Here is a 60948-nt window from a genome sequence, read left to right as displayed (position 1 = left end):
AAACATGGGACCAGCAAGTCTTCCAGTATGAGACAGATCCACAAAGATCACACGGCTCTGGAGAGGTATATCCAAGGACATTTAAACTGATAAGAGTTCACATTTAGGTAACAATTTTAGTTCTTTTTTTTTCCCCGGGAGGAGAACAAGAGAAAATGGCCACCAAGTTCACCAGACTTTGAACTGTACACTCAGTCTTCCATTAATAAATATATACATGTCCTGGTCAAGTCCAGGAAAAAAAACATAAACTGTGAGACAAGTGAGTCTGTTTAAGGTTGTTGACACCTCTGCTGTCTTCAGAACAAATTTAAGGAACTTTTAGTTCTCTGGAAAAAAAGACACTTCTTGTTATCAAGAACTGGCAACTACTTATTCTGAAGATGCTGAGGGGTCGTTCTTCATATAAAGCATGACCACTGACAATTAACAAAAAACAAAAAATTATTACTGTACATAGTATTTCTTATATATTTTAAATTAATCTGCATCATTTTTATATTTATACTAATAACCAAGTTTTGCATTTGTTCTTTTTTTTATTTAGTGTCCCAGGGATCCAGGGGGAGGAGTGAGAGAGGTCAGTCTCTCTGCTGCCTAGCACAGTCAGTGGGGGTCTCCTGAGGACCCTCAGCCTTGGTTCAAGTCACTTTCTGTATCGCTAATGCAGCCCTCCGCGTGGCCGTGGCCAATCAGCCACCCTCCGGTCAGACCTTGGCCTCCAGCATCTCCAGGAACAGTTTGTGCATGGGCACCTTTCCCTGCACCTTGATGCTGTAGAAGTGCTGTACCGCCTTGGTGGCCGTCTGCCGCAGCAGAGGCAGGGTCATGAGCAGCTTGCCAGCCCGCCGCGGGTCCTCCTGGTGCTGGTTGCCCTCGTAGTCCTGCAGAGCCTCGTGGAGAGCGTCCTGAAGCTTCTGGACCGCCTCCATGTCCTCTATGTGCATGGAGTCTGACAGGACGAGAGCAGAGAAAGGAACATGAAGATTGATGGATTTTTAAAATTTGACAAGAGGAAAAAAGTAACTTGTAAGAAATGTAGTTTGCACTTGGAGACACTGGTAATATAACAGGAGTGATGGGAAATGGATTTTTCTAAATTAAATCTCATGATTGATCTTTACGGCTCTGTCCGTAGCAGTAAGGTTGGGAACACATTATCAGTATAACTCACACCGTGACAAGATAAAGAATAGATCATAAAACAGAAAAAAAAACATTTCATTTATTTATTTATTTAGTCTTTGGTGGACTGGGCGGGATATTCATACGGCCCTTGACCAGCGAGACTGAAAATCAATGTTATCCTCCAGTAACAATGGCATGAATAGCACCCAATCTCTTCTGAGCGAGTACACATTAAACACCTCACTGTTCCAAAGGACAGATTGTTTACGAACAAAAAAACAAGGCAAAGAAAGGAGCTCCATTAGAGAATTGGCCGCTATAAACAAGCATGAGATGGATGCAACACTTCCATTCAATTAATTTCCTTTCCCTTTCCCTCAAATGACTTTCTGACCATCAGAGTGGAGGGAAACAAACAGTAATGGCTTTATTTTACAGCTCGATGCAACAACAAAACGAGCCATCTAAATACAGCAGTTAAAAACCTTTTTGGCACATTTTTATTTCCCTGTAAATGTTTTGTGTTATTTGTCTCTATTCAAAAAAGCTCTTTCTTAGTGGATTCTACTGAACTTAAAACTCTCTGAGCTTCAGTCAGCCCAGGTCTCTCCCCCCTCCTGGCCAGTTTTAGAGCGGTCTACAGTTTCAGTCTGGCTTCTCTCCGGTGTTCTTTGCTCCTATAACGTTTCGCTACACTGCCACCGTTTTTTACTGATCCGACTGTACATCATGTTACAGCGGTCCTCTCTCATTCTCGCCTTTGTCTGCCTCTGTTTCTATCTCGCAGCCTCTCAGGGACAGTCCGGGGTCGCGGTTTCTCTCACTGGTTAACCGGTGTCTGGCACTCCGGTGGCGGCTTGTCATTGGCTGCCTGACTCGTCTCACCTTGGCGGTGCATATTTTACCACACGGGACAATAAAAGGCAAAACAGATTTCAGACTTCGCCCCAAATTCATTGACTGGAACAACTGTATTCCCAAGACCTTGAGACATTTCTCACCCTGACGGTTTTCAAATCCACAGTGGTAAAATGAAGTAGGTCGTTTTGTAAAGTGAATGTGGGAGGGAGGGGGGTGAGAGGGGGAGGATGGAAGAACAAAAGGCAAAAAAGAAAAAAAGAATCCGATGAGGATGTGGCGTAACATAATTATCTCTTGTTCTTGTCACAGAGGCTGGATTCACAACCTAACAAGCTGCATTTTTACAAATCAAACTCATATTTTCCTCTATTTTTCACGCTCACAAACACGTTTTAGCAATAAACCTGATTTGAACCATCTATAATTGAACGTTTTGCAGCGAGAGGAGAAAGAAAAAAAAGAGAGATAGAGACATCTCAACAGATGGGCAGGGAAAGAGGGCAGGAGACATGCAGCTCGTATGCCTTGGAGGAGGGGTAGACTTTAAAAAAACAACTTTGAAGAAACAATTTCCTCGCAATCCATCAGTGAGCACACGTCGATCCGATTGATAAACTGCTAATTACAAAATCAATCGCTATGAATTTTCACAGCTGTCAGACCAGGGGGGCTCCCGGGAGAGCGATCTCCCAGAGACCTTGTTCTAACATTCGGGACACCCTCCTCCTCTTCTCTCCTCGACCCCCGTCTCTCCTCTCTCCCACACGCCACCTCCCTACCAAAGCTCTGTTGTCTGAAAGCAAATGCTCACCATCAGCATTTTCATTTTTCAGCCCCGGACAAAACAAGGGAAAGCGGCCCAGTGACCCAGGCGTGCATTGATCACAGTGGGACAGGTCCTGCCTCCTCAAAAGGAGCCTGTCAATAGCGGCGTGCCGTCTTCGCATTTGAACAAACGAGGCCCATCACTCCCTGATACTCATTCCATTCGACTTAACACATTTTATTGACAGCCCCTGTGCTCCTAATGAAATGCTAAATTTATCTCCCGTGGCTGCTGTGCCCTGCAGCTACTGTTATGGAGATAGAAAAAGAGAGGGGGGAGGGAGCGCTGGAGAAATACCACAACACGGAAGGTGTTCAATTAAAAAAAGCTCACTCTTCCATCTCTCTTTCCCATATACTGCCCTTATCTTTCTCCATCTCTCCATCTCACGCTCCAAACTAAAGGTTACCCTGAAAAACTAAGAAATGTCATTTCTGAAACTGTGTCAGACAATACTTTACTGTTTCTGGATATTACACTGTCGAGTGTGCATTACTCAGAGATCCAGTCAGGAAGCAGTCAACTGTTCTCAGAGAGTTTACATTTACATACAATAAAATAATAAATAATAATAATAATAATAATAATAATGGTACAACTTCAGTGTATTCTTCATATATTCTGTGCATATTAATGTGCTATTTCAGAAGATAAGAATAGCTTTACTTATTATTAGTGAATTTTATTTTTGGTTTGCATTTATTTTCATTCTGAGGAAAAAACTAAATCCTACAAAAAGAAATGTTTCCCCCGTTTTTTTGTTATATTTTACCCGAGGCAATAATGCTTTTACAACATTAATTAGAAAAATTGAGTGGGAATAATAAGATGTTTAAAACAAATATGACATTGTGGAAAGAAACAATAGTGTTAACATCAGGCAAAGCATTGACTGCTTTGGGACAGGTCGTTCCTCTGAATGTATCTCTAAATTATAAAAGTCATTATACATTATAAAATAAATTCCGTACATACAGTTTACGGTTAAGACAGTGATATTCTGCTGCTTTCATATTATTAACAAGATTGTTATGTTATTGCCGGGCCAATGTCGCTTGATATGAAATTATTCTGAGAGAATTAGTGCTGTACATTTAGACGCAGGGCAAAATAAATAAATTGTCAAACTATCCTGCAGTAAACACTGTTATTGAGTTTTACTGAAATTCAAATAACTGGAAGATTCTGTTTCCTTTATTAATAACTATCATGTTTAAAATACTTTTCATAATCATAAAAGTGTTTTTTAAATTACATGAATAATTCCATTCTTTAATTCTTCTGGTTCTGATTTAAAACCATAGTAGTTTTCATTAAAACGTGTTTCAATAAAAAATCACGACACCTGGACGACCCCTCACCTGAGTTGGCGAGGGCGATGGCCTTGAGGGTGACAAACTTCTTCCTTCTCCACTTTGAGCTTCTTGTATTTGCGGACCAGCTGCAGGATGGAGACGTAGAGGTCGAGCAGGCCTGTCAGCCGCGAGTGCTCCTCGTCCATGATGTAGTCCTCGGCGTAAACCAGCTCGTCCTCGTACGGCAGCGAGCGGAACACGATGCTGAGGATGAGGATCTCCATCCAGGCGCTCTGCAGTAAACTCATCTGGTCTCCCAGAGAGAGAGAGGAGAAGCCTGGAGGGACAGAGAGGGAAACTGGATGAGTTAAAGTATTCTTTTATTAGAGAGTTTAAAGAAAGTTGAAGAAAGTGTTTCAAAATAAAAGATGGCACTTTAACTTGATCAGTAAACCAAACACGACTTGTCAAGCCCCGGTAGCAGGGAGTACATGCCGAGGCACATGTTAGCGAGTGGTGTTTAATTTTAAATGCAAGGTGGAAGGTCCTCTTTGAAGCCGGTGTCAGAGCACTTGAGTGGGCTTTACTGTAAGTGAGGACAGTAAATCGGTGCAAAGGTCCGCGATACACAAAGCCATGTGGTTACCCCTTGTATCCTGTCACACCTCTATTGGTGTGCGGGGGATTAGCACCGAGACACATTCTCATTGGTGGGGTTGAGGACATGACATGCACTGTGTCGCGGGAGGCACAAACGTGTGTCAACCAGGAAAACAAAACTGACACAATTGCACACGCGGATCATGACACCTATAGGTATGCACATAAATCCATACACATAGAAGTACACACACACAGAGAGCACAGGGGTCACATGGTTCAAGCCCTGCTTGAAGACCTGCTTTAAACCCAGGGCCTCATTCTCCAACAGCAGCTGGACGAGCTGAAATTGGCTCGGGCGCATCAAGCCTCTGTGATGTCCCCTTCAACACCTTTACATATGCTCAGAATAGAAAATTAATAAAACGGCTAGATCCCCGAAAGATGAGCTGTGAGAAACTCAAACAAATTAAAAAGCCTAATGGCAAAAAGAGAAAGGAAGTGAGGAGCAGATAGGCAGATAGCCATCTCGTCCCTTTTCCCTTCGTACTTCCCTTCAGCTGTCAATAAACCCTCCGCTCTCCGCTCATCTCCCACCTTCCCTCCTCCTGCACAGCGTGCCTGCAGGCAGCCCATTCCGACAGCATATTAGGCTCTTCAGCTCCGCCCCTGATTAATATGATTGCTTTTACAAGTTTGCTGTTGCCACGCTACCTGCCACTATGTGATTAAGAGGCGATAGATTACAGTATTGACCAGGGCTCACCGCACCTATTCTCCATGTTTTTCTCTTAAATATAAATGATCTCGCTGAGGTGCAGCCACCAGCCTGATGTTTATCTTTTCCTGCCAGGACACACACATGTGCAGGATGAGAAGAACAAGAGACATGATGAGAGAGAGAGAGAGAGAGCGAGAGAGAGAGAGAGAGAGAGAGCGAGAGAGCGAGAGAGAGAGAGAGAGAGTGAGAGCGAGAGAGAGAGAGAGAGAGAGAGAGAGAGAGAGAGAGCGAGAGCGAGAGCGAGAGAGAGAGAGAGAGAGAGAGAGAGAGAGCGAGAGAGAGAGAGAGAGAGAGAGAGTGGGAGACAGTGGGAGACAGGCAGAGAGTAAAGAAGAGCCAGGGCGAGTAGTACCTGAGTGTTCAATTTCCCTTATCGTGGTGATGACCACTGCAGGGGAAGAGCTGGAGGATACATTAATTAACAGATTGTGATCAGAATGTGAGGGCCTTCACATTTTGAAGGGGAATCAATAGTCAGTAGAATAGAGTGCTAACAGAAAGGTACTGGTGCCCGGCTGGACTGGTCAGAGGTCTGAAAAGCCCAAATTAGACCCAACAAAGCAAACTGCCGAAAGCACTCAAAACACTATGCTATTATCAGTGGAGGCAATAAGCCATCTTTTGTAAAGGCCTGTGCCATTACACATATCCAGACTGCATCTTAAAATCTGTTGTGTTATTTCCCTGTCTGCATACATGGCCATTAAGTTGTACAGAGTGTGGACTGGCCGGAGGGAAATTGTCATGCAAGCGTGGACGTGGTCTTGATTGCCGCATCAGGTTGGCATCACAATCACAGGCGAGGCTTTGTCTAGCCTTTTAATGCCAAGGAGTACTGAAGCGGAACTAAAGCGCTGCTCCCAATGTGACAGCCCGTGTGAAGGCCTTGTTCAGGGTTTGTCGGAGAGGCTTTAGAGTTGTTCTGATACAGCAGACACCTCTCAGCCATATGCACACATGCAGCCCAGCAGCCTGCAATTACCTTTGACGCTAAAAGTCCTTGAATTTAATCCAGTGTTGTGAGATGGAGAGGTGGTGTTTTTCCCCTGCTCCATCCCCTCTCTTCAGGGCCTAAATTATCGCTCCAAATGGGATCTTGTGTCGTTGCCTCGCCTTTTTCCACTCAATTTAATCGAGTAATGAAGTGACTTCCCGACTCCGCAGGTCACGCGGCGCTCCGGCCGCCGCACACTGAAGGTGGCCCGGTTAAGTGCCGTCGGAGTGGGTGATTTCCTCTAATGAAATATCAATATTTACATCTTCATTTCCAGCCCACTGCCTTGGCGGGGTTTGACCAAACATGACACAATATTGACCAAATCAGAGAGGCCTGTCTGAGCGCTTGAAGGGCCTTTTCCACTCCACTGCTGAGTGCACCGGCAGATTTCTGTCTGGAAGTCTGTGTGTCAGGTATACAGAGATAATAACCATGCAGCGCTTTTCTTTGTTCACTTTGACTTAAGCACCCTGCTCATATAGCGATCATATGCTTCAAAGAGATTTTCACTTTCAAAATGATCAGATGTGACGGAAATTCAGTTCAATTTACAAAAAAGAACAAATATAAATGTAGTTGACAAGAGAAACTACCCTACAAAGCAGCCCAACTGACCACTAACTCCATCAATCATAGCTCAAAGGGTGAAAACAAGACCACTAAAGACCAACAACAGAAGCCAAAACCATCACCTCTTCTTTTATCTCCCCAAAAGCACTTGGCTGTGGGCAGGAGGGGGCAGCCCAAACCCACAGACGGCCGCTTTAAACCCCTGGCAGAGATTAATCAGAGCACCGTTTCATCTGCCAGAGCACAGGACGGTCCAAAATGAAATGCTGTAGATTTCTGTTGAGCTGGAGTTCATATTCTATTAATTTATTATTGTTTCCCTCTCCCCGAGGGCCATTAGCGCGGGTAATAAAAAGAGATGTAATTACGAGGCACGGTGGCCCCCTCCAGCTGCAGCCCCCTCGTAACTCACCCTCAATCAGACAACAGAGCAGACAGAGGGAGGGAGAGAAAAAGAAAAAAAATGGCGAGAGACAGAGAGGGAGAGAAATGGAGGATAAAAGAGAGGAGAAGATATGGGACAGAGAGGAGGGAGATAAGGAAGAGAGAAAGAGACCAGCAGCAGGCGGCGGAAAAGGACCGGGGCATGAGGGGAAAAGGAAGAGGGAGATAGAAAGAGGAAAGAGAGTAATTCTGGCTGGACAGCAGCTGATCTATCATGGCTAGCTATCAGAAGGACAAGCAGGCCCTGAAGACTTCTGCCCAGCGGCAATCTCACCTCAGCCAAGTCAAGTGCTCTCCGGGCTCCAGTTGGAGTAAAACTGCCCCTAACAGGACCCCAGAGGTTCACCACGTCTTTCTTTCCCATCTAACCTCAAACTGAGCTGAATGATCATGCTGCCATAAGCTTATTCTATATCAAAGCGTTTTAATTTTAGATGGCAGTTTAAAAAAAAGAAAGAGGACTAGGGGAAAATGTATGCACCTCTGATTTGTATAGATTCATCTGATCTGGCAGAGTGACACACTATAGTGTAAGATGTATAACCCATACAGGAGTGAAGGGCAATTTTGAGCAGCTTTATAACGGTGTGTGTGTGTGTGTGTGTGTGTGTGTGTGTGTGTGTGTGTGCGCGCGCGTGTGTGTGTGTGTGCAGGCTTGTTTGTGTGGATCCGTGTGTGTGTGTGTGTGTGTGTGTGCAGCTGCCGACCATGATTCTTCTTGAATTTACATGACAGCGTCAGGAGGACCCAATCAATAGCAGCTTGGTAATAAATTGCTGTGCTTGACATAAATAATTTGACCTGCAGTCCAGCCACATGTACAACACAGACAGCTCAGTTTGCTGCGAGCTTTCCCTGGACACTAGCACTGTTTTTATATTGGACAAAATCATGTCGATACAAACAAAAATGACTCGGTGAAAAAGAGGTTGATGACTGAATACATATATAAATCTTTCTTTTTTTCAGCTCCAGCGCTGACTTTCAGGAGAGTCCGCTATCTGCCTTCTTTCAGCCTGATAACCAGCCCATTATCCCATTGTAAGTAGCTGGGGAATGGGTGATTTGACCAGTAGCCTGTGAACGTTATGAGATTGAAGAACGTTAAATACAGTAATCCCCTTGTTTTAATCTGCACCCTATGACCTCCTGACCCTAACGGAGAAGTCTTTAGCCCTCCCTAGGGTCTCACTTTCCAATACTGACGTTACATATCTCTGTTAAACCCCAAATACCAGGACGAATCAGGCTTTAATCATTGCTATAATTACACATAATTTATCTCCGCTGCCATCAAGCAACATTGCTTAATGAGGGATAGCGCTCTGCTGACGATCACTTAAAGGCACATCAGCATAGAAGATTTCCTACAAAGCATTTTTTATAAAAAGACGACACAAAATTCTACAAGGACGTTACAGTTTCAGATTTCACAGGTTCAAGTTGGCGACAGTATGAGAAGTGCGCACATATAATTGTGGTGCTGGATGTACCTGCTCATGTGTCACAGTAACTAAACAAAGCCCTCCCCCACCCTGCCTGGCAGATGTCCCTTTCCTGGCCCTGCAGACTCCTGACTGTCTGTCTGCCTCCAATACGCCCCCACCTCAATCTCCCTGCAGCTTTTCCGCCTTCCTCCCGCTCTCCTGCCGGGGTTCAGGCCTCAGCATCCACCTGATTGCTCAATCTATCTTTATCTCCTGTGTTGAAGCCTACGTCAGAGGGTAAATTGAATATACTAAGAGCTGTCTGTTGGTGTCTATATTTAATAAAGTGCACTGATGAGGTGCTGATTTATTGCCGGGCAGTATTCACACTCTATTACAAGGAGATTACGCAGCTTGAGTGGGATCAGGCTGGCAACACAGTAAGTAGATTTCACAATTTAATGGCAAAGAGAAAACAGGAGCCCGGAGGGGGCTGGAGGAGGGTGGGCTGATGGGTGGGTGGGTGATTATGGTGGAGGGTTGAGCTGACACAAACACGACAACATACAAGAGGCGCGATCTCTTTTTAACATCGCTGCCTCCATGCTAACAACTAACCCGCCAGGCGGTTGTCTGTCAAATGCGGAGCTGAGTGAGCTGAAATCCAATAAAGGACAGATGATGAATATTCCCTAAACACCAGTAATGAATAGAACAATGCCAACAAGACTATTTCATTAGATGAATCTGTTCTGAATCTAATACCGAAAAATGCAATAACACACGAGGAGAACAATTATTTTTTTTGAAGTAGCATTAAAAACATCTAAATAAATGTAAGATAGAAATACGCTGTTTGAATATTTTACATTCTAGGAGGGGACATGCCAGTGCAAAAATATGTTTTACTGTGTAGAAGCAAAGCAGCAGCAGCAGCAGAGTCAATGTTTGCCTGGCCCTTTAGCCCTGCGAGAATTCCCAGCTGAAAACACTCAGGACTCGGAAGCACCAAACAACAAGTACCTCTTGTATAAGCAGCATGCATGGCAGTTTTTACATATAAACACATGACATTCCCACTGCGGGTGGAAAGCAATGTGGGGTGGCATGGGGGGTCACACTGGTAGTCCGCCAGTCCTGAAGAAGGCAGCAATGTCAAGGTGATAAACAGGTCCATGTGTACTGAAGCTGTCAGTATACATCCCTAAACCTCTGGGACGGAGTGAAATGACGCTTTACGGGATGGAAGGGGGCCAGAGGGGTGGACGGTGGACTGCTATGTGTGTCAAAGGTTGTTAGCACCTTAGGAGCAACAAGCCATCTGTCAGCATCCCCCTAACATTGCTCCTAATGACCCTGCCCCCCTCAGGCAACAGCCGTGTTAGACTCTGCTTCATGGTTCTATTTGGAGCAGTGACACTAGTGCCCAAAAGCTCCGCAGTGATTATCAATTAATCAAAGGCAGATTCAGAATGAGAGCAAAGGCTGCAGTCTGGCAATGGCAAACCTGTGAAAAGGCTCTTGATATGTGACAGCAGCTCTCAATATCTAGCTCATTGAACTAAGATAACAAGTGCACCTGATCAAATTGATTAATTCATCTGAAATCGTAGAATAAAAACCTGTAAAACCTGAACAGCACATCATGTATGCCCACTGACCTTTCATGGTGCGCTAAATAGACCCGGGATGACAAAGTCGACATTGGACCCTGTAAGGCAAAGATACCATCTACACTAATGATGGAGCTTTGATATCCTCCAATCGCCCTCCAATTAAAACTCAATAGGGCCACTCTACTCCACATTATGCCACTTTTCAAATGCGTTTTTTAAATGTTAGCCTGAGAACAGGGGAAATTAAAAATCAATTGAGAGAAGGTAAGTGCCAATTTTCGCGACATTTAAATTGTTACATTTGGACTTTAGTTATTGGCCCATCTGTCAATGGCCTAATCAATGTGGTCTACTTCATAATGAACTGTTAATCTTTTTAATTCCATTGCCTAAGGCTGCAAAAATCTATCAGAATGCAATCAGCACTTTTTTCGCCCCTGTTCCTTTCTTGTCCCGGAGTGGATGGAGGGAGAAACACGGTAGGAACCGAGCATGGTAGGCTGCCCTGCGGTACCGTTGTTGCATGGAGTGTTAGTGCATGGAGTCTCGCTCAACCAGTGAACCGTCTCTGATCAGGTTCAGCCATGTACAACTCAATTATGCAGCCATTTCATGGCCAGAGGACACCCACTGTCCTAATACAGACACCACCAAAGGGACGGACACAGACCGAGCACTCAGCTGAAGTGGAAGCTTTTATTCTGTTAAATTGTCTTTTTAATCTAAAATGTTTACGTTATAAGTAAAAAAAAAAGGGACTAAATATAAAACAAAAGTATAAGTTTGACTGTGTGTATTTATACTGAAGCAGATCAGAATAATCTACTTAAAGTCGACCGTCTCGCATGTGCTGCACCAGCGCATCCGTCCAATTCCAGGTACTCGCGTCAGGCTTACTGCGTCAGGTTTTGGGTTAAATGATGATTATTGACGCGGTTGGAATGACAAGTCCTCAGCAACAATCTTAATGTTAATCCCATTAACATTATAAATCTATCCACTGAACAATACGTGTTAGTATAATCTGATTAACAGAGCTTCAACACTATGACACACACAATCCGGGATAGAGTGTACACATATTAACACGAGGATGCACTTTAGGATAGGAGTTAAAGCCTTTAACACTGACTGTGTATTAAGTGGTGTGTGTTAAGAGTATGACTTAAGGAGTAAAAGAGAAATGTGCGGTGGCTATATTAACAACACTGTGGCCTCAGATGACCTGTGAAAAATTCTGTATTTCTCCAGAGTAAAATATAAAACGAAGACTCTTCTCTATATGTGTCTTTGTGAGATGCCTCCATGCTTTCACAGTCCAGCAGCGAACACAGGAATGTTTCTGTGTATTGTCTGCGACGCTGGTGTAATTTTTGGGTCACAACGATGAGAGTGTGTTATCAGGTCAGTTGTGATCCAGTCCTGACTAAGCTCCTTGTTAAACTCTCAGTGTGCTGACCATGCAGGGCCCTTGGGGAGTGATCCAAACAGTTTAGACGCGTAAGGGACCGGGGCTGAGGCCATGGGCTGGCAGCATATCCATCTCTAATCTCCTTACTATCAGATCTGTACCTGATTAATACCCCTCCTTCTGAGAAGAACTCTCAGTACAAAATGCACCTGCCCGAGCTAGGTCAGCTGGAGTCCACTTCACATCACTGAAAATAAATGAACCGTATATAATATATGAATTGGGATTTAAATGTATCTTCTGATATAACTGATATGATTCAAAAGTATGCACACACTTGTGTGTGTGGTTGTGTGTGTGTGTGTAAAAGAGAGGCAGTGAGTGTGTGTGTCTGCATCAGTGCTGTAGTGATGTCGCACATTTCCTGCATGCTGACAGCTCTGTGCCTGTCCAAGTTATGCTGATGAGAAGAAGAGGTTATGGAGGTGCCGCTGAGGGACACATTCATTTAGTTTGTTACCACTCCATGCCTACAGCGCTGTAATGTTATAGAGTTATGGGGGTCAAGCTCAAGATCAAGGAGAATCTGCCTCGGTTGCAAAAAAAAGAGCGGCTAAACAATGTGTTCTCTGTCAAAATCAGAGGAAAACTCTCGAAGGAAGCAAAATCTCTGCTGACGTGAGGTGCTGTATCCTTAATTCAACAGCCTCTTATAACCTAACACCTCGTCTATCAGAATGTCTATGGAGCAAGGAAGAAACATGATTATGCCCATCAATAATTCAATGCATGTGTGCTTGCGCTTGTGTGCATTCGTGTGTGTGTGTCTGTGTGTGATATGATGTCTTGTTTGGTTGGGCAGGTCCCCAACTTTGTTATAAATCTCCCTTGTGATTACAACATGCATTGGCACTGGGACTGTGTCCCCCTGTCCGTTCAATGCAGGGGTTTTAGATGCACTCCATTGATTTGTTTCTTGCACAGCTATGTCCATTTTGCACCCCCTCTGTCCTCCACACACCCTGAGGCTGTATGAGCTGCTGTCATTAATTATCTCCGTGTGTGAGTGCACATGTTTATTCATACAGAGTGTGTGGTGAAGAGGAGACAGAGAAAGACAGAGAAGAATAAAACTGGGGAAAAAAGGTCAAAGAAAAAGAGAGACAAGGATCACAAATCATTTATTTTATACCTGGGATGTGCTTGGCCCAGCCGATGATGACCACCAGCTCGCGGTCAGCCAGGTCGCACAGCGTGGTCAGAGCCTTGATGTCGCTCTCCGGCATGGTGGGGTCAGGCATGGCATAGATCTTCTCTGGCTCCGCCACCAACAGGTGAGACACTATCTTTGTGACTGAGGATAGAGGAGGAAGGCGGCGGGGGGGGAATGTCAAAGCAAAGGTCAAAGGTCATATCACTGCAAAGCTCAGCGAGGCACGAAGATGCATCGCCCTGATAAACATTGGTAACACACGGTAGAATGGTGGTCTCACTTTCATAGTTTCTTTCTCGGTCTCATTATGCAAACTAATGGACGGAGCTTGAATTTGTATGAGTGAAATGAAGGCACTGAAAGCTCTTATCCCTACAGAATACATGCGAGTGGAAAAAAATGTATATGTGAAAATGAGAGACACGAGTGTCCTCGAGCACTCTGTCGTTGTTTAATATCATCTGCTCATAAACTTATCATAATTTAGCTCTGACCGGAACAATACCTGGCCTATTTCTCTGACCAATGATCTCTCCCGTCTCTGCCGAACATGACAGAGACAGAAGGTACTTGAGGCTGGCCTTGAATTTTGCCTCAAATTGACACGCATGCTCGCCTGGCAGAGGAGGGGCCTCAGAGGACGGAGACAATGGGCTAGTGATGGAGCAGTACTCACGAGGCTTTTTGGTGGGAGGGGGGAGCGTCAAGCCCAGGTACGGGTTGTTTTCTGCGTCCAACCTCCGCTTGTACTTCTGTCTGCCCCCGCGTACGCGATCCAGACGAACCCCTGGGCGAGAAATGACAACAGGGACATGAGATTAAGAGAGCGTTTTTCTTCCACAATAGATTTGAAGGGATATCAAATACATGAAAATTAAATAAGTAAAAAAAAAACTAATAAATATATTAAGTGTGATACAGCAATATAGATGCAAATACATCCTCCGTCTATTACAATAGAACATACATGTAGGATGATGATCAGAGATGACACCCTAACATATTCTGTATTAGATCATGTGTAAAAGCAGTACTGTAAAAGGACTGCATAGTGGCATAAGTGTGTGTCTCTGCGTGGGTGAGCTTGCACTCCAGTGTGTGTGTCTGTGTGTGTGCGTGTGCGGATGTGTCAGAGGCACGGCTGCCTTCCCATATGTGGTCCATGCCTGGCTGGTCTACTGTGACACAGCTGAGCCCAGAGCAGGTCTAAACATATGAATATTTAACGCAGGGTCAATGATCTCACAGACTGGCCCTCTAATTATTTAGCTTTTGGGGTGAGGCAGACTGCATACTAATTAGCTGCCAGCTAACATGCCTCTTTGCTGGCGTGGGTGTGTGAGCTCAGGTGTGTGCTCTTCGGCATCCAGAAAAAGAAACTTAAACCAGCCGACAAGCAAAGACATAGTCGCACACACACTGCACAAAACATCCGCTGTCATACTGCAGATAGATAACTAGGTATTGCTTTCCCATAAAAGACCCTTATTTCACCCCTCTTTCACTGGAGTAGCACTGAGGCCTTATCACCCCCAGCCACACCTAGGGGGCCAGGTTCCACACTGATACTGTAAATGTCAAGCCGGCCTCATCATAACATAAGTTATTTATTATCTCATTATTTGATAAGAATGTTTCCATTTGGATGTCTTTTCTATTCTAATAATTTTCAACATAGTTAAAATATTTCATCTACGCTGTCTATTTATTTGATACCACCGGGCAGGTATGTGCTTATTTTAATGCAAATATATGCAAACATTTATATCCTGCATCCCTATATTTGGAGCAGCGTGTCACTGCTACCGTACAGCCTAAATATCCCTGATATCTTAATACTGTCAAGAGGGAGAATCCCTTCAATTTACGTTGTATGCATAATGTAACCACCCCCCCAAACAAATTTAATACTAAAGGGTGGATGAGAAAAGGCTCAATGAAATGCTTGTGGTGGACGAGGAGTTAATTTGTCAGCCACCCGCGTCCTCTGAGCGAACAACACCCGCAGCCAGAGCACTTCCTTGATGATTTCATCACTTTATAACAGGGAGGACGGTGTCAAACCTGGGCATTGTGTGTCCACTGCAAATGAGCCTAATACAATTTGCCCATCAGCAAGTGCTCTTGGAGGGGATGAGTTTGGATGTGTCCCATGCACGGTGATTGGAGGTCGCTCAGTGAAGGGGGGTGGAAAATCAGATGATGTAAGATAGAATGTGGCCTTCATTTGACAAAGAGGAATTCAACGGTGGATTTATGCAAAATATCTTCTTGATTTTCACCACTTATTTTACATTGCGCAAGCCCCCTCTGCCTCACACACACAACGCATGGGGGGGGGGGGGGGGGGGGTCCAGTGTTTTATCATGTAGCTGCAGAATAGAAATTTCTTTACTTATATAAATTATTTGATTCCCTAGAAACACAAATCTGATTAGGATTGTCTTTCAATTTCCTGACACTGACAACCCACTAACCTAATTACCCCCAATTCCCAACAGAGCCTCATCCTTCCCAGCAAGCACCAGGGAATCATCTGATGGCAACTACCTGTGCTTTACACACACACACACACACACACACACACGGATACACCATGACAATTTAATTTTTATCTGTAACATATATAGAAAGATATTTTTTCTTGAGTCTTAAAAAGACCCTCCACTTGCTGCTTAAAACGTTTCAGATTCAGCTAAAATGGTCCCTGTTACTACTGTAGGGATAGGGACCATTTCTGTCATTGTCAGACGTGATGTCACCACTTTTTACGGTTCTTTCCGGCTCTCCCGATAAGCTCGGCCGCTGCCAGTTGGCTGCGCTTCTGCTCTCCGTGATCCTCTCCACCGGTTAAGTCATGTGGCTGTGTCAGCCAGTGTAACGCCAGTTATGAAGGTAGATGGGTGCCTCCTTTAATTAGAACAGTCCTGGCCATAATTAACAGATGCTGACAGGAATTAAAGCTTGGCACTAACCTGTCTCATTTTACTGTCCAACGGGGCCATATACAGGCCGAGAGGAAGAGGGAGTGATTAAGAGCAGCTAGACGGATTCATTCACTGTGGTGGGGACTTTATTGGGGCCTTTGTGAGGTTCATATGTCCCTTTGGTGCCACCCGCAGTTTCTGACTCTGACCTGTCTGTTGTGCTCCCTCCAAAGCAAACAGTAGGAGCGTTATAAATGTGTGAAGCGAGTTGAGTACTGCCTCATCCAAAGTCATCTCACTGTTTTATGGTCGACTACACAGTGCAGTAAGGGTAGCAGCGGGTGAGCTCGGGTATCATCTCTTCAAAGCAGGGTGCAGGGGGAGAGGGCTTCTGGCCAAGGCGGCTGGCATTTGTGCACGGATTAGCGCAGGCCTGTAGGGTGGGGGCTGAGGCCAGCTGACCTAGGGCTCTTCTTTCTCTCCAAAAACAATAATAATCCCCTTCCTAGTATACTCCTACAAAAGGGCCTGTCTTCACTCACTTTGTGCGGCCGGTCGTGGCAGGGGTCCTTATTTTGAGTCTCTCACCTGTTCTGGGTGTCTCTCCCTGGGGAAAGTGTCAGGATGTCTGGGATGGTTGGCAATGCCAAGGGGGGCTTAGGCGGACCCTATTTTAGCTGGGAAAATCAGAAGGCCACATGGCAAGGCATGGTGAACCTTGCCTTTCAAGGAAGCCGCCCCGCTAAATTGCCGTCAGCACTATTTCAAAGGGCCCTGTTGCCAGCTTTGCATGCTTGTAAGTGTGTTGCAGCATTTTTAATCGCGAGTGGTGATGAGTGAGGGTAGCGGAAAAATTGTCACGCATTGCCCTCCTCCCCTTCTGCTGACCCCGGGGGCTTCCATACTGACACCCTTGTCACATAGTCCATTTACAGGTTAGCTACAACATCCCCAGTGAGCCGACATCCCTGCTCGTACTGCTAATTGAAAAGACTAAATGGTACTTAAAATACATTTGAGATTACTCTAAATTACAGCATTGTAAAATAAATATAATACAAATGTTTTAAGTGAGCTTTGCTTCAGCAAAAGCATCTTTACTGCTTACTTTACTCTTGCCGTTACTGCATCTTGGACACAGACTGAATTTGTCTGACTGGTATAGCCGGCCTGCAACACATGTGGACATTTACGTGTCTAGTATTTCAGGCTCCATACATGTGAGTGTGGTTTGTGTGTATGTTCTCTATGTTGCGTATGTGGCTATGACGGGGCTATTGTGGGATGTGGTTGTCCTTTGCGTGCCAGTCTGCTGAACAATGAGAGGTGTATTGTATATCAGCAGAGCCACACTTTGCTCCTTTGTTCAGCTAATGTTCATGACTGTCCTCTTACAATGAGACAGGATACTTTCTATCTTTACACACACAGTTACACAATAAGGAGAATGGAAAAACTATTGTCTTTGGTCAACACTGCAGATAAAAATATATAGAATTTTTTTTGTGTGTGTGTGTGTGTGTGTGTGTGTGTGTGTGTGTGTGTGTGTGTGTGTGTGTGTGTGTGTGTGTGTGTGTGGAGGAATCTGTGAGTTTGTGAGTGATGGAGAAAGGAAGTCAGTACAGAGAGCAACTGCCACTGAATGATGTCAATGTAATCTCTCAATAGCATCTGGTCTTCTCTCCTGCTCTAAGCTCTGATCCGTTTCCATTGATCAGAGGAAATACCTGTTGCCCCTGACATTTGATTCTTCTATTGATCACTTCCTCCTTTATACAGTCAAGGGAAAATACAGCGACTCAACACAGGGTTCAGGCAGGTCTCCTGTAATCACACTGCTGATCTCGGAAGTCCATTCTCCTTACACCTATTACCACACGGTCAGATATGAATGTTTTGGATGCAGCTTTTGTGCTTGCTCACTGGATACCATGTGAATGTTACTACTGAGAATATAAACAGAAATAGCTAACCCTTCTTTCCAAGAAGACTTCTAATATTTGTATTCTTTCTAAGACAGTGTTTAAACTTATTTTACATTGGAGGGCAGCACTGTACTATGTTGGAACTCTAAAGTTATAATTAGGTGATTTTCCATTGAGACACAATGTGACCTTTCTGCAGTAATGAAAGTAAGTGGCAACCTCAGTCACATGAGCGGTGACCATCTCCACACCCTGGGCCTGAGCATGGCGTTGAGCCGACGGCTTCATAGAGCTTACACTGGACAGAGACCATGTGCCTCACTTTCCATTTCGTCTTGGTGACGCTTTAAAGTACCGGGTCTCAAGGCAGAGCTTAGACGAAAAAATGCACTCCACGTGCCTCTGGTAATCATGACAGATGTGTTGCTTTAATAATAAGAATAATCATTTTGTTTGTGACGGAAATCTGTTATTTTATGAGAGATCTATGACAGCACCTGCACAAGACTTCAATTAGCCTGTGATAATACTTTCTGTGTGGTGATGACAGCCGCTGTTTAAAAGAGGAGGGTCATTCTTATTCTGGGAATGTGCTGAATACACAGAAGTGTGCAGCATTAGAACCTCGGGCTTAGCCGAAGTCTGCATATTTGAGTTTTACACTCTTTTTACTCTGACCTGACACTGGTCATTCATTTATAGCCACGGCTACATATTTTTGTAGTCTCTTATTCTCCAAATGATATATTGGCATAAATTTTTCATCAGATAGTAATGTGATTACTCTGTCTTTCTGGCACTGAGACTTTATCTGGCTGCATGCAGTCCAGGGGATTCTGTTACTGTGTGGAGATCCATACGGGCTATGACTCCATGGCTTCAGGTGACGACCGGATATATATGCATCTATAAATCCTGCTCTCCAATGAATAATGGGATGAATAATGGTGGGATATATATAGACACTACACAGAGTTTGACAGAGAACTTAAAAATGGAAGTTTGTACAGAGTTTCATTTATCAGAGCTTCTATCTGGCAGTATTTATATCACTGTATAAACATGAGGGACAATCATATTTTCCACGACATAAGTGCTACCTGACCCACACTCATCAGCACTTGAGGAAAACACGTTTCCTTACAGAAACCCTGAGCTACTCCCAGAGGAGGCTTGAATAAATATAACACCGCCACTTCACCCCCAAGCCACATATCTTTCATTATTCATTTGTCTGGCCCTTTCGGAGCGACCAACAAGTGAGAGATAGACGCAGGGAGAAAGAGAGAGGCAGGTGGGAACTCATCCACTAATGCAATGGGGTAAGGGAGAACGGACATTTGTCTCCCTAGGAAGAGCAACCAAGGCTCGGGGTCTCAGGGGGCCTCAGTCAGGGCGTTAGGGGGTGGGGGGAAACCCAGCCAGACAAATCCATCGGAAGCATGTTTAATTGTCACTGAATTCCCTGCTGGCGTGACTTTAAAAAACCATCCACAGGAAGAGAGCTGAGATGTTCGGAAAACATTTAGTGGATCAATAAGCCGGGGAGAGCTGAGACTGTGCCCAGTGTGTGCTCAGGGACCCGGCCTGAGCCAATCCAGGCGGAATACTGTTACATTTCTATTACTCAGACGGCAGGTTCAACCTATTCAGCATATTTCTGTCCCCAGCTCAACTGCACATTATTTACTGCTGTGTAGGTATGGGGAGGACAGGGGAGGGAACTGTTGTTTAGGCCAGCCAGTTGTATGCATCTCTCACTCTGGGCTGGTAAATGAAAAATACTGTGGGACTCATTGCTGAGGCAGTGTGGGACTTAACGAAAAACAACTACCATGAGAGCTAATGTGTGTTGCTGTAATGTTCCACTAGCAGCTCCTCTATCAGATCAAGGGTGATTTCTTTATTTGCATGAATGTTATATGAACATAATAAACCAAAATGACGTACAGTGTGTGTATCTGTGGGTGTAAGAATAATAAAAATGCTCTTACTCTTCTTACCTTCTTTGAGCATCCCCACTTTGAGGCATTTCATGAAGCGACAAGCCTGACATGATTTGCGTCTCCGTTTTGTGATCTCACACTCATTTGTGGCAGGACAGCTGTATTCTATGTTACCTGAGGAGAAGAAGGAGAAGACCGGGTTATCACCTGAGCTGATTAAGGCCCAATACATTCTCAATTAAAACTAAATGTTTGTGCAAAATAAAGACTATACTGTGAAACTTAGCCAGTTGATTAATTACATGAAGACAATATTCTTTTGTATTACAAGTTATGTTTAAATATGCAAATCATGCATTCTCTTATAAATATGTGCTAATGTGTATACATTTCTGGAACACAAATCTGCACAGTAGATATTTTATAAATATTTTCAAAGGTTTTCACAGAGGAGATGTTCTATGTCTTTGTATCACTCCGTATATTAGAAAATACTGTCAACAGCCATAAAACACAACTCATTTCCACCATGTTTTTAGGAATAACATATTATATAAATAAGGAGTATGAATGAAACCCCACAGTAACACACATACATGTATATACATATATATAATATACATAGGAATCAAATTGGAAATGTTGGCGTATGTAAGTGCTACTGAAGTGAAGATTTCTTGCTCAGTAACGGACTTTTATGTGTATTGTAAAAAGGACATACATTTTGCAAGACACTACAGGTGAATAGGTTAGAAAATGTAACTAATGATATCACCATGAAACTTACCCAGTTGATTACTTACATAAAGACAATTATTTGTATTACAAGTTTTCTGATATGTTGTGTTTAAATATGCAAATGAGGCATTATCTAATTCTAACTTCAGGTGAATTTAGGAGAAATCTACAGACATAAAAGACGAAGTTGGTAAAACAAAGACATAAATGTATATGTTCGATGTTTTCTTTCCACAAGGGTGAAAGAAGCAAAAAAGCCCGAGCTCTCAGAATGTACCAGCTAATGAAAAAACAATGTTTTTTCCTGTAAGGTGTCTCACCTAAAGAAAACCTAACGGTAAATTGAGTGCTGCTACTGGTGTAATAAACACCAGTGTGTACTATGTGTTCTATAATAAATCATCTTTTGCCAACCAGACATGGCACTTGTTAACCATATGGATTCCTATAGAATCCATTTCTGTAGTGTGCAGGTGGCTCAGTGAGTACAGAACCTTTCAGCACTGAGGGCCTCGGCAGCGCGAGACGCTGGGGTAAGAGGTAAAGGGTGTGTGAGGGTGGAGGTAAAGCTACAATAGTCCTTCAGGACCCATCAGGAGACGCCACCCAGGTCCAACACTAAATTGGCCTCATTAATTCTGTGCGTGTCCCCTCCGGGCCCCGAGCGCAGGCCATGTCCCCCTGCGCTCAGAGGGGCCTGCCACTGCCTCAATAGCAGGCAAGAGAGCCAGACACGCTGCCCCTGACCACTTTACATAATACTCCAGCAGACCCAAACCTGTTGTTACCACTGTTGCCATTGTTGACTATTTACATAGTGTACAGGCAAGAGGCCTTATGCATTATTCAACTGCAGCGTCTGATTCCAGGACGGAGCAATGAAAAAGAGTTTCATTGCTGCACAATAAAAGACCCGGTTCTGCTCTACTCTAGCATTAGTGATAGAAAGGGCAGGATATGTGAGGCAATGCCTCCGCTTCTGTCTGATTCCCTACATTTTACTGTATTCAGGGGTTTTCAATAAAGGGTTTCAATATAATGGTTGCTTCAGCCTAGGAATTTGAATTATCCTCATTTCGAATGTGCTTTCAGCTTTAAAGCTTTTGACATTGGGATTTTTCCTTAACTTTTCTTTTAACCTAGGGTTTATGTCTTTGTCAATATAGTGGAATAAATTGTTGAGTAAAAATCTAATTTAATCATCATAATTACCTTGTTTTTTCCCCTCATCCACTAGAATAAAGTAATAAGTAAACACTAGGTCAGCAAATATGCTTTCTGTTGAGACTAGTAAATCCACACATACTGTACAGCAACCCCTTTAACAGATGAAGCATTTTTAAATTGTGCTGTGTGTTAACAGATAGACAAAAATCAAATCCACACACACACACACACACACACACACACACACACACACACAAGATTGCATCCCAACATCCTGCAGCTGCTCCACAGCTCTGACCCTCACTCCATATTTTCTGTACAGAGAAACAGAAAGCTGTGTAATATTCCACGGGCGTTCCTCCACTAGCCCCTCCAACATCCTTTGACAACTTATGCAATTATGTTAACATTATTGGACAGATCAAGTGGAGGGTCCCAAGATGTTATAAATAATTAGAAATTCCTCCTTATATCTGGGTTAGAAATCATTATGCTAATTCTGCTCATCTCTTTGGGATTGGGGTAAATAAAGGTGTGAGGGAAGGCGGCTGATGAGCTCTGATTGTCTTTCCTCTGTCTGTTTTCTCTGTAGCAGACTCAGACCATAATAATCCGATCCATTTCCCATATGCTGGGAGGAGGCAATCAGTGCCACCCTGTGCTGGAATAAACTCTTGGAGGTCTTTTTGGTTTGCTTTCCCATTATAAACTAACCAATCAGCAATTTGCTGGGACTAGTACTAAATACATAAAAGAAACATTTTGATTGCAAATCTGAAAAGTCTTTACTGATCACTTTATTCACTGCATGGTGTGTTGCAGGTCTGCGGTTAGCCCTGTGTGTCCCCGAGGACGCTTTGTATGTGGGGGTATTTGTCTCTCCTCCTCCCCTCCGTCTCAGGGGACACGTGCTCAAACCACACCTGGTGGTTAACTAAGAGTTAGATCTTTAATATCACACACACTCCAGAAACAAAAACAAACATACGCTCACACACTGCTGTGCTACCGTGTCCACCTGTCCTGTCAAGTCCTCTGTGCGTCTGATCTTCTGTCAGAGGGGGCTCAATACAGAGAGAGGGCTGGATTAACTAATTTTTCATCTCTACATTTGGTTTATATTTAGGAGAGGTTTCAGTGTCAGTATTCGTACAGTAAGTCCCACTTCAAAACATGCCTAACATCTTTTGGCTGAGCTAAATGACCTCTCTTGGCATGTTGTTTTCTATTAACATTCATAGTGATAAAAGAAGAAAGACATACAAGAAATGTTCATATCAAAGCCACCGTCAACTTGTTAAGAATATGCTACATTTAAGAAATGATCATTTCTAATGGTAATAAATGTTTGTTTTTATCAGAGGCGTTTGTTACCAGAGCAGTAACGAGCCGTTCATTTCAAATGTGTTCAGTCATCATTATGCCGAACACTTCATTTACACTTTATGCAAAGTATACCTGTGATTTATGTGGTTAATTAGATCGGCTCTTGAATGTAATTGTTAATTAAAAACATAATTATAGATATTTATCTTGATGCAATTAACTTTTTTACTTTGAACACAATTGGCATTATTACTGTAGGATGTAGCTATTGTTGTGTTTTTCTTGTCTTTCTGTAAATTAATGATATTTTTTTGGAGCAGTCTTTAATTGTTTCTTGACCAACATGTCCACTCGAGGGACGATTATACCGTACCTGAGTATAACTAAACTGAGGATTTAAAATGATATCAAATGAAGTGGATTTAACCGACGTAGTGACTGAACCACATAAGTGGGTAAAGGAAAGCAGATGAATACATTTGACTGTTCCACCTAATGCAGCATTACAGTGTCCTGAACAGCAGTTACACAAAGTGTCACATAAGCACTGATTTAAACAGGAATTTGAAGTTACAGTAGTTTAAAAGATCGACTTAAAATGGGCACACATGTTAAATGTTTTATTTAAACCTTGTCATTCAGAAATCCCGGCTTGTAGGGTAATAGTCTGGCCAGTTTCACTTTAAGAAATGAAGCATACTAGCGGGAACCCCTTTAACCCGAGGGCAATGCTGGGGTTTATCCGTCTTTAGAGAGGTTATGGTATGGTTACCAATAACATTACAGAGTGAAGGGAGAAGAAAAAGATTTCCCTCCTTCTTCTCTTGATAAGTATCTGTCTCAATCTATTTTATGGCTTTTCAGGACCCATGCCAGGGCACAGAGGGGAAAGTCAGGTCTTGTAAGTAAATTACAGTAAAATGGCAGGTATTTCTCATCAAAATCTAAACTGACTTTTACAGGCTTACTGTCAAGGTCTATTACTTCATATAAAAGGGGGCCACTGAGTTCAGTTGGTTTTCAAGCAATTTTACACTTGGGTTCAAAATGGGAAGAAAACACGGTTCAATAAGAGATTTATGTTTTTGATTGGTGGGGCACGTGAGGTGCAGGAATGGCGGGATGATTAGGGAGCAATGAGAACAGGGGTATTTCTGGGATGGATGGAGATCCAGGTTGACATTAACTTGGGCCTGGCCTTGACTAATGTAACTATCTCCACGTAAGAGTTCAAGGGGCTTTTCACTGGATGAATCGGTGACAGAAGATGGATTTTCCGTGCGCTTTTGTTGAAAAGGTGAAAGGCATCAGCTCGAGAAGTGGAGGCCGGAGCGGGAAATGGAGCAAAGATAGTAAATTACTCATTGAATAAATGCCTACAGTTGTGCACAAAGTCTAAATATTTGAAATACAACTAAATTGAAAGATTATATATTAATATCTTTAAAAAAAACAACTACACATTTCCTATCAACAATGAGCTGCTGCATCAGGAGAAAATACACAGAGTTACACAAGGTGAGCGCAAGGTGATAAAGAAAGTGTCATGTACATGGTTAACATTAACTTAGCTTGTTGTTTGCCCTAAGTGCTATAGAACAATGTGATAAAGGGCTGGAAAAGACAGCTCCTTTGTTTTCCTCTCATTAGAGAGGGCCGTCTCACACTCCACCCTTGACTGCCTCGTTATTCCTTTAATTAATCAGTTCTCATCAACGGCGCCCTCTCATTCTTTCAAGGGCTCTACATCCCGCTATTTGCTGCCTCAATTTTCCTCCAGCAATCCTGCATGTGTTTCTTTTATCATTTCGGAAGGCTTTCACCTCCCCCAAAATGTCCCTGCGTCCTCCTGCCTTCTCTGCCTGGGACCCCTGTCTGATTATTATGCCATTAAGCCTCTCCTCCTCTCCTCTGAAAGAGCAGCAGGGTCCCTCTCCAATCTAAAGAAGTCCTGGGTTTTTTTCCCCTCCTTTCCCTGAAATTACCCGGCGACGCGTGCCTGAGTTTCTAATTGGCATGCCCGTCCCTGGAGACGGCCCCCTCCCTTCTTCCTAATGAAAAGCCTCGGCCTTAATTACACTTTCCAAACGCTGATTGTTATTGACAAAACTCCTGTGGCTCGGACAAACGACGGCAGATTAGCTCCATTACAGGCAGCCCTCCAAGAAGAGAAAGAGAGGGATTTCAAATCGACAATGCAAAGTGAGGGGGGAAAAAAGAGGAGCTTTCAATTTTTGTCCATGTACCTTCCTCTTAATTGTTTGGGCCATTGCTCCACTTAAGACGTCTCTTTCTTCCCCGATGCCTTTTTTCTGTTCCATTGTGTTGCCGTCTGTGTACTTTTAGTGAGGGGACAAAAGCCGAGTTATGTTACTTGAGAAAAAATGTTCATCTTGTGTCAATAGACAGGATTGCTGATGGCAGCATGGGTAAACAGCAGGATTTGGCCTAATGCTTTTGTTTGCCTGCAAAAGGTACATAGACTGTCTAAAGCTGATAGGGCTGTGAGGTCCAAAATCAACACCTAACAACCAGACAGGCAGCTTGATGCTCATATAATGCCGGCAATCTTTTTTTGGTGAAAATTTACTGAAAGCGATGGATACAACATGTCAGACTCATTTAGTTCAAACATCACATTCTTCCACTCTAAATCATCACATTTCACCATACTCCAACCATTTGGCTCGTTTTACCTATTTGATCTAATGTTTTCCACGGTATTTGTTGCACTACTAAGCCGGCAGAGCTTAGACCTGGGCAGCTGTGCCTGTTGTGCAGATTTCTTTTTCCAGGTTCAACAATATCTCCGTCTTCCTGATTAATCTGGAGCAGAGCGCGCTGTTTCACAATGGGGGGCCTTTCATTGCCTCTCTAATGAGAAGCTGTGATACATCATGCCTTGCAGATAGCCAATCGCACCCTCGTCCCCAGGCACACACACACACACACACACACACATACACACTCACACACACAAACACAAAACAGGACAGGAATAATAAAGCATGTTCTCTGAGCCCCCCAAGGCATCTAGGCAAACAGCCCCCACTCTACACCAAATTTGACCTCTGAGTGATGGTGTCATACACCACCAACCATGACAGATGATGTAATCATACCTATACTTCTGTCCCATGACAAAATATTCTCCTGGTTTCTGTTTTTTAAAAGTCAGTACAATCAGGGCTGCAACTAACTCAACTCATTATCAATTAATCTGCCGATTATTTTATAGATTAATTGGTTGGTCAATTCAATTTTAGAAAATAATGAAAAATGTTCATCTCAGTTATCAAAATTGTTTTTATGAATACTCGTTTATTAAAATAGTTGCCGATCATTTTTCTGCCAATTGACTAATCGATAAGTCGACTAATCATATTTAAATGCAGTTATTTGATATGTTTTGTAATGTTATCCTATAGTATTTAGGTATTGTACAGTCTAATGGAATCAAAAACAAAGATTTTTTTATGGAGGTTGCTGGTCTCAGGAGGTAGAGAAAACATCTTTCACACTCCAGTGAATTTCTTTTACATAGTGAATTGCTTGGACTAAGTATGTTTCAGTGTTGTTGTGAGGCCAAAGGTGCCGTGTAAGGAGGGTGTTTTTATGTCTGGTGAGGCAGCGACATGGGATGAAATAACTTGTGTTGAGTATTTGTTAGGGGGGGAGGTGAGAGGAGAAAAATACCTTGTATTGTCCTTTTAAAAAAGGCTTTGCAGGCCTCACAAGAGGCCACCCCATAGTGATACCCCGAGGCTATATCTCCACAGACCAGGCACAGCCTCTTGGGGAGGGAGTTCAACATGTATTCGCACTTTATGGACGAGTCCTCCATGATGGTGCTGGAGCAGTCGTCATAGCGCTTGCGGCAGGTGCCGGCCCCGAGCCCGCCGGGGGTGAACATAGGTGGAGAGTCCAGGCCGTTGGAGTGGCTGTTCATGGTGCTGACATAGCCGCCACTGGCATCAGAGTTGCCGCTGGGACTGTGGTGACTGACCGTGTCGATGACCGAGGAGGGACTGGATGGCTCAGTCTTGATGTAGGACCCACAACTAGAGGGTAGGTGCCGGTCATCAGCGGCCATTCTATTCAGCAGCCTGAAGGATCAGGTGAGAAATGGAGGGGGAGGGTTGATGGGAAAGGGAGGAGGAGAAGAGGAAGATGGTTAGAAGAGGTCTTCAGAGTATAGAATAATCTCATCAACCAGTCACATACATGCTTAAACTGATACATATTTGACACTTGACATTAAGTACAAACTATAATGATTCTGTGGCATGACAATTACAACACAAATGCTGTTTTGCTTTAATGAGACATTATGGTTTATAAGTTTAGAGTTAAAGAATCATACTGTTTATATTTGAATAAACACTGCTCTACTAGAGTAGATAAACACGATCGCTTTCAATGTTTTAAAAGATATATTTCTGAATATAAACATGCAATTTCTACATTTAGGACGGGAGGCAGAAAAGATGGGAGACCACACAATAGGTCGGTTTCATGTGGTCAAACAGTCGTAATCTATTAACCAAATCACATGTGAATGTATCTACGATGGTCATGTGTCTGCTTTTAAGTATTTCCAAAGTTCTCCGTACCACTATGTGTTCTGTCCTTCCCTGTAAACCAGGGAACCAGAGGGAGGATACTAAGTGCTTCATTAGCTACACATCACGGCAGCTGAAAAGGCGCTTCAGCGTACAACTACACACAACTGCAACACGCACATCAGCACACAGTTGCACACATGCCCAAACAACACAGACACACAGAGAAAGGAAAGTGAAGAGAGAGACAGGGAGGGATAGAATGAGGGAGAGAGAGATAGAGCACTCAAATAACTTAACACGCAAGTACAAACACACGCGCACACACACACACACAGCACGTCATCAAGTGTGGGGCATCTCCATAGTTTAGAGAGCAGAGTGGACCTTGGCTTGTCTCCTTGAGTCAGCAGTCAACCAAAAGGAAACATGATGGCAAGATATTGACTTTTTCACTGTCTGCCTAATAACTGTATTTTGGAGTACATGCAATATGATGCTGTAACGTGTGCAGACTAAAGTGCAGCCTTTTGGCTGTGGCCACAAAATGCACTCTGAAGCCTTCCCTGCCCATATAAATCCAGTTCAGTCTCGCTCTATAACCTTTACCTTGAAATTGCACTGGGAGAACAATGGGGGGAAAAACTTAGCCTGGACATGTTCAACTCGTTTTTCCTTCCGCAAATGGAGTGAACTGAAGGGGTGGACTTGTGGAGGAGATGGATAACTCAATGTATTGAGGATGCTGTGTAGACATAGTGACCTCTCAGGGCCAAGGCGAGGTCACACACTTACATACACACACACCCCTTTGCATTAGGTACCACGGAAGGGGTGAAAGGTCACCTGCACTTGCCTGCATTAACAAAATTGAGCCTTGCATGGCTTATGCAAATTCAGACACAGGGGCTCGTAGTGAGTGGCAGCTAGACAGCCCGAAGTTGTGCTTTAGCACATTAGTTCCATTAGCATATTGCCAACTAATGGTAATGTTTACATATTTGACATGTCAGTTTACCATCAGCACAGAGAGAGGGGGATATTCCCTACTGGGCACTATTTGTCCGAGTGGACGATGGCTGTCTGTCTCAGACTGCTTCAGAGGAAACAGGAAATGAGAAGGCCTCCGCTGTGTCCCCTATCGGTCGGCCGGACTGCCTCTTGCTCTCTGAGGCTGATTTAATTGTGAGGGTGGGTGACGGAGGGGTTCAGGCCCAGGGGTCAGTGGGTCAACTTTATTTTCTCACCCTGGCTTCCTGGGCCCGCGGAGATAGGGGTCAGCGTGTCAAATTAAATCTCATTCCCAGGTTTTCCTCCCTGCTGTCATGTATATTCATCGGAGCTCCAGGTGCCTACCACTTCTGGAAATTCACAAAAAGGTTAACTGCTAAAATAAATAATAAAAAATGCCCCCTGTTAAAACCGTTGACCTTGTGGAATAAGCCCTTTGCTTGAGCACTCCTGGAATTCTTCTTGCAATATAAAGCCTTCGCTATATAAAACTGATACACAACTACCATTGTGCTGGAGAACATGCTGTCCAATTTGCAGTTTTTCTTTCAGCTACTCTTAATTTCAAAGTATCAAAAAAACACATTTAATACTACTGGTGGCATCGGGGCGGTTATTCAGATTTGCCGTTTTAAAATTACCCACTTGTACTCTTAAATGTCCTTGCAGACAGAAATTGAAAAAGTGAATCCATTTCATGCCTTTCTAAAATAGAACTTGCCGCTCTTGATAATGAATGCAGATTGCATCCCCATAAATTAATGCACGGCTCTGTGTTCATCTGCTTTATGTTCTCTGTTTCAGATGGATATGTGCACCTGTGTGATAGGGCACCTGCACTTGGCTTATTAAAGGCTATATATTAAAACGCAGGAGCACAAGATGGCTCCATTTAGCTTTTATTTCACAAATTCAGAGTAAGCTTAACCCCGGTTCAAAGGCCATCTTCAGGGTGACACTTAGCATAATTGCATAAGTGTCTTAACTGTTTCCCCTCCAGCTCAATGTGGTCATTTATAATAAATGTGCTGGCTAGAATCCCCTTAACTCATTCTGCTATGACACATTATACCACTGCTATGCTTATGTTTTTAACAAGCCTGCATATATTGATTAATGATACTGAGGGAATACTAACCACTTGAACCTGGCGTATTAATCAAATAGTCTAAAATATTTCTATAAATATTCGTAATCTCTAATGGGACAGGTCCAATTTAAATCTATAAATACCATTGTATGGGAAAATGAATTATGAGTATTAAATAGTTTGACAGCAGCAATAGTTGTAATAAATAATTCAATATGTGGGGCAGGTGCTAATTAGCTTGTGTGCTACACAGACAGTGCAGACAGGAAAGGGTCTGCTGAACTAACTGAGACTTGATGCTGTAAAATCTATAGTTCTGTCTTCCTTCCTTCCTCAAGGTAAGAGCATTTCAAATTCTGCTGCCTGGCTGCCCAAAGGAGCAGCGCTCGTCTAAGACACAGTATCTCTCCCTCTCTCTTTTTCTCTCTCTGTTCCTCCTCCTTTTGTTCCCTTTGTACTGATCAAAATTCATGCTGAGTAGTGGGTTATGGGCCCGCAAACGCACACTGCGCAGTTTGGTTTTAATCTGATTCCACCTGGCCCTCCTAACAGCATTTCAGATCCCTAATATCATTCCACTGGTGCTGCTGTGACCAGGATTAGCTGGCCTAATGATCTGGCAGCTCGTCTTGCACTCTCTGTTCCCCGACTTCCAAGAGGAGAGCATCATTTTCTCAGGTCTCAACACTTCCCTCGCCTGAAAGAGAAACTCTGAACGTTGGATGACGTATGTCGTAAGAACGCAGAACATTCAGGATCTAATTGAGCCAATTTGTAAGTATTCCTGCTGAGAGCTTCCTGCTCACTCGAGGAGGATACTGACATCCTCCACTGTTCTCTGAGTGACTAAAGCTCTCTTCCCGTTTCATGTGTAAATCACAAGCACACGGTGCGAACCTCGAGGCTCAACTTAAACAGTGAGTATATTCCTCATGTCCTTTTTCACTGTCAAGGCCACCAGATGCCAAAAACAACATTTTATAACATTTGCTAACCTCATCCCGTAGTGTCACATCCTTGCTACCTGATCAGACTGGGTAAGTGGACGGGAAGGGGTGGATGGTGGAGGAGGAGGGGGTTGACATCTGCAGGCAGGGTGATGGTGATATCAGATGCCCTGGTAGGGGCAGATCTGTCTGGAGGGCCCCAGGCGATGTGGCCTGATAAGCCACTGGCCCTAGAGTCGGCGCTGGTAGGACGAACTCAATTAGCTCCTGACAGACCTCCTCTTAGCCCAGCTCAGCCTCCACGCCACAGCAAGAACCCACTGGCAGCTGCCACACTGACCTCTCCTCCAGGGGCCACTGCCACCTTTTACCGCTCCAACACACAGCCTGGGATTAATTTTTGGGAGAGCGGACACCACGCTGAAATTCTGCACAGCCAGACTTAAGTCACAGAAATACATGGAGTGGTGTGTATGCCACCAAGGGTGCTCAGTGTGTGTTCTCACAGGGGGGAATGGAAATGAAATAGGGCTCAGGGAGGGGTTGGGATGGCCCTTGGGAGAAAGGAAGCGAATGGAGATTCCAAAACACACTTAGTTGAAATACAGCGGATGCCTCTCTGTCTAACTGGTTCCAGGTTAATGACCATCAGGGGAATAAGGGGCTAAAAGACTCTTGGGGCGCTGTGCATGTGTGTCTGTACTAATGTTGCATGGGCTTATGTGCTCATAGGTCTGAGTGTGTGTTTGTGTTGCAGACAGAATATGAAATATGGAAATATGGCGGGGGGTGGGGGGGTTGACTGCTGTGGTTTGGTTGGAGGCAAGCCCGGCACTCCATAGGGACTCATTCTAATCTATGAGGGAGAGGCCCCTAATTTTGGAGTTTCTCATTCATTAGTCCTGCTCTGGCAGGGAGAGGAGGGAGCGGAGGGGGTGGACCTGAAGGGAGAGGAGGGGCCTCTTTATTAACGGATATGTCAGACACTCAGGAGAAGCTGACAGAGATTTATGATGTGCAGATCTATGGAGGCAAACAAAAGGGAAGTCGAGGAGACAGAAAAACAGGAAAAGAGAAAGTAAGCGATATGTGAGGGGAAGAGAGAGAAGAGATGGAGAGAGAGCGGTGTTTATGGTACCAATGGAGAGCGAGCCCCGGATCAATAGTCCGTAGGCTGGGGGCTCGTGCAGGGTTACCACTGGGGGGGACCATGCTGCTCTGTGGCCTGGGCAATTAAGTTTTTCTGTCTCCAGCAGAGGATTATATTTAGCTGCTCCACAGCGATGTCACCGTAGTCTTTATAAAGCTATGAGCTCACTCCACTACGACAACATGAGCCCCATGCTCCAGCGGCACCACAAGATAGCGCTGGCCAAGAAGCAGATCACATCTATTGATCCCCCCTCTTGCTCCTTCCTGTTCTAGAGATGCTGCTGGCAGAAAAGAGAGGGCCTCTTGTGATACAGGCGCTGCTGTTTGTCTGACGTAAACTGTCTGGGCCGCACTGGGCAGATCTAGTTCTTATAAGGGGCTGAGTTCAGGATGTTGAGAGAAGCAAATGGATAATGACAAAGCTACTGTCAGTGGGGGATGTGAGGGAGTTGTCTAAACTCCCCACAGTGGAGAGCAAAGAGTTAACAGACTTCCATGCAGACCCAGCGGGGAAGCTCCCTGCAGAATTGGACAGCTCATCATACTGTATGTAAAAAAAGAAGTTCAGTGATAAGTCTAGTCTGCGTGCAGTACATTTGGGATCAAATTTCTAATTCTGCCTTTTCATTAGAAAAGATTAGTTTCCATTACATCCATTATGTGGCATGGCCATGGTATAATTTAACAACATACATTTACAATGGCTTTTGATAACTAGAAAAAAGTAATTATAGTCCACTACTGGAAAAAATCACCCTTAAAAACAGTTTCTAATTATCAACGTTTTGTATATTAAAAGACTGGTGTGGGTAACGCCATGACTCTAAACTATTATGGTATTTCAGCCATTACTTTATGACTGTTTAACATCTAAATTATGGAATATATTTCTAAAAAGACACCATTTGTAGACTTTGTTTAATTTAGTTTGGTTATAAAACTAAACTACATCAAAATGAATACACTATATTTTCGATTTCTGCCTTTTCTTTTTAATTGTCTTGACATTTTATTGGAACGATGTTCTTTCCTCTTCAGTTAAACAGATGCTGTGATGTATCGGAAAAAATTAATTTGGTAATATGCTGCTATTACTGACCTGTCCAGACTAATGTTGTAGGAATAAGTCATAAGAATTCTGTTTTATGCTAAAAGAAAAAGCCTTTTATGGCTAGGTTTTGTTTAACTGCCATAAATTATGTGGAAAGCCAGCCGATATCAACCACAGCACACCTCTCACGTACTCTCAGTAGGGTTCCTTATGTAAAATAAAGAGGGAGGATTATGAAATATGAATGATGGAAACTTGAGCAAAAGATCCAATCCAAGAGACTGGTTAATTTTATCAGAGAGGTGAAGGATACTCCTCAATTGTGTTTTGCATCGTGTGTGTGTGTGTGTGTGTGTGTGTGTGTGTGTGTGTGTGTGTGTGTGTGTGTGTGTGTGTGTGTGTGTGTGAGTGTGTCACAAACAGAAAGAAATATTATTATAAAGGGTTAAGGCTATTTAACACAGTCCAGTGTAAATCACAGGTTTAGACACAGTGACTGTGCGTACAGGAGGACGGAGGCATAGAGCCATGCATGAAATTACTTCATTAATCTTCTTCTGATAGGCCGTCCTTGTTTAGGGGGGACCTCTACCTGCTTAAAACAAAGAGCCCATACTGCCTCCATCATAATTTGTCCTCTTCATAAGAAGAAGAGACAAATATTATTATTTCTTGCTGTTCGGTTGTATCTCCATGACTGTTTGCACTTTTTGTACGTCGCTTTGGACAAAAGCGTCAGATAAATGAACTGTAATGTAATGTAATGTAATACAAATGGACAAACACACAAGTGTTCATGATCATTTACACGCAATCAAATATGTAAATGTTTGTCCAGGTTTTCACGGTGAAAGTTTGATCACGGCACATAGGTAACATTAAAATACCATGTACAACACAACACGATCATCAAATTTAACTTCTCACGTTTCATTGTTGTTTGTAGCACACAATTCAACCAGATCCACAATAAATGGATGCTGCTCAAAACACTATTGCTACGACTGTCTGCCACAGCAGCAGACGTAGTCATAGCAATAGCCTCTAGCTTTTTACAGGCTCATCTCTACCAGCTGCCACACATTCCCCATAAATAGTGCCGGTAATAAAAAGACGGGTGGGCCTAACTGATTTATACGGTAGTGTCCACCACCACACCATTCAGGAATAATTAAACTTTGGGGATATTTCCTGAATTAATGTGTCTCCTTCGGGGGGCAATCTAAACACACATTTCAGCGTTCACCACGTCTGGTGTCACCGGATGTACTGGGGGGAGGGACTCTGTGAGTGGCAGGTTCAACAACCAGCCACTCAATGTGACTATTCGATTGCACTTAGCACTGTGGGGGTGGTCTCATAAGGAGGCGATTTAATGTGAACATGTTTTGTGACCAACAAAATACACTCATAGGCACACCGTTGTATAATTTGAGCAGGAATACACACCGAGAAGCAAACACACACACACAGCACAGAGGAACGGGGCCTATGGTGGCCGGCCTTTTGCACACTGCCATGTTAATGGCTGGTCATTGGTCACATCTACTTCCCTTAGGCAAATCAGGGATGAGTGATAGTAGTGCTCTCTCTCACGAAGACACATCCATAATGTAGCTACTCTAAGTGTACACACTGCATCAGTCTTTTTTAATCTAACCGTTGATGATGCCATGATACACAGTTTTTCCTTCAAACTACGGACTCTGTGTTTTACTGTTAGCCTGAAACGTTTAATCACAGCTTTCCAAAGACGGATGAGAAAAAGCTTGGTCTAAAAGCTGTAATGGATGCAAGGCTCACCCGGGCCATGTAGAGGAGACTTGGTGAAGCTGTCAGTGGGAATCAGAGCGGCTACTGTGACGGACGGTTTCAATATTGATTTCATAAATAAACAAAGCTAACCATCGATCCTAATGTTATTTTGCATTTCAATTACTGCTCCGAAACATAACCTTCAAACAACTGGCCGTTCAATACCAATAGCCTTCACTGATAAACACCCATATAGTTACCCACCTTACATCACATTTTCTTACCAAGTGTGAATTAGTGGACCTACAATTTGTCCTCCACTAGCTTTAGGAGTGTTATAGTGAACATTTATATCACTACTAATGGAGAGAACCGTAAGAAACACGGTAAACACAGACGACTTCAGTTTAGGGTTTTCTGTTTTTCTTTCAAGCGTATTACTAAAATCTATATTCTTGACTCAAGTCATTTTTCTAAACTTCTGTTTTCTAAATGGTGTGTGTGTGTGTGTGTGTGTTTGTGCGCATTTGTGTGTAAATGAAGAGGAGCCCTTCAATGTTGGAGCAACAGGAAGAAGTGCTGACGCACCGTGTCAGTGATAGCACTCTGCTGCCACAAGGGCATGAGAGCCCACGTAGGCTAGCATTATCCTTCTAGACTAATGGACCTAGTTATTTTTAAACAGATTCTCACACTGCGGTGGAGGTGTCCAAGGTTACCATGGATGAGAAATCAGAAGGGACGCGTGCGGTGACGGTTGGTGGTTTTTCTGTGCGGGTGTATGTTGTGAAATAGCCCAAGAGGCATGGTGGCTAATCACTGAGCGGTGTAAAGGCCAAATATCAGATGGGGTCTCAGGAGACAGCATGTTATAATAACAGTCACTTCTAAAATTGAGCAATAATATCAAAAATACAAGTGTATACTTTGTGCAAACTTTCTGTTATGTGTGCGATGTTGGTTGTTATAAAAAGAAGTTAACTTGCAATAGGACCATTTTAACAGATTGTATGCACAATATTAATGAGAAGAGGCCATATTTCAGAAGAGAAGTCTGGATATTGCATGCTTTTCTAACTCTTATTTTCCTTATTAATTACTTACAGAATAAAATAGGGCTGATCTACGACAAATAAATGAGTGAGTTTGATGTAGCAGCTCCTTAAAAGCCAGTCTAAGCACAAACAAGTATGAACCCGAATACATATGAAGCTACAGAACAGTGAACATCCAGAGTGTCAATATACTCTGCATCCCCATTTGGCCTGGAGAGGGACAACATGCTCCACCCTCCCCCAGCTCAGCCTGAGCTGAGTGACATATTTACAGTGAAAGTAATGATACTAGATACCAGAAATGAGAGGGCTCCAGCGTGGCCAGTGGACTCAGGAATCTCTCTAATGAATTGGACAACAAAGCCCTGTTGGTACAAGGAAGAAGTATTTAGAATTGGGTGACAAACTGAATTTTAAGACATTAGGATTTATTTAAAAAGGTACATATCCCAACAGTTCCTAAAAGCTTTGGGAGATGAGGAGGGTGGGAGTGGGACAGGTGGGTCGGCTGGTCAGCTGGGCTGGACGCTGCAGCTACAGAGGCCACCAGCTCCTGGCTCATGGCGGGGTGGCCATTCTCGGCCAGGAGCCTCTTCTGGTAATGTATTCTGAAACCAAATTACCGTAAGCTGATCCCATCTGGATAGTGTCTGTGCACGGCTGCTTTGGTTACCCACCACTGCCTCTAGCCTGCGATACAATCTCCATGAAGACAGCAAAAATCTGATTAACCCAATAACAATGAAACACTTGGTCAAAGAGCAAAGAGCTTTTAACTTAAGATACACTAATGCAATTCCCTCGCCTTGTTTTCTGAAACCTAATAAGAATCAAGCAGACGGACTGCTCGAGATGTTTGCAGGCTCTAATGCAGCAAGCTGGGAATGAAGTCAAATAAATTGAAATCTAATTCATCATTGTGTGCTAAGTTCTTTCTGCTTTCTCTAAAAAAATACATTAAAAAGCTCTTATTTCATGAAAGGCAATTGGATAGCTTAGTTAGTTTACAGCAGTGGCTCTGCCAGGGCTTAAGGAAAGCGAGGGTGTTGATGGAACATTTAGAAGCAGAAAGAAGTCACATCTCAATTCACTGCCGCTCAGACCGTGTGTGTTTTCTAGCGAGCACAGAGGAACTCAAACTGACAATCCTCAGCATTGGCTGACTTCTGAGTGACGCGAACTGCCACTGCAATACTAGATCAACAATACGCCTGTCAGAATCGTACAGTAAATGGCTCGTCTCCCTGCATGAGCCACGAGATATTTGGACTCGAAGTCTAGCAAATGTAAATAACAGGTGGAGTCTAGCGGGCTGCATACCAGCGGCAGTGTGAGAAACCAATTTTGAGAAGTTAGAAATCATAGAACACTAAACTTTCATTAAAACCTGTGTTATTAGAAGACTTAGTTAAAACTTTTTTTAAATAGCGTGTCTCTCTTTTCTAAAGGCAAAACTCTGTTTCCATCTAATTCCCAGGCAGTGGCGATGCCCTCGGGTCAATCTATAGAGAGTATACTACAGTGATTCCACAACAGTGCTGTGCTAATTACATGGAGCACATACGTCCCACTAATCCTCTCAACCAAGCATCACAGCCCACAGTGAGGGGGTGCAAATACCGTTGTACAATTAGCAGAGGAGAGCCACTGCTGGACCAAAATTAACAGCACACTCAGGCCAACGCTGGACAGATCCCACAAATAACTAACTGTTGGTAGGTAGACATGTATTCAGGAAAACGCTCATTTACTATCATCATTTCTACACAAGTTATTGTGACAGGTTTTTAACGTAGGAGCAGGAAGGAAAATAATTATTACATCCACATTTGACGAGAAACAAATTCTAAACACATCTTCAGTAAGTCTGCAAAGTATTTTTATACATCAAACACCTGTTCACACCTCTGCTTTGAAAGAGCAAATGCTCTTTTCTGTTATTTAAAATGTTACATGTAACCATATTAATCAAAAGGTTATGAACATGGGACATGCTTTCTTGTGCAGTGTCATTAAATATTAATCAGTTTTTTCTATTATTATATACACATTGAAAATCAGTGCACACCATCACTTAATCTTTAATAGGTCAATATGCAACTTAGATGTTTTGGGGGGAAAAAACTAATGAACAAAGATAAACATTAATTGAAACATATTACTGAAACATGTACAAATTTAGGAACTCATTATTTAATATTTAATAAATTGACTATAACAATTGAGAGTAAAAGTAAAATCAACTGAATTGTGTGAGATTACCTGAAAGGAGGCAAAGTCAAATAAAGTCAACTGAAAGTGAAAACCTTTTAAACAATTGATTTCCAACGTAATTGAACATTTCAAATGTGTTCATGTTTAATAATGTTTCTACTTGTTGCAGTGAATATGATTCAACATTTGTTGGAAAGTACATTTTGTAAGGAAACAATTTTTTAAAATGAAAAATCTAAATGTCTCCTCAGAATGCAATATTATATATATATATACATATCATATATTACAATTATGAATATACATTAATTGTGGGGTAAAGCAAATGCTAATTATATTTATTTTGCCTTCCAATTTAGGTAATACTTTCAGGCAATACTAAAAATATAAATACACTTGAACATAAAATGCAGAACAAATCTGTTACTGCTGTTTGTGTAATTTTGTATTAAGGTTTGTCAGTGAATTTGAATAATCCATTTTAGAGAAAAACAAAGGAGATTATTGCCTGTCTGTTTTAGATATTATGTTTTCTAGAATGAGTTTGTGAATTTGCTGTGATTAAAGCCAAAAGTAAAGAATATCTGTGAACAAAGAGGCCAAACATTCAGCTGTCTAACTTTACACTGAATTATTTTTTGTAAAATATTTTTCACTGCATGTATTGCTTTAATATCTAATGCATTGAAAAAAAGACGATACTCTTCAATTATAATATCATTAAATAATGTTCTGTACATGAAAAGATGATAAGAATGCACAATGTTAACTGGAATGTTCTGGACATTTTTACAAGAAACATAATAAAATTAGGCAACTGTAACAGGGAATTGAAATGTCTTTAAACATCTGATTAGTCTTCCACTAATCCCCTCTTTTTCACATATGCTACTTTATCAATAATATATTAAAGATAGATTAAATCATCTATACATTTAAACACATCTTTACACAAACACAATGTTTGAGTTCCTGTTTTTCTTAACTAACAGGGATATGTAAAGTAAATACATTAATTCTGTACCATAAAACTGTTCCCAATAAAAGATAAGAAAACAAATAAATATTTTAATATTAATTTTGTATCAAATGTAAGCTATCGATGGATTTACAAAGTTAAAGTGTGGTAGTTTCTGTGAGCTCTGACTGTCCCAGCAGCCAGGAGCTGTTGAGACAGCAGCTTGCCTCGTGTGCCGCTGGCTGGGACAGACATGCCGGCTCACTGAGGTTTCAGGTTCCTTTCATTTGTTTTTCTCTGGCTACAAATATTATACTGTGTCATTTATCCTCCCCAATTCCACGGATTCACGTTAAATCGCATCTCCTTAAAATATTATTCTCCCTGGGCGGCCCGATGTAGGAACAAAGCCATCAGCAAACAACCTCCTAACCCAACTGGACAGGTACCCGAAATTCTTTAGGAAAAAAAATACACACTTTGCAGAGGGGCACGCAAAATCAATCAGCCGTGCTCTGAAGGAAATTTATAAAAGACTGCCATACATGATGTGCTCACAGAATAAATCTACACACTCGCGCACGCTCACAGTCGCACCTGCCCTGTTGCTCTACACTGTCAAGTCCTACATGATTAAATAGCCCTTAAAACAATGAACAAGAGAAGGTGCATTTTTAAGAGTGTGAGAGGCTATATGAAGAGAGAAGCCAGGAAAAGTAAATCACTGCTAAAAGAAGAAAAAGTTCGGTGGCAAGACAAGTAGGGTTCAGAAAACAAAACTAGAGCAGGCACTGTTAAAAGAGCAGATGAGGATTAAAAAAAAAAATGAGAGACAGTGAATAAATAAAACTGCATTACAACAAAAAGGGTTAAAAGTGAAAGAAGGAAAGAAAGAAACAAGGTGCACCTACTGGTTATGATAGCTGAGAGGGTCTGGAAGACAAAGTTCTGAAATGTCCATCAGTCCAGTTTTAGCATTCCAGGAATGAGAGGAAGAGGAAAGAGAAAACAATTGAGACCCGCTTCTTCCCCAAATGATGGCACAGCACCCTCAAAGACAACGCTGTCGAAAGCCCCCTCCAGCACCGCTCCCCCCAGCCTGCACAGGTATGTTGGACTCGCGTGTGTGCGTGAGCATGTGTGTTGAGTATGTGCGTGTTTATGTATATATGTGTTGGAGAGAGAGTGTATCTGAGTGTATGTAAGTGAAAGTGTGTGTATGTCAGAGAGAGAGTGCAAGGGGGGAGGGACAGATAGACGGAGAGGTAAAGGGGGGTGAGACAGAGAGAAGCGCAGGCAGCAGCGGGATGAGCGCTAAGATGGAGAGAGCATGAGAGCGCGAGCGAGGAGAATGACTCTTTCCATGGTCGGGATAGGGCTCTTTAAGACTCAAGGGCTTGATGAATATGGAACAGCTGCTGTTGGCTGGCTCCGAGGGGCAGGACTTAAAGCGACAGAGGGGCCGGCGGAGCACCGGGGAGGAGGGATCCAAATGCTCACTCACACACTCCGCTATGTACAGATACAACACACACACACAGACAAAACAACCTATCACATGAACAACAGAGACACAGCTCGGAGAAAACGCAAAGTTTCCATCTCAATTAAATAAAAAGAGTTTTGAAATTTCGGATGCTCAAAATTCACACTGAAACATAAATGGGGATAATAAATAGAAGTAGAGAATATCTGTATGAGTGCATGCACCAATCATTTGTTGAACATTTAAAAGTAAAAGCTTGGTTTCTTTCTTTCTGTATCGACTTGTAGAAAATGCAACATTTATTGCATTTGATAGTAAAGTATCTTTACATTTTTACTAACGTTTTGTAATTCATTTCCGATGAATTTGTAAATGAATGCATTGCTTCTCACTTTCTACATCTTGTTTATATGCCCACAATAATATTATCCATTGCAATGATATTAAACAAAGCCAAAGCAAAATGATTTCACATGACAGAGAACTTTACCAAGCAGTCGAGATGTCAGAACTCGTCTATGACAATATAAAAACTTACTGTAATCTACTCTACGAATTGTTAAGATATCAAAATGTAGCCTGTACTGTTATATAACACATAATAAAGTCAAATCTGAAACCAGCCTAAGCCACGCTATAGAAGCTCCAGCAAGCAGTCGAGTGCATCTGCAGCACTTCACTTTCAAAAAGCAATAGCTTTCAAACCACTAAGGACAGTAAATGTATTTATTGAGCTGTGTCGCTAGCTCCATTTGCGAGTGTTACATGTGAGGTACCATTGTGAACCTTTCACCGCCTGTGAGAGATGATCTCCAGCCATAACTCATATTCTGGAAGCCCATCAGCTTCTAAAGCAGCGGAAAATCCAGCTCTGTCTTCTCTAACCCCAGCTTTAGAACCGCCTGTGTTTCACTGTTGATCAAGCTCAGTAAGAATGCCGAGAATGCAGATACCATTTCACAGTCGGTGAGGGTCTCCATGTTACTGTATCCCCACATTATAAGAACAGAGCTTACCATGGCATCTTATTGGAGAAATGAGCAGTCCGACAATGGCTGAGACTTGGCTGAGTCAAGCAGAAAGAAGCAGCAGCTTGCCCACTTCTCGAAAACTCACAAGGTGTCTGACAGCGGTCTTCAGCTACCTCAGTAAAAACAAGAGAGAGTGAGGAGGAGTCGAGATCTACCAGCAGATTCATGCGAAAAGGTGTGTTAGGTCGCTCTGCTGCTCTCAGGTTTTCTCTGCTGAACAGGAACAGTATAACCCTTGGAGAGGAATCCAGTTCCATTCATCAGCTCACGTTTCTATAATCAATGCAAAAACATCACGCAATCCCTATTGATCATCACAGGCCTATTGATGTGCAGCAAGAGTGCCTCCATAGTGGCACAGATCACACAGCATCTGCTCTCTTTTTGTGACAAAAACAAATGACTAAATAAATGAAAATCCAATTAAGATTGATGCCAAATCAAACACCTGTCAGTTTGGTTCCTTAAAGAGGAATACAATCACTATCAAACATACTTCTTGCTCTTTAATAAGACACTGCAAAAAATATAAAAGAAAACATCTGTTCCCCTCACAAAGCACAAACAAGACACAAAGTGTACTGTATCAAAACTCAAATGTTCAGTTATTTAATTTAAGTTGTGGGATTCCAATCTATCTCGTTTGGGATGTAAACAATCTGTTTAAATATTTCAAGAACGACAGCTTAGTTAAAGGAACTGAAACTGTTAAAACATCCTTCCTTTTGAGTCAAATCATTGCACAAATCACAACATAATTATAGCAGTGCAAATAGCTGATCCAGCATGATTTAAGTCGTGAGACTTAGTAACTACTCAACAGAGACTCACAAGAGGTGGTCTTTTCACATGACACACTGCAATATCACCCTGGTATCTAGACTGCGTACTGTCTTTCATGTTGATAAACGCCTTCACTTGATAAATCACATTTCTGCATATTTTTCTTTGGCCTCTCAAGGCTTTCGACTGGCACCACACAGACTTTTGTCACGCAGTGTGAGCTATGAAAGCCCTGCTGCTATCGTTGCTTCTTATCAGCTCTGTTATGAAAAAAAGTCACGGCATGTGACAGTTGATTTGACAGAAAGGGATCTGATACAAATAAAGAATAGAGCTGCACTAGGCAAACACTCGATCACACATGGCATGACAAAGTTAGAGAAGTATGACAACCGGGAGCAGGGCTGAGTTGATTATCTAACATGATTGTTTAGATATTTGAGATTAGTTTTTTTTTATGACATCAGACATCTCTGCATGTATAAACTTTGTACAGCTCACATGTGCTTGTGTATGTATGTCTGTTTACATGTACTGTATGTATGGTGCTATAAGTTAACAGTACATTTAATTTGTCAAAGTTACTTAACAGTAGGTCAAATTAACAAATGTAAGACTTTAAGCAGGCCACCTCAAGTGAATTTAATTATTGCCATGAAATGATAATGTCTTCTTTTCGTTGTTCATACAGCAGAGCTTAAACATAACACCATGTTTTCCAGTTTACATGCTGAAGTCAAACTCGCAGGTGCTGAACTTTACAGAGCAAAATGAGGCTTCATGGTGGTTTGATAATGTTGCTTTAATGTACTTTCTAATTGACATGTGAATTGTATACTAAATGTCATTGAAGCCTGGTGATGTTTGTCCTGGTAGACAGAGAATAATGCTCTTCAGCAAACTAGCATCCATAAAACTACACATTTAAAATGAACTAGCAAATAAATCTGCATTGTTCGTGGTCTGCGTTTAACAATTTTACCTCAGAATTTCTCTGGAAACAAACAGACAGCTAGGCCTTGTAAAGTCGGCATATTTAACCTTTTCATGCATACAGTAATGGTCAAATCAATAACGTAATTCAGTCACCATTCCCAGAGGAAAAGGTACAGTGTAGCATGTCCGCGCGCACTACACATGCCTCAATTAGAGCTAAACCGCGTGCATACTGGTGTAATTTACAGTAGCTACAGGTGCGTCGAAGCTAAATATAAAATTGCATATAAATGTTTAAACTCTTTCGATTTAAAAAAAAAAAAAAAAACTACACAAAACTGGGAAAAACAAAACAATGTGGTTCGACTGTGTAACAGGAAGATAAACTTAGGTTGATGAATGTATAGTGTACCTTACTCAGACAAGTCATGTCACATCCCGGGCTGAGCACAGCGCACTGGTCTCTCCAGGTTGTAGTGGCGGTGGTGGTGTGGCTCTGTGTGTCTGAGCGCGCCGTTTAACTGTCACACACTGCAGCCACACTATCAACCCCTCCTCCGGCGCGCGCCCTGTGGCTAAACCAAACACCTCCACCGGCAGCAGGACCCGGGTGAGCAGGGTCAAATGTGATTCAAGGAACGAGGAAATGTAACCGTTCCGCTTGTTTGTCTCGTGACTTTAACTCCCGCTTTTTGTTTTATGGTGTATGTTGAAAAATACCGCAACATTTTTGAGCATATTTATTATTCGACCGTTATTGTTTTATTTCACTGCTTCGTGAATTCCTATAGGCACCCCAGCCGGTAAGGACACTCAGAAAAATCATTTTAGGCAGCGTCGTAGTTCCTGTGTGGACTGTTATTTAAAGTCTGCTGACTTCTGTCAGAGGCTCTTATTTCGTTTATTTCGTTTCTCTGCTCATCACCTCCGAGGTGTGGTGGATACATTTGCACCTGAGAAAACGTCAGGTGACAGCAGACGTGAAAAGGAACACCACGGCAGTCGTTTGGTTTTACTATTGGATGAATAAATAACAGGATAATAGCAGTTTCTGCGGCTGGTGCAGAGATCACAGTCGCTGTATCAAATAACCTAGGCATTCAAAAACTTCACAAACTCTTTTTTATTTTGTTAGCCGTGATCTAAATATATATGTTTTCTTTTAACGTAGTTTGGTTTGTATTTTTCTGTAGGTGAAACTGTATGTATATAAATGTATTTTGTATATATAATAGTGAAATTAAGCTTACCATTAGTCCCGATAGTACCCTATGACCCCTTGTGGTCCTCGGGCCCCATTTTTGGGATCCTCTGTCAGTGTACCAGAAACATCAACATGTAAAAACAATTTAGAAAACACATTTTCCCAGCAGTACACCTAACCTTACAACTTCTTGACCCTTTTTCATTTAAGAATTGTGATTAAAAAAAGGTTTGAAATTGTTTATATAATTTCAGTTTGATCCTGTCTCATGAAAGCTTTTCCTCCACGCATTTCACATTCTCCATCATTGACTGACTGCCTCAGCTGTGGACCAGAGCATGAAGCCAGCTGACAGCACTAACCAACTCTATCATCTCCACTAGAGGGAGGGCTATCTCACAACAAGGCCACCAAAGAGCTGCAGCAGAGGTACCTTTTATTTATTTATTTTCCCAGGGTGATAGTGTAATTCATAAAATGAATGAATGACAGTCAGGAAAGTGCCAACAACCAGGCGCACAATGGAGACTCGACTACATTTACTTCTGAGCACAAAAACCTATCCATTACAAACGTGTAATTATTGTCCTTAATAGATTGATTCATGCTGAAAGATAGAAATGGGTTCCAGGCTATTGATGTAATCATTTCACTGAGGAAATTAAGTAACATTAAAAGAATGATATTGTCACCGTGAAAGTATCATTGATTCTTTTCGAATGCAATTAACTGTATTTGAAAATGGGACCTGCACATTGAGCTGCGCAAGGAGCACTGAGGATCACTTCATTTGTGAGAGATATAAAGACCAAATTATCCCATCAAAGAGAAAATCTATAAATGTAATGGCACAGCGCTTCAGCACTAAGGAATGACAACAGCGGTCCTGTTCAGTTCCCTCTGTTAGGTGTATTAACTACCAGTGAGCGGCTCTCAACAACCCACAGAAAGATTATGCAGACTGTGAAGGAGAACATCGCTAAATTTATGAATTCATGTGTGATTTTTTTTATTGTCTAACATAAACAATCCAAATTAAAAGTAGGAGCCCCGAGATAGATGGCTGTAATATGTAATGTCATTGAGATATCACCAGGATCTATCATTCCTAATAAATAATAGAGTGACTTTATGGAGTCGTAGAATCTTTATTTCCATTTCTACACTCAAGGTTTTTGCTTGTGTAGCTGAAACGATTAGATGATCGATCGATTAGTTGATCAACTGAAAACCAATCTGCAGCTGTTTTAATAATTGATTCGTTATTAATTCCAGCTTCCCAAATGTGTATTCTAAACTGGATATCTTTGGGTTTTTGGACTATTGTTCAGGCAAAACACACAATTTGAATAGGTCACTTTTACATTTATGTGTACATTTTATAGACTGTTGATTAACTGAGAAATGAAGTGGCAGATTAATCGATGGTAAAGGCCACGGTTAGTTCTACTCCTACTTGGTGCACGTACAGAAAAGTTGCACTTCCCTGCTAAAGCAGTATTATCCACAAAAACACATTCATAAACTTGAGTATTGAAATCAACTTACTATGAAATGTAATTTCTCAGGGTTTTCTTACGGCTTTCTGAATGTCACCATCAAATAAATTATGGTACAATTACTGTGGCCTATAAGATTACTCCGGCGCGCTCTCCTGCCTACTTTGATGGTTAAACTGGAACGCACTGGAATGGCTCACACACAGATTCCCATTTGTGTTTGTTGCTTTTAACTTTATAATTTGACCACTTACATAAGGCTATTCATGCACCCTACATTTTCATAATACCAGTTTTGTGTATGTTGTTTTGTTGACTCTCCATAGTTCTGCGGTGAGTTTTGAAGGATTCCAACATGCGGCGGTTACTGGTCCACACAGCTCCCTAACCCAATTACAGTGTTGGTAATCCAGTGAAAAGAAATTCAGTGAAGAGGCAGAGAGGCAGGCAGAGAGAGAAAAACATGAAACATATCAGACCCAACAACTGATATGATGTCCAAGCATCAGTTGAATTAGGCATCAATATCCAGCCCTGGTAAAAAATGATGCATAATTCAAACCCAAACATTTTCCTTTGCGCGATTCAAACCAAATCAGAGGGTCCAAAGCCTCTCTCCCTCCACCTGCTGTCAGCTATCCTCCATCCCACCCTCGCCTAAATTTCATTTAGGAGACATCTTTCTCCCTTTCCCCCTCTCTCTTATGCTCTCTACATCTCCATCTCTTCTCTCTCCTTGAATTCAGTGCGCCGTAGCCCTTAGATTTACTTGCTTAACAAATATGGACAGGGGGCCTAAGTGGTTTTTGAAATCTTCGAATGGACTTTGGAGTGCCTGTGCTGTGCTGGGTGACAACAGTCTCTCTCTCTCTCTCTCTCTCTCTCTCTCTCTCTCTCTCTCTCTCTCTCTCTCTCTCTCTCTCTCTCTCTCTCATATGTGTGTGAAACTGTGTCTGGTTGTCTGTCTGTTTATGTTTATGTTTGCATGTGTGTGTGTGTGTGTGTGCACGCACGTCTTTAGCTTCCCCATGCTCTCCCAGACTCCCTGGCTGGGAGATGGCAGCGCTGGGTGGAGCGGCAGTCTGGAAATGAGATAAGGATGTCTGATTCATAGGATCTGACAGGAAATCTATACTCTGCAATGTTTATAATCCAGCCATTACTACACAGCCAAATGAAAGAACAATAATCCAATCATTTACTCCATATTTACCTGAGGCAGATTCTCGGCTTTAAAGGCAAAATGCAATGTGCGGTGACTGAGGCTGTAAAGCAGCTGATATGGGTGAGGGTGCGGAGGGTGTTGGGGCAGTTTCAAGCTCAGAGAGAGGAGGGCGAGGATGGTCTGTCCTCAGGGGAGAAATGTGTCTACAGGAGACAGGATGGTTCACCTGTGTGCACTCGGCAGGGTTAAGGGTCACTCATTACTCATCATTAGGAACCCATTGATTTATGAGTAACTTAGAAAAAAGGGAGTAACTAGAGTTTATGAAACAAGAGGTTTAAAGTTACAAAGATGAGCTTCAATGAGAGTTAAAAAAAAGTAATCCTCAGCACTCATGTACTGTATTAGCAAAAGGCTTCTACTATTACAAAGCTCATGCAGTTTAAAGGAGAGGTGTAATTTGGCCCCCTCACACTGATCCTGTGTCATCTATAACAGAGAAGTCCATAGAGGTAACGTCTTTGCATAAGCATAGAGGAATTCTGTGGTGGGGGTTTACTTATCATAGAGTCTTTCATGGACAGTATGAGCTGCTCTTCATTGTGTACGAGGGGGGAGGTTTATCTTATTTGGAAAAAGTGAAGGGGGCCTGCCCTTATCTGTCAATAAACAGTAATTAGATTTTGTGGCCGATAGCGTCGATTGGTTTCTAATCTAGCTGTCGCCCTAGACGTGTGTAATTAAAATCCTGATTGATAAAGGGGCACAAGCCCGCCCACGCCACCACTTTACCAGACCCTACCCCGACCCCTTCAAAACACAAACAAAAGAGAGATATGAAAGAAGGCCTGGGGAGAAAACTGCACTACTTATTGATCAGCTATATCTGCCTTCCTATCAATGCCCTTTTCCCACAATGGAGGAGCCAGTACAAAGGTTTCCTACGTAAAACTTCACAGCTAATCTTCATCCGGCAGATTTTATCCTCCCTGAAAATTAAAACCAAAACAACCAACATTTACCGAAGAAAACAAACAAGTGGCTACTTACAATCACAACAAAAACAAAACATTTGCAAGTGTTTGTGTGAAATTCCCTGTCTAAAATAAGAAATGAAAACATGCTTACCACTAATGAGGGAAAGCTTACTATGACTGTAATGCAATCAAGGAATAACACCCCTTAGGCGATGCAGACATGAAAAAGGAGTGCATTTTATCCATTTAACTAATGGGCCTGTGAACCCAAGAATAAGGTCCAGACAAACACACATGCATACACACAAGCACACACACGCACAGGTGAATGTCAAATGTGCATTAGACGAACAAGGTAGTACCTTCAAGTCGGAGGACTCCCACAGAGAGTAGCCGGGCTGAAAGATGTTCAAAAACATTGCCTCCAGACTTCACTGTCATCAGGGTCCATGCAGACACACGAGCCAGAAAGAAAGGCTACGTGCTGTCTAAGTTCTGGAGCAAAAGGGACAGTGAAGAAAGTGAAGAAAGTGAAATAGTGAGAGAGCAGAGCGGGACAGGGAAATCGCATCAGGCAAAAATGCACGAAGCTAAGAGAGCTTGCACGTTTAGCTGCTCCAGCCAGTGAATATCTCACAATTAACCCAAACCTCAGAGTGGTACCATGTTGTTCGTGAGAGGCAGATGATCTGTTTTATAGAGTCAGATTTTGCGCGGTTGTCTGCAGGACTTTTGAAGCTGTGTAAACTGTGAGAGAGAGCAGACTGCAGGCCTGTGACCTTTCCTGTCTGACACTGGTCACCTGCTGTCACATGTGAGGGCTGACCACAGCAGTGAATGATGGCTGCATACTCTGCTTCACCTCCCTCTGTGACACATACGCACCGGCAAATGCACATAAAATGCGTGCACACACACGTACTGTACCCACTGCGGAGCGGATAAGCCTCCTCTCACTCAACAGAAAACCAATGTTCCTAACACATCAAGAACATAATAAATCACAAATTAGAAGTGTGTGTATTTGGAAGGGGTGGTCTTTCTAGAAAGCACTGGTCCAGTGCTTAATTTGATTCTTAATGGAAGGCAAAATTTCCAAAGGAAAACTTTCATTGGGCACAAAATGACTTTCCTTAGTTTTCACTTTCTTACTGTGAGAGAGATTGAGATTGATAAATGCTGGCAGTGCAGTGCCAGCCCATGCATGATGTACCTCATTTAACCGATTTCTGTAATTTCCTCACTAAACAGTGATTAATAAATGGTTACCTAAACAAATGGGACATGGACTGAAGAAAGATATTGCTGAGAAAGCTTTTTAACTACTTAACCAAAACTCTGATGCATTGCTTGCTGAGTAGAAGCCGCTTACAAACACCACCTTTTATACAATAGGGATTCATGCGTTGGTTGTATCAGGTGTTTCATATGCTCCAGAATACGTTGGATTTCTTGGAGTTATTGGGATTTGTTAGACATTTCAATACTACATACAAATACAATACAAAATAATAATATAATTGGCTTTAATGTAAGTCTTATAACATAGTCATCCTTGGGCTTTCTTGGTACACAGTGCGCTGTGTTGCTTGTATAATTATGTGTTCAGGTCCTGACCTTTGTCACATTACCACCCACACTTTCTTTTCCATCCTAGTTATAGTTTATAATACGACAGGGAGTGAACAACAAACAGCAACACTTGTACAATATAATGTTCTAAAAGGCAGGAGCTTTGCAAAACATATCATTTTAGTGAAGCTTAAAATGTTGAGTTTTATTAAGAGCTCTTTTGTTTTGTATTTCATTGCAAGAAAAGCATATTTTTGTAGAGGTAGTGAACACCTTACGTGCAAGCCAATACAAAAACATGTTAAGGTCTTGCTGCGTTGCATTTTAAAATGACCATAATGTCTAATCCATACCTCTCTGGCAGTCTCAGAAGTGGTTGGACGTTATGAGTTACGTTTAACTGATGGGTTATTGGATTGAATTACATGCTATCTTCTGGGTATTGCTGTATGCTATGTCTAATAAAGTATAAACATAAGTATACATTTAATCAAAATATAAAATATATTTGGGTTGTGTTTATTATATCCTATAACTAATTTCAAGTAAATCTTTACCCTTGAAAAACTTAATAAGAAAGCTCCTGGGTATAGGAAACCTTGTCTTGCGTAGATAAATGTGATTGGAGATCAGATTCTCCTTTAGATTCTTCTTAAGAATGTCTTCTCTCCTGATAATAAGGCCAGCTCCCCCTGTGGTGCCACAACAGTGGTGCGACCTTGTCACCAGGGTGCCATGTGTCACAGTGGGGGGACCCAGAGGGAGAGGGTGGGGTGAACAGATCATCTCCCTGCATGCCTGGTACCCGTGCCCTACCCTTCCTGCTCCCACCACAGGCCCAGCACCAGAGAGGCCGGTGCAGGGAGAGGAGCTGCTCCAGGCTCGGAAGAACATGACTCCAATTAAGCTGTGGAAGCCTGGCTCACGCTCCACTGCCTCAGCCCAGTTGTCCTACGCAGGAAGACACACAGTAAACTCAGGGAAATGAACTATGTCAGCACAGGCGAGATAGTCACTGTGAGATTTAGATTCTGCTTTACAAACAATTTGCACTAGATAAAGACTCACCGGGATCCATTAAGGAGCGACAGAATGAAGTATCAAATCATCATTGTTGCCATTTTGATACAATTTTGATAAACGATGTAAAAATTAAACCAATAACCGCAAGGAAAGAGCAACAACAATGACAGCTTGCTTCCTGTTTTGAGAGCCCTGGAGAAAAAAAATGGGGAGACTTAAGCACACAGTAATGGATGAGAGCGATTGAGAGGCCTCGTTTTCCCCTGTGATTAAAAATGTATGTTGCCACACGCAGCCTTTGGTGTGGAACTCTCCTGGAAAAGGAGCTGGTTAATATTCAGGCCCATGTCTGGCTAATGTCTTAAAGTGATAAATAGGAGGGGGTTGCTGCCGTTTGATTGTTCTTCACAGGCAGTCTGGGAGCAGCAGCACAGGGGGATTTAAGGTGGAGGAATCCTCTCAAAGCTCCTCATTCATTCACTCTCAGACGCCCCATCATTAATTGGGCCTGTCGACATGACTCCTCTGTACCCAGGGCCACTGGCAGCTACCATGGTGGATGAGCTTTTTAAGACAGTTCAAAAGAGTCCTTGCCTCATGAAAGGCATTCAAATTACATGAAATTGCATTCATGTCAAGCCTTGCAGGCATATTCATACAGTACACTGGCATAATGTCTTGTCTCGTGCCCTGCATATCTGTGTGACTATATAATAGTCCTCTTGGGAGCAAATCGCACTATAAAGATTACGCTTTAGAAACTATTAATACATAATGTTTATTTTTCTAAACAACTATAAACATATATACACTGTGTGATGCCTTGGACATTCAGTTCAGTCCAGTGTAAATATAGCCATCTTTTCTAATTAATATTAGTGGCATAATATTCCCAAGAGTAACTGACATTATGGAAGATAATATTTCACTAACAAACCAATTTTGTTTCTTGCAAAACAGGATGAAATATTCCTCATGGAAACAAAAATCCATGGGGAGTCAATAGTAATAACACTGCATATAAAGACTGAATATATATTACTGCTGGGAAGAAAAATTGGTCCAAGGATTCAAATGTAGACCAGATGCATCTGACATCTGATCAAGTATATAAATGGCTGTTTCACACAGGTGTTGTAGCTGAAATGCATAATAGAACATCTGAATGTGTAGCTGAACTACAACATGTGGAGCAGTTATCCCTTTGGCATAGTTTCCACTTTGATACTTTAGTTATCTCCCTGCTCCGTGTAAGTATAGCTATGCAGGACAAGGTGAGTCCAGCCTTCAAAACTTTGAGATTTCTACTGATGTGGAGTTGGAAGGTGATCGCAGAAGGTGGCCAGATTTGGTTCATGATGTCAACCCATGTGATGCTTTAGTATTTATAACCATTAGGGGCTGTATATATGTCATGAAGTACAGCGGGCTCTTTTTCAGGGTGGCCATTGGCCTACTTCACTTCCAGCCTTTGTCCCACTGTTTCTTCACCGATAACCTGCACTTCAGGAAGAACACATGGACTTTAAGGGAATCCTAGCTGCTGTATGTGATCTTCATTAGTGTTTACATTTGTTTTACCTATTTGAAGATTTTGGATTTAAAAGCAGCTTATGAGTCCTAGAATTATGTGTACAATCTCATGCAGAGATCTTTTTACTGAAGGAAGGCACTGACTCTTGGGCCACACTGGCTGACTGGACCTGACCTTGTACAATCCAGCCATCAAATGTTTAGCAGAGAACACAGCACTGGGCTGGTATGGCGCACACAGCTTTCAGTTCGGGCCACCAACGATTCCTTCTGTCTCTCTATCATTCAAACTAGCTCTTGCGTTGTCATTCTATGCATTTTTTTTTTCCATGCGACTGAAACTATTTGCAGTCTCACTTTATCCTCCTTCTTTAAATATTTCACTATCTTTTGCAATCCAACTCATTCAGTATATCCTCCCAGTATTGTTCCCCCTCCTCCTCTCCCTGTCGTGGAAGTGGTTTCTGTTATGGCAGTGGGAAGGCTACCCGCAGCGGGAGAGATCCTAATTAACAGCCTATTCATTTGTGTGGAGCGGAGGACTCCTGCTTTCTGAGCACTTGTTTTATGGTGGCGCGAGGGAGCCCTGTCCAGGGATTTGGAGGGGGATAATTGCCTTTGCCGCAGGCTGCAGTAATCTGGTCGGCTAATTCATTATTTTAATAAGTTAGCTTCTCCTCGGGGGTGTGCTAGCTGCGCTGCGCCTCAAACCTTGGTGGTGCACCTCGTTATTGTGGCGCTCTTTTACACTGCCGCCCGCACGGGGTTAATAACTGTTATTAGCCTCTCTCCTCAGCCTGCAATTTCTCATTTAACTGGGGCGATTCAAACTAAACCTTTGCAAGCGTCTAATAATCAACCTCTCTGGAACCAGGGGTAATCCCTATGAAGGGGTCCATATAGAGGAGAGGGGTAATGGATGCAATCGCCTGAGTGCCTTTGCCTGCGCTCCTTTCATTATGGCTCCTGATGTTGTTTTTGTTGTTGACACTGCTGTTGTTTTTACTCAATTCCTTCAAAATCATTTGAGGGAAGCAATATTTGACTTGAGCAAGGGAAATGGATCAGATTTATTCACACAAATAAGATGATCATTAGGTTTGCGTAACTAATTGCTTCGTTTAGGCCATAATCTTCCATCTCTCTAATAGTCTATGCAGTCAGAGGGATGTGTGCATGTCTCTGTGTAGAGGCAGTTTTAATGACTCCAGTGCAGCCAGACATTGCATTGGCTGATTAAAAACCATGTCATTTCAACAGGAAGGGAATAAAGAGGGCTTCAAGAATAGAAGTATTTGAAAAATCCAATATTAGAGATGGTGACGGCTAGATGTTTGCAGGAACCTGGAGTTAAAAATCCAATTATGAATACAGCACAAAGTGCTTAAATGGTTATGAATGCACCTATTGGATACATTATTTCAATCTGTGATGAAAAGAGATATCCTAATTCACTTTTGAGGGTAATTACAATGTAGACAAGGCAATGCTATTATGTGTCAATAGATATCCCTGCTCTGCATCTGCCAATGACAGAGTCCATCACTGTCGCTGAGGAAGAGAAAACACTCATACTGTCCTTAACAGTGACGTTATAAGCAGAGAAACTCAAAATGTGCTGGTTCGTGGAGGACATTTGCATTTTTGAGGGTCAGCATCTTAATTCAGACCAGAGCAAATAACAAATGCCTGTATACTTTCCCCACAAACTACCTTAATAACAATCCATCTTGAGTGTTGGGTAACCTCTGTACACTCAGGAGAGCCACAGTCCACATGCTCTGTGTGGCTTATGTTCCATCCTGTAGACTGGCTTGTTTAGCTGTCATCATGCTGTGACCTGCCAGCCACTGTGAAATGAGCTTCTGGATATTAAAGAGGCTATCTCTTCATCTATACTTAACCATAGTGGAGTGACACATCACATGGCCCTGGGCCCCGTAAAGGAGAGGGGGCAAATGTGGAAAATGTTGAAAGTCCATATTCTGCGCTCAGTCATATGACTGAAAGAACAACACACCCACTAATATTCTTTCTTGTCAACCCAACAACAAGCTATTAAATGAACTGAAGTATTGCACAATGTTTATCGGAGAACGTGACAAATGGCCCCTTGTGATCATTTAGCACTTTTATCTGCATCTAAAAGTTAAACCATCTCTTAGCCACGGCCCCTTCTGCACACAGTAGTGGCGGTTGTGCTCCATAAAGTACGCACATGATAGTAAATGACCAGTTCACTATTAACTATTATCCACTTAATGTCCTTCCTGGCTTGCCACATGTGGAGCCTTGGCTGAGTGCTGGCCTCTGGGGCTGCCTGGGGCTCGTTCAGGGCCATGGCTTTTCAAAGCCCACACTGCCATCTGCTAGAGCAGCGGCCCTGCTCCCCTTCCCCGGCCGATGTGGCTGCAGCTGGGACAGCAGAGGCCTGTGACTGTCCCACACCCAGGTGTCTGCCACAGCTTCATGCATATGGATTCAGAGATTGCTATAGATCTCTGGTAGCATATGTGGACGCTGACACACAACTAATAAAAGCTTTGCTTTGTGGACAGTATTGCTAAATGCTATTTGTGCACAGGGAGGAGTTTGCTTATTGATTTTTGTTCCTCTTATGGATATATCTCATTTGACACTCTTCTGTGTGAGGCAGTATTGATCAATGATATCAGCTGACGTTTTTTTTGAAGAATTGCTGGAGTGGCATAGCTCAGCCCAGCAGTCCTGCCCATCTTAAAGCCGCTCAACTTAGCATGACTGGCTTCTAATGAGCGGTCCCTCCTCTCATCACACAATCCTGAGTCCCTCCCTCCCGCATTCATCAATTCTCATTAGGGAAAATCATCATGTGGAATACCAACTTTTGGCCAATATTCATCACTGTCAGCCCTCATCCATAGCAGCACAATGACAGACGCAGGATCGAGGAGTGCCTAAGTAGCACTGACTTAGCTCTTTTATTCCCTAATCTCACCCTCTGTGCTTGTGGAGCCCAAGCAACTCTCTGCAGTGCACACTCCCTGACAGCAATTACTTTATGCAAAAAGGGTGGAGGAGTTCAGTGAGTGGCGTGAGTGAGAATAAGCCTCCTCTGAACTCTGGCTGTTGGCAGGCTGCAGCATTCCAATAGGACCAGCTCACTTCCCATGGGCACTAAAGGGCAGCGAGGAGGGAGGGGAGGTGGCAGAGGACAGCTTTGTTGCACTGTGACAGGGATCTTGTTGTGACATCGCCCATCTAGGCATAGTTCGTATACAGTGCTGCTGCTGTAACATTATTACATAATTGCATAGATTCATTGTTATTGTCATACTGAATGGTGAGCCCCTTGAAAAACAATACAAACTTTGTATTATTTAGCAGTGTGAGCACATTTTACTCTTTACTCTTGATACGCTTATTTGCTTTCTTGACGTAAGTTAGATGAAAAGATCGGTACCAATCTAATATGAAGCTACCGCAAGCAGCCGGCTAGCTTAGCTTATCACAAAGACTGGTTCAAACAGCAAGTATTTCTTAGCTTCAGCCTGAGGTTGCCATTTAACCAGCGGGCACTACAGGATATTACAAGTACATGTCGCCAAGAAATAGTACAGCATATAACCCCCTCATACAACCACAACTTTTTATTTGTACACTTCAGTTTTTGAACGGAACCAACAATGAGATATAATGTGTTAATTAGTGAGCTTCAGGTAGGTAGGTGGGTTTATCTTAACCTTTGGACAGAGCCAGGCTAGCTGTTTCCAGTCTTCATGTTAAGCTAAGCTCTAGCTTTATGTTGACTGTTCAGACATGAGAGCGGTGCTGATCTTCGCCCCTTTAACGCTTGGCAATAAAGCAAATAAGCGTATTCCCCAAAACAGCAAACTATTCCTTTGAATCAAGCCTGCATCTTTCTTCCACCCATTGGGTCCAACTATCCTTTAGGAGCTTATCTACGTCACCGACAGATTGCCTTCGCCAGCAATGTGTTCCCCCTCCTGTAAAAATAGCTTGTGCGTGTCATTCTTATAATGGCAGCAGGATCAATACATTCATTCCCATTTTAGCTGCTCTGCCCCTTTGCCCACCCACGCCCAAGAATAGGACAGCTTGCAAAACCCAGCCGCTATGTCAGCTAATCACAGCCCTATTGCTTCAGTCATTCGTGCCCCATCGTTGGCCCACACCGGCTGCCTGCCCAGCGCAGCTAGAGATTTTACCCAGAGGTCAGTGGGATGGCCAGCCTGTCTCAATCTAAACTCCCCTCCTGCCATGTGGATCAGAGGGAGGCTAGCAGTTCGCTTCACCACTGAGAAAATGAGATCACACCGCCACAATAGGGGGGCTGCCTTTGGAAGACCTTCATTCCAGGCTACAAGATAATAGCAGAAAACCATTTGCATCAACCAAGGGGACATTATAATAAATCAGACACCGTGATAAATTCTCTTAATGCTTGGCACTAACAGGTGTTAACTGACTCTAAATAAATGCAATTTATCAGGAGCTACAAAGCTAAAGAAGGCCTCTGTGTTTTGTTATGAAAATCTGAATTAGTGGCTTTTCTCAGCTGCTCCAAAGATACACCATCTTTGAATTCAGGCACTTTTTCAAATACTAAATTATAGACAAAAAATACACCTTACAATACTATACAGAAGACCTGCAGTTCATTTCATTAAGTACTCTTTTTTTGTGTGGTATTGCTAGTTATTCAGTGAGACTGCACATTGGTGAGATCCAGTTGTGCATTTGTCAGCCAGTGTTGGGTCTTTGTTCGACTGTGCTTCCCGACATTGTATAATTTTACCGTCTTTGTGACTGCTGCATCAGAAATTAATGCAGCAATATGCGGCCTCTGTGTACTCAGGTTTTCTCGTAAATAAGTGTCAGCCATATCTGTATAGACAGATAGAAACAACTTAAATATACACATACGCACACACCAGTGGATGGAGATTGCATCGGTGAACCTTGGCGGGCAACATATGATGGCCTGAGGCGGTGTCTCTGTGGTTGAGCCATGAGTCCTTTTCCTCAGGGCTGCCAGTGAAAACATAAACAAACAGCATTCCTCCTCTCCAGGGAAGCATTCATGAAAACTCATTCAATACAAAATTATCAAATGATAAAACAGGTATTAATGTTGATATTATTAACAGTAATACAGTGGTTATCAAACTGTCGGGTGGATGTCAGGATGTCCGGTGTCGTGTAATGACGATCCTCTCTGACCAATCAGTGGTGTGCAGTGTTTTAACTCCACCTTCTAGTGTCGGCTCTGCTCGTCTCCAACCTCGACCGCAGTGGTGCCAAATAAAGTAACATGTACGATCTACAATTTTTTATAATTGAAAACCAAAAAGGAATCAGTCGAGTTGAGCAGAACTATGTCGTACAATGCAGTGGGAATGTGACATTAGTAAACTTTAGAGGTGCTGCAGATTTTTGACTTTTGGACAGAGCCAGCTAGCTGTTTCTAGTTGTTATGCTAAGCTACGCTAATCCTCCAGCTGTAGCTTCCAAAAGGCATGTTTCCCAAAATGTTGATATCCTTGTGCGTCTTATTGACACCAGTCCTAACGGCCCATGGCTACGTCCAGATAGATACGTGCACACACATGCACATCATTTGACACACAATGCTTTAACAATCTCATATGCATCTCAGAGAAACCAGTACAAACACATACTGTTAGATACACACACCTGACCCAAGCCCTTCATCTCTCTGCAATATAGAGCACCTGAAGTTTTTCTCAGTGTGATAGATGGATGGCAGAATGTCCCTGAGGGAGCGGTGATTAAACAGGAAGTAGAGAGAGTCACTGAGCAGACCAGGAGCTGGCTGACCCCTCCTTCTCGGCCTCTCACTGATCTGCTGCTACAAAGACGAGAGGAGAGGAGGGACAGAATGAAAGGGAGCCATAGATTATCAATAAAGTCAATGCAGCATTGTGTTACACGTGCCCTCTGACCTAAGCAGGCTCTGATATCTTTATTGTGACAGGACTATTGGAGGAGACAGTCATAATGTATTTGTATTCCACGATTAGATGTCGTGTTATCATTCAATGTACTGATTAAAATAATTGAGAATTATTAACCAGCTTACCACTGAACCATATCCCATAATGATCAGCTGATATTTAACCTCAAGGAGTAATCTGTATTTATTTCCTACACAGGGATTTATAAATTGCAAAATAGATAAATTCATGTAGATTTTAGTTTTTGAGTAATTGATTTTAGGTTTTTTTCTAACATTTCTCATGTGATGTCTCATGTATAGGACATTGTCACATTAGTATGCAAATTATTCAAAAATGATCCCACAGTCATTTTATCAAAGCATTATCTCTTCATACTTAATTAGAATTCTAGTCACAGTCAATGAAAAGCTTGTTTCAACATATAGCATATCACCACTGCTTCTATACAGTAATGCCACTGAGCTGAAATCCGTCTTAGACCTGCTACTTTAATTCATCTCCAGCATTCCATGTTTAATTTTTAGCCTTGGCTGCCCACAGGGACTTTAACCCTTTCTACTGTCTCATTTTAATCGGATGCTTTTTTGTTAAATGTTTAACTTAAATTGGGAGCCTCATAAATATTCCAAATCACTCGTCCTGTGTTTGATGAGGAAATGAGCCTCGTACCCGCCGTGATTCCCCAGGCAGGCAGGCGGGCAGGGAGGGGAGGAAAAAGCCCTACAACTTAACTCTTGGAACTAGACCTGTGTGCTGCTCTGACAGCCTACATTAGCAAGCAGCACATTGTTTTAACAATGTGAGGGCCGCCTTTGTGTCGAGATAATGATGATAGCTCTTTTCTGTGGCGCTACATGCTACTGAGGTAATCATAAAGGTCTCTACTGTCATCACTGCCTGAGAGCACCTTTCATAGTCTAAAGGGACAACAGCTTGTGCAGAATATGAATCTAACTGCTCTATCATAGACTTTACATGTAGCATGGTAATCCCAGGTGATGTTGTAGCATGTTCTGAGGCTAGTTTTAATATCTGTGAAGTGAAATACATCTCTATCATTTTCTGACACTAGTGATAGTAGTGCACAGACATAGTTAATATTGTAGCTGTCTTGCAAAGGTCAAGCATTTCTGACCTTTGAGTTAGTCAGATAGGCCAAGGCCCGTTTTAGAGTTTCTCTCTTTTTCTGTCCGTCTTTCCCTCCCGTGGCTCTGTGGTCATTAATCTTCCACACAGGTGCTGAGGACTCCTGACCCTCTGCTCCACTTCCTCCATTAGTACCATGACAGCTCCACTGTAAGGTTCATACACACAACCGTATTTCCATCCCTCTTCTCCCACACCACTTCTACTGGTCTGGGAACTGCGTCCCCTTCACTCCTCACAAGTTCAATTACACTTGTTTCAGTGCAGCTTAATCATCCAGTCACAGCATTAAGAGATTCAAATTTCTTTTTTAATTACATTTTGTTCCAAACTATTGGCTTGGTCTAAAAGTGTTTTAGTTCAACAGCAATGTAAATATAAACAATTGAAATATAGATTTTGGAAAAAGGAGAAAATCAATATAGATGTACTTCATTTGATCATCTTTTCCACTGTATGTATAAATTATATAAACCATACTTATAATAAACATATTCAACATCCACATGAACAAGAGCTGGATGTCTTCATAGATTGAAGAAGCATCCATGGTTGTAGAAGTATTCAGGCCTTTTACTTCAGTATATAGTTCAGTAAATACTCCACAACAAGTAAAAGTCCTGCATTCAAAATATTACACTTAAACAAAAGTATAGAAGTTATAGAAGTCAGCTAAATGTGCTGAAAATATCAACGTAAAAGTTTTCATTATGCAGCAGAATATCCGCTGTCAGAGTTATATTATTATGACGTATATATATTATTGGGTTTTTATTACTGATGCATAAATGTATAAGAAGCATTTTAATGTAATGACCGGCGGAGGTAGAGCTCGTGTGAACTATTTCACATACTTTTTACTTGAAACTCTACAACAGTGCATCATATTTTATTACATGGTTATGTTTAGTATATAAAATCTTTATCTTCACATTAATTAGTAACTACAGTATAGCTGTCAAACAAATGTAGTGGAGTAGTATAACACATGGAAGTAGTCAAGTAAAATACAAGTAACTCTGAGAATGTACTTAACACAGCACTTCAGTAAATGTACTTAGTTACACCACTGCTGTATAATATCCTATGTGATCAGGATCAGATGATAGATAGAAGATGTTTTTCATGGACCCATTGTTCCACAAAGCAATGTGAAAGGAAATGAAGGAGCTATTTACAGCTCCAAAATAAATAAATAAACTGAAGTTGGTGGTGCAACAACTACAGCAAGATCTTGGACAACAAAACAAGAGAAAAGTATTTAACCTTGGGAAAACATTTTGCTTAATCTTGTGCATCTTTCACAGTGTGGTTGAGGTCTAGCAGTGCATGTATAAAACAGTTTAGTTTATAATTATATCTTTTTACTAACTGCAAAACAGTAGGGAGATTAGTATATAGTACAAACTGTATACAATTATTATGTTGTATCAAATAGGACCTTTTTTTCCCACTGTTCCTCTGATGTCAATGTCAGTACGCTGACATTGACATCAGAGTGTGATAATTGTCATTTCATAAAATATTTAGATCTTATTTCTTAAAAATATTCAGAACTTTTGCTGCAAATATCTATCCTAAGGATCTTTAGTCGTTTCACGCAAGATAAAAAACATTTT

General features: G+C 42.4%; 1 protein-coding gene and 1 long non-coding RNA gene across 2 annotated transcripts; one reads left to right on the top strand and one right to left on the bottom strand.

The window, feature by feature from the left end:
* Positions 1–566: 566 nt before the first annotated feature.
* On the bottom strand, positions 567–40010 carry esrrb (estrogen-related receptor beta). The gene is given in 9 exon segments (XM_029461169.1): positions 567–952; positions 4177–4213; positions 4215–4447; positions 13149–13310; positions 13846–13956; positions 20025–20141; positions 26895–27304; positions 36118–36186; positions 39905–40010. Coding segments are annotated over 9 exon segments (1434 nt in total). The 5' UTR covers positions 39955–40010; the 3' UTR covers positions 567–707.
* A 3750-nt stretch (positions 40011–43760) lies between these two features.
* Positions 43761–50420, top strand: LOC115027694 (uncharacterized). The gene is made up of 3 exons (XR_003834393.1): positions 43761–43839; positions 44758–44862; positions 50328–50420. It is a non-coding gene; the product is annotated as an uncharacterized LOC115027694 (long non-coding RNA).
* The last annotated feature ends 10528 nt before the right edge of the window (positions 50421–60948 follow it).

This window comes from Cottoperca gobio, chromosome 22, assembly GCF_900634415.1.
Source record: "Cottoperca gobio chromosome 22, fCotGob3.1, whole genome shotgun sequence".
Classification (NCBI taxonomy): Eukaryota; Metazoa; Chordata; class Actinopteri; order Perciformes; family Bovichtidae; genus Cottoperca; species Cottoperca gobio.
Note: the sequence above shows the minus strand (reverse complement) of the source record. Positions and strands in the feature narration are given on the sequence as shown.